Genomic DNA, 71,806 nt, shown 5'->3' with positions numbered 1-71,806 from the left:
TACAACGTGGGGAAGTGTGAGGTCATGCACTTTGGTAGGAAGAATAGAGGCATAGACTATTTTCTAAATGGGGAGAGAATTCAGAAATGTGGAGTGCAAAGGGACTTGGGAGTCCTAGTCCAGGATTCTCTTAAGGTTAACTTGCAGGTTGAGTCGGTAGCTAGGAAGGCAAATGCAATGTTGGCATTTATTTCGAGAGGACTAGAATATAAAAGCAGCTGCTGAGGCTTTATAAGGCTCTGGTCAGACCACATTTAGAATATTGTGAGCAATTTTGGGCCCCGTATCTCAGGAAGGATGTGCTGGCCCTGGAGAGGGTCCAGAGGAGGTTCACGAGAATGATCCCAGGAATGAAAGGCTTAATATATGAGGAACGTTTGAGGACTCTGGGTCTATACTCGATGGAGTTTAGAAGGATGAGGGGGGATCAGATTGAAACTAACGGAATACTGAAAGGCCTGGATAGAGTGGACGTAGGGAAGATGTTTCCAATAGTAGGAGAGACTAGGACCCGAGGGCACAGCCTCAGAGTAAAGGGAAGATCTTTTAGAACAGAGATGAGGAGAAACTTCTTTAGCCAGAGAGTGGTGAATCTATAGAATTCATTGCCATAGAAGGCTGTAGAGGCCAGGTCATTGAGTGTATTTAAGACCGAGATAGATAGGTTCTTGATTGGTAAGGGGATCAAAGGTTACGGGGAGAAGGCGGGAGAATGGGGTTGAGAAACTTATCAGCCATGATTGAATGGTGGAGCAGACTCGATGGGCCGATTGGCCTAATTTCTGCTCCTATGTCTTATGGTCTTATTAATAATGGATTCTAGCAATTTCCCTATGAAAGATGTTAGGCTAACTGGCCTGTAGTTTCCTGAATTTTGGATAGCCTGATTCTGAGCTGTAGTTTCCACGTAATTCAATGCAATGTATTCTGTGCATGTAAATGTAGTAAGTCACTTCTTTTACACCATAGTTTTCACAATGCTGCAAAGTAGGCTCTGATGCACAGTCAATTGCATTTTAACATCTGGAGTTAATGCCCAGCCCCACATTAAAGGGAAGGGTTGTGGAGATTCTCCTGGAGATAAGAGTTTTGCGTTACCTGGAATTGACATTGATTAAAGTGCAAGTGCAATGTGCTGTTAAACCTGAATTAAAACATGCATGAGAAGCCCAAATGGAACTATGTGTAAATGTGCAGAGAAAACAGCATCGGAAAGGAACAATTCATGTGAGAGTTGGACCTATCTCTGGATGATGCAGAAATCATCTGGTACAAAAGGTAAGTAACAGAATGATATTAATCAGGGACAGAGTTGTCCCTGGATTCATTTTGATCAGCTAATTTTCGAAATTCTCTTCTCTGTATATCCGCTGGATTTTTACCTGTTTTTTTCACCTCTCTCAGGTGACCAGGTGGCTTAAGTCTAGGCAGGGGTGTGTATATATTTCAGTTATGTGGGACAGGCTGGCTGAACTGGTGGATCTTTTACCATCTGTCATTGATCGTATGTCTTCATAGCTTTAAGATAGCACCTTGCAACAACAGTGATAGAGCCATCGTTCAGCCTGTGGCGGCTGTGATTTTCCTACAGACAGGGGAACTCTTAAGCTTCAAGTTCCTTTCTTCGTTCAAGGATTGTGAAACCTTGTGTTACGGGGAGAAGGCGGGAGAATGGGGCTGAGAAACTTATCAGCCATGATTGAATGGCGGAGCAGACTCAATGGGCCGAATGGCCTAATTTCTGCTCCTATGTCTTATGGTCTTTTGGTCTTATTTACTGACAGCATCCGGATCAAAAATATTATTAAAGTTCCAACTGAAGTGGCAGCCATAAAGCAAGGTTAAACAGAGGGATGTCCCTTTATGAGTTTTATATCAGAAATCAAACCTTGTACCTATAGGTTTGAGCTAATGTGTCTAACTGCAGTTGGAAACTCTTCACCAAAGAGTGATCTCGTACGATGTCCATCAGTCACAAGGTGGGTTGTTAATATTGATTTTTGTATAATATTACATTGTTCCAACATTATTTTAAGACAAATCTGGGCTATGATTTTGATTCAACTTTGTCCCCTTTGTTTTTAAAGAAATAAATTCATTAAATTTGGCATTTTAAACCTTCTAAAATGCAAAGAATTATTACATAATTAAACACTCTATAATTAGCATCGAGAATTGGCAATCTCCTCAGTTTTAGCAGAATATTGTATGGCACAGTTCTGTTTTGGCATTCTCTTTAAATCGGTCACTTGGCTGCCTGTATTGTTGCAGCCAATAAAAAAAAGACAACGGAGGTTTTACAACAAGTCTTAATAGATCCTTAAGTGTGACCTTTTATAATTTGCAAATCTATGGCAATGTGTTATCCTTTTGTAGGTGTATCTTGATCTCACTCTATGCAGTAGATATTCAGGTGGTGCGTTTTACGGTTTGCTCAAGAACTCAAGAAGTGGCACAATCCACTTTTACATGTACATTGTAATCTGGAGCGATGGATAGTGATAGTAGAGGATCCAACATTCTTTCTATCACATGGCTGACCATGAATCTCTCCCACACTTACCACATACCCATTGGTGTGTATTGGAAAGATTTACAGGTTGATACTTAACCTGTTTGGCCACATTATGAACATAGCTCATTTGACCATCAAGTCCTGGGATGGGACTCAAACCCAGAGCTTCTAGCTTATAGGCTGGGATGTCAGCCACTGTGTCACAAGACCTCCAGATGGTGAGAGACAGCATCAAAGCAGGACTGATTTGGATTTAAGAAACAGCTCACTGTGACTGAATTCTGCGAAAATGTGATCAAGTGGGGCTAAAGGTCTTCTTCATCTGAATTTGGCTAAAGTTAGGAAATGCAGTGTTAAATTGTTGCCTTTCCCATCACTTTGTCTCCCAGTTACAAATCCCACCATCAGTCCGGACTCAGATCTCAGCACTTATGCTGGGATTACAGTATGGGCTCTTATTTATACTGCAGAAACCAATCAAAAAACAATTGTAATATTGTGTGAGGACAAAAATCTTATACACTCCCAATACTTTCAAATAGTGGTTTGGTAGTGCAGTGCTCGAGTATTGCTGAAAAAAAGGGTCATGCTTTCGAAGCCTTTTGTCTTGCATTCATCAGCGTAGCTTCACAAGATAAATCAATAGTGAAGGGAACAATAATTTATACTGCATGAGAAGAGAGTGCTGATTGGTTGAGGTTGCAGAATGCAGCAGAGAACAGTTATTTGTTAACTGCCAAGCTTTTGTTTCAAATTCAAACCAGGATCAGAGTCCACTTGCCAACCAATCAGCACTCTCTTCTCATTCAGTGTAAATTGTTGTTCCCTTTACTTTTGGTTTATCTTAAGTAGATGTCCTGATGAGTGCAAGACAAAAAGTTTTGATAGTATGTCTCCTTTTTCAGCAATACCAAAGTTTTTCATTGGAGATATGGACGCGAGGGGCCGAATGGCCTTCTTCTATGCTGCAATCATTCAATGGTTCTATGAGATGTGTGACCCATCCTCCTCCTCCCCACTTGAACACTGCAGCACTTCCTACCCCCTCACCCCCTGCCACTATACAACAGCATCATCTCTAAATCACTGCCACAGTCCGGGGTTGTGCATTGTGAAAGACTTCCCAACAAGTACATTCAACTAACTAAGCCACAACTCTCCTTATGCCTCTCCTCTGGTTTCAAGCAAGAATCTGTTTTTCTGAATGAATTGAAACAAGGAGGAGCATGGAAGTTATAAAGCTTTTCCGGTAAACTGTGACAGAAAAACTATTGCCGAATATTCATATTGTCTTCAGATTGGCAGGCTGAAAAATGGTGGTTGAATGGTAGGGAATTATTGTTGTTGTTACATTTACATGTTTTCCACTTAGAAAGCAGAGTGAAATAGTCTTGGGTTTCACAGGCTGATTAACAGTCTGAAATAGATGCTGCGTCCACGGCATGAGGTGAGTGGGAAAAGAAATGTGAGCGACAGAGAAAGAAGACAAAATTATTTACGTATTTCTGCATTTAGCATATTCATGTATGCAGCAGCAATACCTAAATACTTCTCTAGCTGCATTCGGTAAGGACCATTTGTCCTGGAACCAATCAGAAAGCACTTGCTCCACTGTCTCTGGGCAGAATTCTTACAAACGTTTCTCCAAATTCTTTCATGTGTGATGTGCACTCTGACCCCACTTTCACATCCCAGCACAATTTCTTTGTAGCAGCATAATTCTGGCTTATTAAAAGCAGTACCATTGCAGATTTGATCTGATAATAAAAACAGCACCATTTCCTGTCCATCTCATTACTTCCTATGTCATGCTTGATTATATACAAAATTTCTCCTGGCAATTTTCTTTCAGTTGATTGTCTCCCATGCAAGTATTTTCTAGCATTTTTTCCTTTTGCAAAAGTCAGTCGTCGTGAATGTATAGAATGTCCATCGGGAAAAACAAAACCTAATCAACACAGGAGTTAGATTATTGTTTGCCCATTGACAAAAAACTAATCTGATTTAAAGAAGTTATTTTCTTCCCCCGTGTTCTGACTTGCTGTCTCTGATTAACCTCAGCTCCCACAATCCCTTTACCGAAGAATTGATGCTGTGTAGCCTAAAATGGCTATTGTTTCCCAGTAATTAACATTGGGTTATCGTTCAATAGAGCTGCAGTGATTATCCCAAGTCATTGATTCTTATTGACTCTGGCCATAAACAGATTGTCCAACATGAGCCGTGTCATTCAAAGCTCCAAAACGGATGTTTGCTATGTCCTTAAACTGTACATTGTAAAATAACAGATGCCCTGTTGTGGTTTAAGTCTGTAATTACAACTTTGCATTGAGAATGGTTTATGAACGACTCGAGCTTAGTGGTTGCACATCAGTGATACTGCTGAGGTCCTTCATCAGGTTATTGCCTGGTAATTAATCCCAGTTGAAAATTTACTTTTTTTTTAAACTGCTATTTTATCATGCCACTCTCCCTTCGTCTATTGGCAGTTCTGTTGTCGGAGAGCTATGATTTATCCTTCATGGGACTTGCTGAATTTTATAGGACGTACATTATGTGCAGGTTGGCAGTATACTCTTCAAACCCATGCCAACTAGCAAATTTATACTTTTGGGAGTTTGCACTGCTCAAAGATTCTCTAACAGGGAACGATTATATTCAGACATAACAATGCACTCATGCTGAATCTGCTAGTGCCTTTTAAAAGCCAAATTCATTTACAAACTCAGTAGGGTCTAGATTTTATTCTAAGAATCGTGATTTTTTTTTTTTTGTCACACTGTCGCTCTTTCCCGAAAAGCTACAGGATGTGACCCAGGTCATATCATCTGGATAATTCTAATCACAGCAGTGAAGATCGGTGTGCTCCACATGGCTTCAAACATACACTGCCCATTGCAGTTTGCATCAATTTAGGAAAAGGATGATGGATTTCCTGCTGGACTGACTAGCGGATACTTGTATATACTGAAAAAGTAAACTCCAACTGGAATATCATGTGCCAACAGTGCTCAAAAGAAATATGGGGGCAATTTAACTTTTGATTTTACCTTCACTTTCAAACATTAAGAATAACTTTCCTGGCATTTAGACCATGATTTGAACCTGCTGCACCCAGCAAGAGAAGGTGGATGGGGGGATTAAATTGGCAGTAAAATACTTAGCATCCTGTTTTCATTGCAACCAGGCCAAGGCATTTGCTGCAGACAGATGTGGACCTTATGACTGCCGTGGTCTCTTACAGTTTGCTCCTTATCATACATGTTGAGCATCTCAATGTAGACCTCAAAGGATCCATCTCTATGCTATTCTCCGCTAAGCAAGGTATTGAGACTGACAAGGCTTCTGGTTGGATACAATTACATGAAGTTTATTACTAGCAACAACTATATACATCTCTATATAGGCCTTGACCTAGCCTGGGTCCTGACAGTTACATCAGCTGATGACTTGACTATATGCCTGATGCATAAGGTATACATGGGCCAGAATTTTACATTAATTGGGAGGGCACATGCCTGACCTGAACGCATGTGAAATTGCGCAAAATGAAGTTGGGTGTGCGTCCTGACATCACCGCGCGTGTAAGCAATGTTGAGGTTGACAGGGCAGAGCCTGTCAATAATTAAAGGGCTAATTAAGGCCATTAAAAATCCTATTGTCCACGGTTTTACATTGCTCATGCAATTTCACACTCATTGCACAGGCAAAATGGACGGGCAGGTGAGCAGCCTGTTTTAACAAAACCAAGGGCGTGTCCAGGGTGAAATGTTATTTAAGAAGATATCTGCGGGCTGTTGCATTTTTTGGGTTCTGCTGTCGGGTGCTTGAATGTGCTGCACGGACACAGTTTGGTGCATTTTCTTCTTGTCATTGAACCTGTCCGTGTCTGCAGCTCCCTGAGGCAGATCTGCAGCAGCAGCCGTCTGCCTTCAGGGAGCTCGCTAGAAACATCCACCCGCACCCTCACTTTTGTCGGCGCCCGCCCCCCCCCACCCCGCCCCTCGGCAGCCCTGAGGTTTTCCCAGTGCGCGTTTCATGCTGGCCGTTAACTGGCCATCAGCCAGCGTGAAATTGCGCTCGGGGGCTGATCGCGGGAGGAAGCGGGCATTTCGCGTCCGCTTCCGGGACCACCGACTTGGCGCGCACGCACACCAAATGTGAAATTCAGGCCATGAAGTCTTACTGGCGCAGAGTCACAGGCAGGAGTGGACATCTAACATGGGGACTGTTACCTTTTATCCTCCAGCCTTACGCACGGTGATGTCACTATGCAGCTTCTTAAAGGGTCATGTCATTGCCTGCATTGGCATCCATACAATATCACAACTATGACTATACTAAAGTTGGGGTTCTATGATGCTTATAAGGATGCAATGCATTTTTCACCATGGATCGCACAAATGGTACATACTGTCATTCCTGTCAGTGAAAGGTGGCAAGAAGTGGTGCCAGAAAGGAGAGCAAGTGTATTTGATTATTTGCGCGGGTGGGGGGGAGGGGGGTCGTGGTTCTTGTGGGCCAAGAGGAGCTCACCTGACTCCATTGACCATCTGGCAATTGAACATCAGTGAGCCAAAAATGCGACAGAGGCTGAGTAAGAAATTACTGTCTGCTTTCTGTCTAAGTTACTGTGACCCATTACTCAATATAAAATGATTTGTGATTCATCTGTGACTGGGTGCTGAATATGATCAAATTCATTAACTGAAAGCAGGCTACAAATATGGAACAATTCATAATTGTGAGTTGACATGACAGGAAGAACACAAGAGAGAGAGAGAGAGATTTAAAAAGTGAGAGACAATGGAAATTCAAATCATAGGGTTTCTCAAATGGGCGGCTGATTAATATTTCTAGGCAGCAAGCTGAAAATCTACCCCAGTGTCTTTTTGTAAATAACAGAGAAGCAAGAAATGTTGGCAAACCTAATAGAAGTAAATCACTTTGAATGTTCTATGCTTACAAAATTGAGACATTTTTGGACTATAAGCTAACTTGTGAGACAAAACCGATCGCTGTTATGCTTGAATATAAATGCTGAGGAAGCCTCCCCTGCTTATTCACAGAACCACAGAGTCTTCACAGTGCAGAAGGAGGCCATTCGGCCCATCAAGTCTGCACTGGCTGGCTGAAAGAGCAATCTACCTAGTCCCACTCCCCTGCCTTATCCCCGTAACCTTGCACATTCTCTCTTTTCAGGCAGCAACCTGGTTCCTTTTTGAATACCTGGACCGAACCTGCCTCCACCACCCTTTCAGGAAGTTCGTTCCAGACTCCACCCACCCTCTGGGTGAAAAAAAGTTTCCTCACATCACTACCACTCCTTTTGCCCATTATTTTGAATCTGTGCCCTCCAGTTCTTGATGTACTCTTGAGGGGGAAAAGTTTCTCACTAGTTATCCTCAGGATCTTGAATACCTCTAAAAAATTAGAAAATTAAAAATTAAAATTAAGAATGCGTGTAATATCCAAAAGTTGACCATTTTACAGCTTTGAATTGCCCACAATTCTTGTCAATGCAGTGGTCAACTCACTGCTAACTAGATAAAAGTGACACAGGAGCTGGTAGTCCAATCCAAGAATGCAGCCCTCAGTCTCATTCTACAGGTTTGAGGCCAGTATCTCTGGTATACCAGTCACCGTGGTTCATGAAACATTCGTTTTGTGAGTTTGGCCAAGTAACATGTTGTAAAAGAAGAGTGCCAATCAATTGTGCCATTGGGTTCCAACTCCCCATCCAGCACACACTTCAAAATGCCAGCCTCAGAAAGGTATGTCGGCCTTGAGGGGATTTACCAGAATGATACTTGGACTCCTTGTGCTAAGCTACGAAGACAGATCACATAAACTAGCGTGGTATTTCCTGAAATTTAGAAGGTTAACTGGCGACTTGATCAAACTTTTCAAGGTATTAAGGGGAACAGATGGGTTACAGAGAGACAAATGATTTCTGCTGGTAGAGTAGGTGAGGTCCAGGGGACAGAGAATAAAAAATAGAGTCAGACCTTTCAGCAGTGAAATGAGGAAACACTTTTTCACACAAAGTGTGTTAAAAGTTTGGAACCCTCTTCCACAAATGGCAACTGGTGCTCGATCAATTGTTGGATTTAACTCTGCAATTGATAGATTTTTGTTAGCCAAAGTTATTAAGGGATCTGGGGCAAAGGTGGGTAAATGGAATTAGGTTACAAATCAGCTATGGTTTCATTGAATGGAGGATCAGGTTTGAGGGGCTAAGTGGCCTCCTCATGCTCCTATGTTCCTTCTGTCAGTTTCTCTGCCGTAATATTAGCTGAAGTTTTACAAAGTGCCTCACCCAATTATCCACGATTGTTGGACTTTGCTGTTTGCTTGACAAAAACGTCAGTTAAAAAACACAAGTTGTCATTTCGCAATGTCCTGTAAATAGTCTGACCGTGGCTTTTGCATCCGCTTTTGAATTTCTAAAGATGATAAGTTACAAGTTAATCCTATTAATACATTTGTAACAAAGTGAAACAATTTAATGGGCTTATTGGATTTAATGGACTTGTGAATTAACAGACAAAAAATTAAATCCCTACAAATAAAGCATGGAATTTTTACCTCACTTGAACGTTAGGATTAGTGGGATAATTTTACATTGCAACAATGCTGAAAATTGTTACCGGACCTTGGGGTAACTGGGTACCAGAGCCCCTCAGCCAACTTCTATGGAAACTGATTGGGTTTTTTTTTAATTCATTCACAGGATGTGAGCTTCGCTGGCTGGGCCAGCATTTATTGCCCATCCCTAGTTGAGAAGATGGTGGTGAGCTGCCTTCTTGAACCGCTGCAGACCATGTGGTCTAGGTACACCCACAGTGCTGTTAGGGAGGGAGTTCCAGGATTTTGACCCAGCGACAGTGAAGGAACAGCGATATATTTCCAAGTCAGGATAGTGAGTGACTTGGAAGAGAACTTTCAGGTGGTGGTGTTTCCATCGGCTCTTGTCCTTCTAGATGCTAGTGGTCGTGGGTTTGGAAGGTGCTGTCTAAGGAGCCTTGGTGAACCAGCAGCATCTCACTAGACTTGAGCAGTGACCGCAGGGTTAATTTATTTCCTCCTCTCTCGTTCTGAGCTCCCAATCTTGACTTTGGAAGGTATAGAGTGAAGCCCAACCTTCACTGACAGGCTGAAGAACACTACCTGATGGAAGATTCAAACAGAACATGTTGGGGTTACACAGCAGGTCAGTTAGCATCTGTACGAGGGAAAGACTGGCTGTTTTTGGGCGTGTACTCTTCATGAGACCCCTGATGGCGAGTCTCTTCTTCAGGCTGACTTTTTTGGTGGGAAATAAATGCATAGCAAAATCAACAGCCACTAAAGCCTGCCTGTGCCGTTCTGAGACTGGTCATTAAGAAGTCTAATTGGTCTAAGAAGTGCTCAAGAATGCTTTTCAACAGTTGCTAATTCTTTCCTCCTTCTCCATAGCTTCCAACAGTGTCTCTGCCATTGGAGCAGCCATGATCATTGAAACTGTAAGCCAAGACCTACAATCCACAAGTGTTGATGCACCAGTGAAACATGCCAATGATTAGCTATTTTCCTCATTCATTTTCTCCCCTACACTCCTTTCCTGACTGTGCTGACTCTGCGCTAAGTGTATGTTTCCAAGGGCACTTGTGCACCCCCCTGGCATCTTTTCCTCGACTGTGAATGTTGGTTGGCAAGTCCAGGGGGCATCACAGCTAAACCTGATTCTATACAAGAGCAAGGGCCCAGAGCAGAATGATCAGGAGAAGGAATCTAAGACAATTTTAATCCTTTCTAGCAGAGAGTTGCTGAGGAAAATCACATTTACGATGCTACAGTCCAGTAACTGAGCTGGGTTGAGTAATTGTTCTAACATGCCCTGTACATTTGGCTAGAATTCAATGGTTAAAATATAATACGCCTCAAGTTAAGAGTTGTGCTAACTCAGTGTTCATGTGTTTCAAGTTAGCTCTATATATGTTATAGTAATTCTATTAGCTGAGTTCAGAAAATCATATACCTTGAGCTAAAATAAATACAAACTCCACAGTGAGGAATAAAATATTAATAACCCATAAAAAGCATAATATATGTGTATATACATATTGTAGCATTTGTGAAATGCCCGTTAAGCAATTCAGATAATGAGGAGTTCTTGAGCTGTATGTATCATAAGTGGTTTCATGCTGTTTAGAACTGAAGTGATCAGCATGACACAGTGTGAAAAAATTCATACAGTCTTTAACAACCAATCCTTTTTCTATCATGATTGAATGACTGGCTCTTAACTTCCCAAAAGGTCAATTCAGATCTATGCCCTTAAGGAGTATCTATAGATACAAACCAGGACCTTGTTCAAGAAACTCTCTTAAAACATTCTTGTTCTCAGTAGGAGCTGAGGAATGTAAATTAAGTTGGATCTCTCACGAGTGATCATAAAGTAAAAAAAAAAAGGCACAACACTGCCGTTGGAATTATGGGGAAACCTTCATTTTTTGCAGCTTTTATCTGCTAGCAATTGGGGTAACATTTATGGGGAATATCATTAATATTTTTATAAAGAGGCAGCCATGACTTTTTCATCACAATGTGATTGCTTATATTTGTGAACTGTTAGTGTGCTTAGTTCACTGGATTTTTCCATATGTTATTACTTTTCACACACTGTATGTATGTGTGCATGTGAGGGAAAAAAGCAGTGTACTGATTGCACGGCCAATTATAGTTAGAATTTGAATTATAAATGTTGTATAAACTTCAGAAAATGTATTAAGCTGAGATCTGCCTAACATGAGTTTTGTAATAATAATAATGGACAAATAAATCTTCACACTCATAGCAGAGACCATTAGAAATAGGAGCAAGAGTGGACCATAAGGCCCCTCAAGCCTGCTTTACCATTCAACACCATCAAGGCTGACCTTCTACCTCAACTCCATCTTTCCTCCTGCCCCTATATCCCTTGATCCCCCGAGAGACCAAAATTATGTCTATCCCAGCAGTTGATAAAGGCTGAGTTGTTTCAATCCCAGAGGGAAACTTGAACAACTGTCATAACCTATATTTTCAAATGGTATGTTTGAGATGCAGCTCTGAATTCAAGAATAAGACCACCGAGCCTCAAGAGGTTTTTTTTATGTAAAACTAAACATTTATTAATTTAACAACAAATTAAACACATACACAGGTCTACAAATTACTACCATAATAACTTTTAAACAAATCCCCAAATTAATTACTCCCTGGTAAATCTTCACCAAGGCAACAATAACCCATAGACTTTAAACAGATACCAGGCAAAGCACATTTGACCTTACAAATTCAAAATGAGGTTCCTTGCAATTTGGTTCCTCTGCAGACACAATCCTAGGTTTACAGACTGGTCAGATCTTAAATGCCTCTGACTCACACACACAAACTCCTTTCTGTTTATACCGAGCTTCCCCTTCGAATGTAAATTTTCCATTGTATTACTACGTTTTTTAATTTTACCTCCCCTAACAATAATCCTTTCATTCCACCAATTTTATTAGTAATATAAACACATTACTTGGTATCTCCCAGATAGGTGCAAGATTTCACCCATTCTTCTGAATGGTTTATTCAACAAATGCAAACTTACTTCCTTTTATTCCTTACGTTTATCTAATTAACATCTGAAAACTACTATACATCAAAGCATCCAGACTAGCTGGCTTTAATCCAAACACACAGACGCACAGATAGACACAGACCCTACTACAAGTCCAATTTTAAAATAATTTCCAATATCATTATAGACATTAATATCTCTTCATGACACAGCCTTAAATATATTCAACAATGAAGCACCCACAATCCTCTGGGGTTGAGAATTCCAATAATTCACAACCTTTTGAGTGAAGAAATTTCTCCTCATCTCAATCCTAAATGATCGGCCCCTTAAGCTGAGACTGTGCCCCCTTGTTCTAGATTCCCCGACCAGGGGAAACAACCTCTGTGTCCACCCTATCAAGCCCCTTCAGAATCTTATATGTTTCAATGAAATCAATTCTCACTGTCCAGAGTGTATTAGCCTCTCATCATAGGACAATGCTCTTATCCCAGGAACCAATCTAGTGAACCTTTGCCATACTGTCTTCAACCAAGTATATCCTTCTTTAAGTACAGAGACCAAAACTGCACACAGTATTCCAGGTATGGTCTCGCCAAAGCCCTGTACAATTGTAGCAAGACCACTTGCGTGTGGTGTCTGTTAGGATATACTACTAGTTCTAATTTAGTTGGCAGTGACTTGATTTTTTTATTGTTCCTTCCCACCACTGAGTATCTCGGCTGATATCGATTTCGGGAAGATCAATGAGTATCTCCTAAGGGAATATTGTTTCCGTGACCTGGTCCTGTATGTCAATCAAAAAATACCTAAAGCCAACCAGACTCATTGCTGAGGGAAGGAACAGGTTATTTTCTGCATGAGTATCAGAGAATAAGGCTTTATAGCAGAGTGCCTAGAAACAAGCTATTTAATTTGGTATAGTGTCATGGTTCAATCCTTCATACACATTGATATCTGGAATGTTGGCAGGTTCTGCAGATTTCAACTGTGAGTTCTCACATATTAAGTGCTTTGTACCATTTCCCAGACAACATGTTCACTCAGTAGAAGACAGATTAATTATCCCATGTGTTACTCTAACTGAGGGAAGAGTACAAATCGCTCTCGGTCTCTGCTGATGTTGCTATGCATTGACTTCCTCACATAAGGTACACAAAAGAAAGACTTGTGTTTTTATAGCACCATTCATGCCCCCAAGACATCCCAAAACTCCTTACAGCCAATGAAGTCCTTTTGAAATGTAGCCATTGTTGTATTATAGGTCAGGTGGCAGCCAATTTGTACAGAGCAAGCTCCAACAAACAGCAATTAGATAATGATATGATAATCTGTTTTATTGGTGCTGTTGGTTGAGGGATAAATATTGTCCAGGACGCTGGGATATAGGCAGGTTAAGTGAGTGGGCAAAAACTTGGCAGATGGAATATAATGTGGGAAAATGTGAGGTTATGGACTTTGACAGGAAAGGTTATGAGGAAAAGGCAGGAAAGTGGAGTTGAGGATTATCAGATCAGCTATGATCTCACTGAGTGGCAGCGAAGACTCGATGGGCCAAATGGCCTACTTTTGATCCGATGTCTTATGGTCTTAAATTGCAAATTCTACAATATCCGAGCCAACCCCAATTTGCACTGGCAATTACCTTTCCACCTGTTTTGAATCGGGCCACTGCCCAAATTTCCAGGGTTTCCTGAAAATGGATCACAAGACCCTGCAGGCAAGGTCTTAGTTTAACACTCCTTTGGCAGGGCAGCACTTCCAACAGTGCAGCACTCCTTCATATCTGCACCCAGCGTGAATCTAATTTATAAACTTAGGTCCGGCAGTAGGGGGTAATTGGCACCTTCTGATGCAACAGTGTGAGTGTTAGCAGCTGAGCTGCCACTGAGCTGAAAGGAAAGGAAATGGTGATGACATGAAGGAACATTGAACGGCAAGGGATGACTTGTTACTGCTCCATCCTGGGGACCCTTTAAGCAGCTTTTAATATAACTAATCAATAAATAAACTTTAAATAGAGTGCAACTAGTCAATGCCAAGGCTATATATAACCAATTCTCTCTTTCTCCATTAAAAATTTGTATGGTCCTGCGTGGGGCCATGGTTAATTATTTACTTACTCCACACAAGCCTCCTCCCACCTTATTTAACATAACTCTATAAGCCTAGCCATGTAACTTCCCTTTGGCTCTTCCTCAGTAATATCTTGACAGTCTTTTTATTCGATTGCCTACTGTTGCTCCCTCCTTCCTCCCTTAGCTTTCACACAGCCTCCTTGCAAATTCCCCATTTGTAACCGATCAATCTTCTGCTGTTATGTGTACTCCTCTCAAAGTTCTGTGCAAAACGTAAAGCAGGTATGCCCTGACCTGGTTCCTGAGCTTAATTCCATGGGGTTGGTTGGAGGGAGCTGGGAGCGATCTCTTCACCCTTTCCTCCTAGCTCGTTGTTCTGTTGTTTTTGGCTCCCATTACCTACCTTTCTGTCTCTTTATTTATAACATTTGTGTTACAGTAAATTCCAGTTGACGATTAATTCAATGTGACTTTCTCCTGCTAGGGATATATTACTGTCTGTTATACTGCTGTCTGACTGTCTGGCTTATAGTCTAAAGATCAGAGTGTGTGTTCATATCCACACATTCAGTTCTTATGTCCATGTTGTGATGTTAACCAATATCGTTTATTTAACTAAACTTCAAGTTGGTACCAGTGCACTAACCCAAGCATTGGGGTATCAAATTGAATAGTAAGTGTGCAACTTGTGCCCCAAACAAATAAAGAAGCCCAAACATTTGCACTGAGTTTATCTTTAATATAGTCTAATACTATGCCAGTTCATTTAACCCAGCTAATTTCTCCATTTGATTTGTCAATTAAATCCAACTATTCAAATATTCAACCACGAGATAATCTGCAATTAAAGTATAGAAAAATAGAAAGATTAAAATAGTATCTAATGCCAACCTAAATACATAAATCAAATACTAATGGGCAAGCAGTGGGAACAGATGAATTCCTTCATGTCTGCAGTAAAGCTGGGTCCCTGAATGTACTGTCCTTAACAGCTTGGATAAAGGACTGATTTATTAGATCAGAATATACTTACAGAGAACATAGCCAAAATTCTGAATGACTGAGAATACATCCCACATTTTGTACCTGGGGTCAGATATAGCATGGATTACATATACAGGAGACCCACTCTTCCCCAGGATTGTGCCTTGACCTCAGCATTCAACTGCACCAATTTCTCATCTCAGCCATCATTGTGGCCTCTACTGAAGATAACAATTTTGGTGCCAAATTATAGGCTGACAACTTGCAATCAATAGGAACTGGGCGAATCCAAATTAATTTCACTTCAGGAACTTACAACCATCCAAGAGAGACGATGGCATCATCCTGGGTTGGTTTTAATACCAAATGCTAGAGGTATATCCTCCCATAGTTAATTTGATCATTCCGTGATTGTGCAATTTAAATTCACAATAGATGCAGGACAAAGTCTACTTGTGGAACTGATCCTCATGAAAGGTGGAAAGTAGTAATCTACAATAATGCTTGCAAAGTAGATGTTACAATAAACACTGTCATTTAGTAGAACGACTACTCTGATAGGTCAATGACAGTGAAAACAACTTCAGTGTCGATGTGTGATATTTTTATGACTTCGTTACAAATTTGAGCTCTCGTGAGACTGCAAAGCTCACAATCGAAGCAGAGACTTACATTCAAAACATGGAGTGATTGATAGTGAAAATTAACAGTATAGTATTTTATGTGAGCTCGTTTATAAACTCAGTGTAATTTCACTGAAGCTTTAAGGTTCCAAATAAAGGAATTTCCATTGCAAGCAATATCCATTGTCTAAAAATTAAAATTGGGTGATGATGACAGAGGATTTGGTGCACAAGTTGATGCATATCTCTTCTACCATTGTCCAGCAAGCTGAACACAGTCAAGTCGGAGTTGGAGCATCTACATGAAATGTTCTATACTCCCATCAATCTACCATTCTTCTGGCTAAAATGCATTATTTCACACTTTTCCACATTAACCTGTACAGTGTATTGAAAATTACATTGTGCATTTTATCCCCTTATGACTACCATATACACATATACCAGTAGAGGGAGTCTAGAGTGAAAAAACATGTTTTAATAGCACGTGCCATTCTGATTCTGAATACTTATGCATCCCACTGTTCTTTCCCCAAGAACTTAACAACCTGCACCTCTCATCATTTGCCACATTGGACCGTAGCTTCCTTGGGGTGGCAATCAATATCAGGTTGCCACTTTGTGCCCAATTACCTTCATGGATTCTCTTCCATCGGAGAATGGGTCGGGCAATGCGGGGGTGGGGTGGGGGTTCGGAGATGGGGGGTTTGGGAGGGGTTGCAGGGCAGGTTCGGAGGTTGGGGGGGTGGGGGTTGAGAATTCAGGCCCACAAGGCGGGGAAGGACTCCAGTGTAGGTGAGGGGGATTCCTATGGGATGTTGGGGAATACAGTGGTGGAGTGGGGAGGTGGTTAGTCATGGGGGGGTTGGAGGTTGGAGGGATGTGTTGGTGGGGGAGTCCCGTGGGGGGTTGGGGATGTGTGGAGAGTCCCATGGCGGGGCTTGGCCTGGGTCTTTACAATAGTCACCGAGAAGTTAGAAGAGGCATTAATTCTTCTAACTTTTTCTAAGTAACTTCTGGGCAATTGCCATGCAAACCCTTACCTGTGAAGTTCCAAGAGGGATTCCCCAGTGCAACTTTGGGGTACCCCCTCCCCCCCTTCCAAATCCAACGCTGGGGAGCTTGGGCGTTACGGCCCTATATGTTCATCTGTCTATTTATGTCCTTCTGCAATTCCTGCTCTCTTCTTGACAGTTTACGTACCTCCTTCCTTGCCTGGTCTCATCTGCAGAATGGGTGCACTCCCCTCATATCCAGTAAATGAAGTAAATTTACCCTCATGGCTCGTCAACAAAAAAATTACCCATAAGGCTGAGATCACAATGAAGCACAGGTTAGCAAACTCAGTTAGCTCTCAGACATATATAATCTTGGTTAACGCTGTTCAAATTCACAAAAAAGACATACCAAACTAAAATGGCTCTTATGTTGGTCCAGTTCCTCTCCCTCTGCACTCAACAAAGTAACCTTGCCAGTTTGGCACAGGACAGCAACCTGGAAACAGTTTGTAAAATCACAGAATCCTACAGCACAGAAGGAGGCCATTCAACCCATCATGCCTGTGTCCGTCTCTTTGAAGGAACTGTCCATCTTTCCCCATGTAATTTTCTACTCTTCCACATAGTGGAAAATCATAATTTTACACATGACACATTGGTATAGTTTCTGTGTATCCAACATTGAGTACACACTGTCTCCCTGTAGAGGCATGCTGTGCGTACCAAAGTTCAGAAAGCATTGGTGCGAGGTTGGCATGAGCAAAGGGTTAGGGACTTCCAACTGTACCCAGGGAGAAAGCTGGAGGCTGGCCTGCTAAAATCCCACCATGCACTGGACTCTGATTCATGTTGAATTCCAAATTCTATCATTCCTTATAATATGGCAGCAGTTACTGAGGAACACAGCTCCCAGCAAGTGCATATGTTCTACAAAGTTTACACGCAGATAGATGATGGAAATTGTACTGCACATACCCAATAAAAGCTTCCCTAAATCATAAACAGGAATGTCTTATGAAGTATCACATGATTGTAGCTGAAGGTTCTTTGGGTAGAATACTGGCGGTAAGTCCTGAATTGGGAGGGGGAGGGTAGCAATGCAATCTGACATGTCTTGGGCCCAATAAATCATTTCTGCAGTGATTACATAGGGCTGTTTTATGGTTAACTCTGTGCCATTTAAAGGAGATGCAACAGATGGTTTGTTTATATTTCTCTCCCACAACTTTAGGCAGCAAGTCTGTGTGAGAGGGAGGGCCTTCACTGTAATCCTCCTCAACACAAAGCAGAAATGAAAGCTAAACAAAACCCTTTCCATTTCTGGTGCCAGATGCACAGCTATCACAAAAGTCCACCAACCTTCATGTCTGTTTGATAGCTGTTAGTTACAGCAAAGAATACAACCAACTATCATGCACTTTCAGTAGCCCTACTTCAACGAAACATTGATTGGAGAATTAGTGCTACACTGTTGTAGCTCTATCACTCTCAATTGATTTCTTTACGCTTTGTTCCAGATGTGCAAGGTATATTAATATTCAATGCAATTGCAGCTTTTAAGTACTGATTTAGCAGGCAGCGTTTTTTTTTAAGCTTTTCTATGGGCCTCAAAACTTCTTTATCCTCTTTAAACAAGTTGAGTGCCAAAAAGTGGAATGAGTTAAGCAGCAATTATTAAAAGGCATTAAAGTCGCAATGTCTAGGTCCAGGGTTCTCTTAGCATTTTCACTCCCTCCTTTGTGTGTCAAGGTCATTAGTGAAATCTCATTCTTGTTTTCAAATCTCTTCATGTTCTCATGCCTCCCTGTCTCTATGATCCTCTCCAGCCCTCCGAGATCTCTGCGCTGGTCCAATTCTGGGCTCTTGCAATCGCCGATATTAATCACTCCAGCATGGGTGGCTGTGCCTTCCGCTGCCTTGGCCCTAAGCACTGGAATTCCCTCCCTAAATCGCTCCGAGCCTACTTTATTAAGATGCTCCCTGAGACCTACCTCATTGACCAAACTTTTGGTCATTGGTCATTATTAAATGTATCAAGTTAAAGAGAACTCAAAACTTGGAAGAGCCTGTGATAGCTACTCACTCATTGGGAAATCTCCAAATACTACCTGTATCGCCAGCATTTTTGTGCACCCCTGCCAAAGTTCCTATATTCCCGGCCCCATTGTATAAATAAGCATAATTAGCTTAAAGGCAGAGCAATTATCATTTGCTGGTTCAGTAATGTATTTCTGGGCAATGATTCTGGAAATTAATGCTGTGCATGATTTTTTGATCGTTTAAATTTATGGTTGGGCTTGCGAATCACATATAATATGGACCTAGCTTTCTGACACGTTTGTTTGGCAGGAGAAATTCCCAATACATGTGCAAAATTGGAAAAAATTACAAATCTCAGTTTTGCTGTAGATATTTTACTGGTTTTGGCATTATTGGGTTGTTACGAACTTGATTTTCCAGACAGGTTTCTCATTAGAAACATTGAACTTTATTTACAGGCTGCAGCAGCAGTTACATGCTTCTATCAAGCTCCACAGCTAGATCAAGAACTCCTACTCTAAGGTTCCCCTCACTTAGAGCCGATTGGTTCATATTGTCATTGTGATACTATACAACACAATAGGTCTTAAAGCTACAGTCACTACATTCCTTAAAGTTACAATTACTATATGGTTAAAAAAGAAAGACTTCCTTTCACATGTTCACAATCACCGGATGTCTCAAAGTGCTTCACAACCAATGAAATATTTTTGAAGTAGAGTCACTGTTGGCTTTTTTTTATTTGTTCACAGGACATGGGCATCACTGGCTGGGCCAGCGTTAATTGCCCATCCCTAATTGCCCTTGAGAAGGTGGTGGTGAGCTGCCTTCTTGAACTGCTGCAGTCCATGTGGTGTAGGTACATCCACAGTGCTGTTAGGGAGAGAGTTCCAGAATTTTGACCCAGCGACAGTGAAAGAACAGCAATATAGTTCCAAATCAGGATGGTGAGTGGCTTGGAGGGGAACTTGCAGGTGGTGGAGTTCCCATGGCATCTGCTGCCTTTGTCCTTCTAGGTGGCAGAGGACGTTGACTTGGGATGTGCTGTCGAAGGAACCTTGGTGAGTTGCTGCAGTGCGTCTTGTAAATGGTACACACACTGCTGCTACTGTGCATCAGTTGTGGAGTGAACGTTTACAGTGGTGGATGGAGTGCTGATCAAGTGGGCTGTATGTCCTGGACGGCGTCCAGCTTCTTGAATGTTGTTGGAGCTGTACTCATCTAGGCAAGTGGGGACTATTCCATCACACTCCTGACTTGTGCCTTGTAAATGGTGGATGGGCTTTGGGGAGTCAGGTGGTGAGCTACTTGCCACTCTGACCTGCTTTTTTGACCACAGTATTTGTATGGCTGGTGCAGTTTCTGGTCAATGGTAACCCCCAGGATGTTGATAATGGGGAACTCAGCAATGGTTATGCCATTGAATGCCATGGGGAGATGGTTCAGTTCTCTATTGTTGGAGTGTAATGTGGGAAATGCAGAAGATGATTTCTTTTGTGATATTGATTGAGGGATAACTATTGGCTAGGGCACTAGGGATAACTCCCCTGCTCTTCCTCAAAATAGTGCCATGGGATCTTTTACATGGCACCCAAAATTAATTAGATCTCATGATCCTTGTAATCAGGTTACCTTTACTCTCCGATATTCAGGCACACGATGGGGTGATTTGGAATGTCATAGTGTGAATTGTGGAATGTCATGCTGTGAATTACAACATGCTATTCACAGTCAGTCCCATGTCCGTATCTCTGTATTGTGGAAGGGCTCTGGTCCACACCCTAGTGAGTTAAAGTCAAGTATAAACCAATAAAATGATTCGCTTTTTACAGATATCTATTTTACAGTCAATTACGATCTATTTTATAATGTTCAAAATATAAATTAAAAAAGCATACCACACAATAGATGAGCAGCTGGTCTAATTTTACGAATAAATCTCCAAAATGATTCAGCAGTAAACATAGAAGCGTTCTCACACTTTGTGTCAGAGTTCTGCAGACTCCACTTCCAACTCGACACAAGAAGCCAAGGGCTTGGAATCCCATATGCCTTCCCTTGTTCCAATATGCTTTAAAAGGAAAGACCATGTGAATAATATATCCAATTCCCTGTGTTAACGAATTGCATTATGTCAAACTGATGGATATGTCAACTGCAGCTCAGTTGGTGGCACGCTTTTCTACTGAGTCAGGGGGTTGGGGGTTTGAGTCCCATTTCAGAACCTTGAGCACAAAAATCTGAGCGTGCACTCCAGTGCTGAAGGAATGCTGCACTGTTGGAGGTGCCATCTTCCTGATGAGATGTTATAAGAAGGCCCCATCTGTTCTCTCAGGTGGATGTAAACAATTCCATGGCCTTATTTGGAAGATGAGCGGGGGAGTTCTCCCCAGTGTCCTGGCCAATATTTATCTCTCAATCCACATCATTAAGATAGATTATCTGGACATTATCACATTGCTGTGTACAAATGGGCTGCTGTGTTTCCTGCATTACAACAGTGACAATAGTTCACTGGCTGTAAAGTTCTTTGGGTTGGCCTGGGGTCATGAAAGACGCTATATAAGGGCAAGTATTTAATTTTTTTTTAAAAGAGAGTTTTAAGCGGGCCAAAAAAAGTGAAGGGCAACAATGATTACCGAAATGCAGACCATGTATAATATAGTCTGGCATTAGGCCTCTGAATAGCCATCATTTCATTAATTGCCCACTGGCTCTCAATTGTAAATTCTGCAAACCAGATGATGTGCCACCAAAGGGCACCAAAATCAACTAGTGAACATCACTAGTTCACCTGATGTCCCTGCACTTAATGATATACAACAACCCGCTGCTAAAAGATCCTGAAGTGGACAGATGAGAACAAGGTCAGGTTTGTTTGCAATGGATCCTATACCATAGCCTCCCTTTCAAGAGTTAACACTCATTCCATTTTTTTTTAAGCTGATTGCAAACCATTGGTGTTTCATCTGATCCTCTTAACCCTGTGAGCTGCTTCAGCTCCATTTTATAGTACATGAAGAGTCCGTTTATTCTTAGCAAAGCCTTCACAGGACTGATCCCATTTCCTTAAAAGTGACGGTGGTCTGGATTCATTGCAAATCCTCTTTCTCTTCCCCCTTTCCGTAGTTTACCCCCCACTTTAATAGCAGTGGGTTAGTAACAGTTATTGGGATTGGTTCCTGGGGTGAGAGGGCTATCGCACGATGAGAGGCTGTGTCAATTAGACCTATACTCTTTGGAGTTTAAAAGAATGAGGGGTGATCTCATCAGAGCATACAAGATATCGAATGGGGGTTGACAGGGTAAGCACAGAGGTTGTTCCCATTGGCTGCAGAATCTCAAACAAGAGGGCACAGTCTCAGGGGCCAATCACCTAGGCTGTGAATCTGGAATTCTACATCCCAGAGGGTGCTGAATGCTTCATCATTGAGTATATTTAAGACTGAGATAGACATTTGGTGTCTCAGGGAATTGAGGGATATGGGGAACAGGCAGGGCAGTGGAGTTAAGGCAGATCAGCCATGTTTGTATTGAATGGCAAAACAGGCTAGATCCACTTCTCCTATTTCTTATATAATAAAGGTTAATGGGCCTGAACATTTTCGGAGTGGTAATCAGCCTTGTATTTGCCACTATGTGCCCAGTTTCTTACCTGATATTTCTTCCCCAGTCTAAGTCGCCTGACTTTCCAACTCAGGCTGGTTGATGTCCAGGGCCTAGTGTCGAAGTGCAGGAGAGTCAAAATAAAGCAGGCCAAGCCCCACTTTTTTCACAGCAGTAATTGTTAAAAAAGAGGCAAATGTCCAAGGTAAGTGGATAGGATTTATGGGGTGGGGTGGATCTGAGGTCGGGCCTTGGGGTGGGAGGGTTTAGGTGAGATTCAGGTCCTCCGGGGACAGGGTGGGGAGGCATAGGTATGGGCGTGGCGGGGGAAGAGGAGTCCTGTGCGGGTGGGGGTTATACTGTGAGGCGGGGGGTGGGGGGGAGCGGTTATAGTTGGGGGGAGGGTTGGGGAAGTCCTGTGGGAGTGCAGTCGGGAAGTGGGGGGAGTCACCTTGGGGGTCAGGGAGTCCCGTGGGGTTGGTGGAGACGTCTGGGAACATTTGAACTTCAGGGCAATTGCCATGCAATCCTTACCTGGATCTTCAGAAGGGGGACTCCATAGCACATCTTCTGAGGTATCCCACCCCCACCAACTCTGACACTCGGAGCTCAGAAGTTAAGGCCCAACAACCTCAAACAAAGAAGAGATTGTTTGCTCCCCCACCACCCACTGCCCCCTCCAACAACAAATTGCTTCTCCAAGTGAGACCAGCTAACTCTATGCTGAAACTTGTTTCCTGGTCTTTTCTGCTCAGTGTTGCCAAGATGGTTATTTACCCACAAGGTCATTTGGTGGAGCTTTTGCTTGTTTTTGAATTGTGTATATTGAGTCCAATCTAAACCATTTTTTTCCCCCCAGCAGTTAAAACAGTTTGCTCAGTATAATTGCATGCAGCAATACCCAGTCCATTTAGACTGTTAAAAGTTGGGTATCTGAGATATTTTTATTTAAGAAGCTCATCCACTGGCAGAAATGAAATGGAACTGTTTGAGAGGAGAAGCAGCAAAGACGGTAGTGTGGGAATTAAGAATGTAAAAATAATAGGTGGGGTAGACCATTTGACCATTCAAGCCTGATGATCAATGACTGATCTTTATCTCAATTTCACCTTCCCACATGATCCCCATGTCTTTTAGTATCTAAAAAAAAACTCTAATTTCTGCTTTGAATATATCCCAACATCTGAGTATTTCACAGCTCTCTGGGATACAGAGTTGCAAAGTTTCACAGCTGTTTGACTGATTTCTCATCCCAGTCCTAAGTGGCGGTTTCCCTTATTGAGACACAGTGACCCCCACCTTCTAGATTCCCCAGCCAGGGGAAACGACCTCCCTGCATCTACCCTACCCTATAATGCCCCTTAATAGGATTCTACATTGTGTTTCATATGGGAAACGGAAGAGAATCTTGGAGGAAAAGCTTATTGAAAATTTCGTTTTCAAGCAGTTGGGGACCAGGGTCTGAGGGCTGATTGTTATTTTACTTCATTTCTAAATAGGAATTCCAGAGTCATTTTCAAGACTGGGTTAAATTAGTGCATCTAGTGTACTGTACTTTGTTGCCACCTGGTGGTAACATTTTCATCAATGCTAATCCCACAAAGTGAGAAATGAATTATTTCACATGCATGGGTGCATAGAACTGTAAATTTATCAGCTGAGTTCAGTAATTTGTCGGGATTCTTTAAATGCCCCAATTGCATTACCATTCACAGCTGCTGACTTTCTCCGAAGGGAAAATATATTTCTGGGGCGCAATGCAGAATAAATCATATTTTAGCCATGGTCTGGGGACGCACAACTGACATCAGTATTGCTGGACAAGCAGAATGGAAATAAGCCATTGCTGAGGGTTTTGAGTCCTCACTGCAATCCAGCAACTAGAAAGTGCATACATACACAATGTGTGAGGAAAGGTCTAGGATCAGCTGTCATGCCCTTATTAAATAACTTCCACTGCTAAAATCTTACCTATGAAGGATAGTTAACAGACCCAAGGCACCAGAGCTCTAGCATTAGCTTCACGTCAGGACAGTTTCCTTCCCCCAAAGTAAGGTTCCACCATATCAGGAAAGAAAATGTATCAGGTGCCTTGACATTATTCAAAAGCAGGCATTGTTCACACAGTGGTGAGGCGCTGTTCACGTGGGGTCAATCACTGAAGACAAGATCTTTCTAAAATCATACACACGATCGATCTTCAATGGAGAAGATCACCTCCCCTAGGCTGCTACTAGCAATTTGCAAGTTAAATCTGTTCTAATTGCCAATACTAATACTGCAAGGAATGCACATACTTTTAAAGGATATATCCCCAACTGTTGGTGAGGCATCTGGAGGAGTCTTCACAAATGGTGCTCATCATTGAAGTATGAAGAAAAACTAACTAGGTAGGTAATAATTTCAAGCATGCTGAAGCCCTGACAGTGTTCCACTGGGGACAAGTAACAGGAGTATTTGTTCCCACAAGGCTTACAAGTGGTTAAGTTTCCAATAGTGTCCATGCTTCCAAGACTTGATCAAACCCATCCAATCTGGATAAACCAAGTCAGCTTCTATTTCTGAAAAACATAACCATTCATTGTTCCCCCATAATCTGGGTTATTTGAGAGTCGACATTAATCCAGGAGTTACTGCTTACCCTGCCCCATATCAAGACAAGAGCAGCAGCTAAGTGTGCCTCAGTGATTATCTGCTGATATCACAATATGCCAATTTGTCTACCCCAGAGACAATCCCAGAAGTTTCTTCATTAAGTATTGGCTCAAATCTCTGTCATATTTAAATTTAGGCTGCAACAGCCTAGAATCTATCAAATCTGGATTCCCCAGAACTAAGCAATGTCCAGTTCTCGATATGACAGCTGATGAGCAGAAAATCCATCTCTCCAAATACATGATTAAATCTCTTGCAGAAATCGACTGGCTGCCTGTTCCTGCAATCCCAGTGTTGCCTCTATGACTGCCTGGTTGTTTGCATCATTACTGCTATACCTGCTGCTACTCTATTTTACAGGGCAGATTTTGTTCTAGGTTCCACCACACATCCAGGGTCATGACATGACTACACCTGCTAATCGCGTCACTAGAGATCAAATTAAATAGACTCTGATCCAGTATCTGCAAAGTTACTTTCATTGTCAAACCAAAAAGATGGTACACAGAACAGATGCTGAGTGGCAGACTGGTGAATAGTGTAGAACACCAGGCATTTACCCTCTGGGACTTGGGCTCAAATCTAACCTGGACTTGAATAGTCAGAAACTATTTCCATTGGTTTTCTTCAAATCACCCTTTAGGCTTCTAAAGTCAAGGGGAACACAACCCTGGTGTGTGTGTGTAATCTTTGTAATATAACCCTTGGTGTCCAGGTTATCATTCTGGTAAATGAACACTGCACTCCCTCCAAGACTAATATATCCTTCCCAAGGCATGTTATCCAAAACGGAATACTACTCCAGATGTGACCTAACCAGGGCTTTTGTAGAGCTGTAGCGTAGCTCTTACACCCTTGTAATCTAGTCCTCTAGATATAAAGCTCACATTTCATTAACCCTCTATAGCTGTCACTGTGGACCCCTATATCCCTTTGGACCTCCACTATTTCTCCAGATTTTCACCATTTAGGAAGTTCTGAGCTTTCCTTTTGAGATCTGGAGTGGATGACCTCCCACTTGCCACATTTTTGCCTACTTTATTCCGTCAATATCTTTGTAATTTATGCCAACTACACTGCTTGCTAAAATTAAAGTAAAATACCGCAGAATAAGGAAATCTGAAATAAAAACAGAAAATGCTGGAAAAACTCAGCAGCTCTGACAGCATCTGTGGAGAGAGAAACAATTAACATTTTCAGTTTGTAAAACTTCATTCAGAGCTGGAGAGGGGAAGTATAATCAGTTTTCTACTATTGAAGAGGGAGTGGAAAAGGTCAAGCAAAATAGGTCAGGAATAGATGGGAACTCAGGACAGACTCAAAATGTTAACTCTTGTTTCTCTCTCCACAGATGCTGCCAGCCCTGCTGAGTTTTTCCAGCATTTTCTGTTTTTCCTTACACTGCTTAGCTTTCTGTCATTGGTAAACTTGGGTGTGTTTTCTATTTTACTTGTTAATATGGTGAAAAGTTTGAGGCTCTAACACAGATCCCGTGGGACCCAAATCACATCCTGCCAATTAAAGTATTTAGTCATTATTCCTACTGTCCAGCTGAGCAGCAGGAGACAAATTCCTAACCATGATTTCTCCTCTGGAGGAGTGCAACTCCAACACTCAAGAAGCTTGATATCAACCAGGATAAAGCTGTCCTCATGGTTGGTTACCTTCTTCACCACCTTAAGTATCCGTTCCCTCCATCACCAGTGCACTGTGGCTGTAGTGTGCAACAGGATGTGCAGCAATTACCAAGGCTCTCTCAGGACACCTATCTCTAAGGCCAGCAGGTTCACCGCTAAGTTTCCCTGCAAGCCACACACCATTGTGACTTGCAAATATGTTTCAGTTCCTTCATTGTTGCAGGGTGAAAATCCCAGAACTCCCTGCTGAAGCAACATGAAAGTGTCTTGACCACAACAACTGCACAAGTTTGAGGCCTTGCTAGTGACATCCATATCCTGAGAATGAATTTCAAGAACCTGGAGAAGAGAATGTTTCTAGGCTATTTGCCAGTTTGCAGCACTTTAGTTGAACTCAATTGGGAGGATAAGTGGTACAAAGTAATTAAAATATGCAAAATTACAGTACAAAGCAAATGTGTAATCGCAATTGATCAAGTTTTATTTAATCATAATTCCATTCACATTTGTCCACAGTTAATGATGCTGACAGTACTGCTGGTTTTGCCACCACCGCTGCCCAAGTTCTCCATCTTCTTTATGACGTCGGCACCCTCTATAACTTTACCAAATACAACATGCTTTCCGTTCAACCTGCAAGATTCAACAAAATATTAGTAACCACCAAATCTTGTAACGGATAATTGCAAAGGAGAAAGTAGTGAGTCACCATACACTCACCATGGAGTAACTGCAGTGCATATAAAGAACTGGGATCCATTTGTATTTGGTCCAGCATTGGCCATAGACAGGGTACCTACAATAGCAAGATGACAAAATTTATTTCCAAAGTGCGTTCAGCTTCCTCTTGTATAACTTGCATTATCTGTTCCCTTAAACAGAGTGAAATGTTAAAATGCTTATCTAGGACCGAGAAAGAACTCCTGCTTTGTGTCTGACCCTTGTTAAGAGGAAGGATTAGGAAAGATGGCTGAAGGTCAGCATGGTAGGTTTGCAGGCGGAGTTTGAAAATGGATAGAAATGTAATAAAGGGTTTTGAAATCAATAAACAAGCAAACTTCTTCACAGGCCTCCTATATTCTTCTTTATTGACAAATTATGTGCTCACTTTTGTTAGAAAGATTAATAGCAGTTGCTATGGTCTGCTCATCAAAATTCAAATTGAATATTTTTGTTTATTTACCATATCCACACTTTGATGCAAACAGCCAATAAATTCATGAGACTCTGTGACCCCCAATGAGGGATTAGGGATAGGTCAGTTTCTAATAGCTTGGACTTTGTTTTTACTGCAATGAGGCTATCAGCACCTACCATCATTAAAGAGTAAAGCAGGTAGCCAGAAACCACAATGCTCATTTAAACACAAACCAGCTAGCTGCTGTTAATGAGTTGCTCTGCTCCTACAGAAGATTCATTACAACAGTGCCTGGCCAAGAGACGTGACATAAAGTTTCAGCACATAGATGATAGACATACACTAAGCTAGTCAGAAAACGTTAGGGCTTGTCCATTACAATTGAAGTAATTAACAGACTAGATCTTATTTCTACCAAATAACCCCTCTTGCAATGAAAATTAACTTTTGCAAGTATGGAATTTTATTCCTTCAGTTTACTGTTCAAGGTTTAAAATACATAAATGTCTTTTCACTCAATCCCATATTTTTTCCCCTCTTTTGTGTTTTGATTGGACAATGAATTAACTGTTCTAACTTACACATCCTGATTCAGACTCTGCACACCTCAATCTGACTGGTCAAGGAGATCCACACTTGAGTGTCCTGTTCATGGGTCCTAGATTCCCTGTGCAAGGTGTTGCACTGAAATGGCTTTCTAATTACAGCAAACTCCAGTGCAATAATCCTACAATAAATCTGTGGGCAACTGGAGGTGTAATGAACAGTTGGCACCACTCAAAAGTAGGAAATATAGGCATGACTCAACATTGAATTTAATTAGTAGAACTATTCATAAAAGGACAGACTTGTATTTATATGGCACCTTGTCAGAAATGTATCAAAATCAAAAACTTTTACTTAAATATAATTTGTTTGGATTCTCTAAAGATTTGATAATATTCCACAAAAGAATTTATTTCATGATTTCAAACAGTGATGCTCCAGTAGGTACTATGAGGACCTGCAGCACAGGTTATTTGAGCTCCAAACTGCACCTCCCCAGATGCTCTTCAACAAGCTAAGCCCCACAGTCATGCAGAGCAATCCTCCCACACTGAACATTGCAGTCATTTGAAGCCAATCTTCCTGCCTGTATATTCTCCACCTCACCCATCTCCCTGACAAACAACTCCCTCTAAGCACTCCTTTCCCACCCTAACCATAAAAAAACACCCTATTTACCAAGCCCCATGTGCATCAGTTGGAAATTCTCATCGGCAAAGTTTTCACCGTAGGTGGACTTCCCACCAGTGCCGTTGTTCTTTGTGAAATCACCACCCTGAACAATTGGAAGCTGAAAAGATCATTAGTCATTTACACAAACAGGCAGAGAGATATTCCCAACCAGACGCAAAACAACATTGCTCTTTTACCTGGCACATGAAGCCGGGAATGATTCTGTGGAATATCGAGCCCTTGTAACCAAATCCCTTCTCGCCAGTGCACAATGCACGGAAATTTTCTGCAACAAACTCATTCAGAATAAGCACACGTCTAAACAACCAAGAATTTCCACCACTCAATAGTTAGTTTCTGGGGCTTACCTGCAGTTTTGGGGACCACATCAGCCCTGAGCTGAAAGGAAACAGTGCACAGCTTTAGTATTCATGCATAATAACATTTAGAAACAGCTGCAGTCACTATTCCCCCTTTGCATTGAGAAATCTATTAAAATCCAGTCACACATACACAAGTTTCGTACAGAGTAAAAATTGTAGTTCCTGGAAATGGGATACAATTATTGTACTGCACCTGATCAATAAATACTTATTATTTTTCAACTTTCTTGGTGGGGAAAACCCTACAAATTTCAACATAGTCTTGGGGATCTCTTGCAAATATTTACAGTCTAGGGAACACTAATTTTGCAAAGTGTCAGCTAGTCAATGGAAACCATTGGGAATAACTACTGCTGGGTTCACTGAACTAACCAAGTAATCCCAGCCAGACTCTCTTCCCCATTCCCCCACACAATGAGTCTTGACTTACTGACATCATTTCTCAGCACTGGGTCAACTTCACCTGTAAACTAATGATTCCCACCTCGCCATTGAACACATTTTTGGCTGGTACAGACACTATGAAGCGAATGACCTCCTCTTGTGTCCTAAAATTTCCAGCATACCAACTGAGCACCATTGCTGCAGTTTTCCCATAAATTCATATATTCACAGTCAACTGGATTCCGATATACTGCATTGAATTTTGCAATGCCCAGAAATTGCAGTGGGATGGAGACCATCAGAGTCGTGGTCATTGCCCATCTAACTTTCGTAACTGCAGCACCTCGGCATGCTCTGATGGGAGTCCTGAACTTGCGCGGTCACAAGATTCCGCCAAGGAATCCAGAGCGAGAATTTTTAACTTTTGCACTTCCCCCATTGCTGCTTGAAATACACCTTATTCAATGGGGGAAACAGAATTACCTGGAAAAACTCAGCAGGTCTGGCAGCATCGGCGGAGAAGAAAAGAGTTGATGTTTCAAGTCCTCATGACCCTTCGGCAGAACTGAGTAAAGTTAGGAGAGGGGTGAAATATAAGCTGGTTTAAGGTTGGGGGGGGTGGAGAGAGAGAAGTTGGGGGAGGGGGGGTGGTTGTAGGGACAAGCAAGCAGTGATAGGAGCAGATAATCAAAAGATGTCACAGACAAAAGGAACAAAGGGGTGTTAAAGGTGGTGATATTATCTAAGAAAATGTGCTAATTAAGAATGGATGGGAGGACACTCAAAGTACAGCTCTAGTGGGGTTGGGGTGGAAAGACTGACAGGGTATTACAGGTATAGATTTAAAAATAATGGAAATAGGTGGGACAAGAAAAATCTATATAAATTATTGGAAAAAACAAAAGGGAGGGGGAAGAAACGGGAAGGGGGTGGGGATGGGGGTGGTAGTTTAAGATCTAAAGTTTAAGATATAAACACTCCTTTCAAGTGAAGCAGCATTTCACTTGCATTTCCCCTAACTTAGTCTACTGCATTCGTTGCTCCCAATGCGGTCTCCTCTATATTGGAGAGACCAAATGCAAACTGGGCGACCGCTTTGCAGAACACCTGCGGTCTGTGCGCAAGAAAGACCCAAACCTCCCTGTTGCTTGCCATTTTAACACTCCACCCTGCTCTCTTGCCCACATGTCTGTCCTTGGCTTGCTGCATTGTTCCAGTGAAGCCCAACGCAAACTGGAGGAACAGCACCTCATCTTCCGACTAGGCACTTTACAGCCTTCCGGACTGAATATTGAATTCAACAACTTTAGATCTTAAACTCCCTTCCCCCATCCCCAACCCTTTTCTTCCCCCTCCCTTTTGTTTTTTCCAATAATTTATATAGATTTTTCTTTTCCCACCTATTTCCATTATTTTTAAATCTATAACTGTAATGCCCTGTTAGTCTTTCCACCCCACCCCCACTAGAGCTGTACCTGGAGTGTCCTGCCATCCATTCTTAATTAGCACATTTGTTTAGATAATATCACCACCTTCAACACCTCTTTGTTCCTTTGTCTGTGACATCTTTTGATTATCTGCTCCTATCACTGCTTGCTTGTCCCTACAACCACCCCACCCCCAACTTCTCTCCCCCCACCCCCCACCACCTCCCCAACCTTAAACCAGCTTATATTTCACCCCTCTCCTAACTACACTCAGTTCTGCTGAAGGGTCATGAGGACTCGAAACGTCAACTGATTTCTTCTCCACCGATGCTGCCAGACCTGCTGAGTTTTTCCAGGTAATTCTGTTTTTGATTTGGATTTCCAGCATCCGCAGTAGTTTTTTGTTTTTATTCAATGGGGGTGAGGGGGGGGGGTTTATTGAAACCAGTAATGTACGCGAGTAAGTTCCAATCTGCAAATTGCTTTATGTAAACAAAATGAAGGGTGAGGGTGCTCGGGGAGAACTCCATGCTATGAATGCAAAGTGAAGAATGCTGCAATCAATTGCAATCCCGCTGCAGGGCAAACAGAGCAGAAATTCGCTGTGGGGGAGATGGCTTTGCTTCACCGCTAACCAAACATTCCCAGCCAATATTTGCCTTCACACCAACTTCTCAACAAACTCCAGGTAACTGATCAGCTGTTTAAAAGTTGTTCACTCCATTTGGGAGCAGGTTTATCTTCAAATGCAAGACAGGAATCATCCCTCTCCCCCGGGTGCTCACCTCCATGACGATGCGGCCCAGGGTGTTGCCTCGGGAGGCGATGTCCATGTAGACGCGGGGATTTGGGTTGTTGGCCATGGCGCTGCTCGAATCCCGTTAACTCCGACTCCTGGCTTTCAGGAAGAGGGTGGAGACCCGGGAGTCCCTTTGACCTGTTCATCTGGTAAAGGGTGGGGGGGGCACCCAACCTCTCCCCTTTAGCCTCTCTGGGGAGTGGGGTGGGTTCTCCTGCTGTGAGTGTCCATCAGAAACCTGGGCACAGATACCCATCCTATTCCCAGCTTTATTCCCAATGGTTGGATTGACAACATTTCTGACAGACACTCCTGAAAGGCAACAGCCAGGAGCACAAATCCAGAAACTAGTCCCTGTAGCGCCATGGAATCTTTTAACACCCATCTAACCAGGTTTATCCACCACAGATCAGGCCAGAGTCCTTTCTGATTGATTCATTCATGGGATGTGGGCGTCGTTGGCTTTGGCCAGCAGTTATTGCCCATCCCTCATTGCCCTCCTTGAGAAGGCATTTAAGAGCCAACCACAATCAAGCGATCGAACACTCTGCAATTCTCCTTTGTAAAGTTTATTTAACACCTTATCCAAAAGCCAGTGCTCTCCTGATATTCCCATCAATACTGTAAGTTTATTTTGTGCCACCCACTCAGCAATGAAGCTAAAAGCCACAGCAGTCGAAATCAGGGATGAAAGTACAACCTGAATCAAACTGGGACAAGATATGCAGACTATGAATGTGTGGGGTTGTTATATTATGGCTGCGGTGTCTGAATCAGTCTTTACTCATCCATTCAATGCTCACTTGCAGCATGTAAAATTCATAGTATATAAAGACATGTTGTCCCGGCATATTATGCAATGGGAGACATATAACTAAATGAATTCCTGCTCGCGCTAACTAAATAAGGCCTACATTTTTTCCCCCCGCTCCTCTCCTGAAGGCACCAACTCATGTTGTGGGCGTTGGTCATCTCGGTCAAACCACCATTCGCCAGGAACGTCAAACCTTGGGAGGCTAATCAACATTGGGGGCATCGCAACTGCACCCAGCCCTGCTCTGTCTGACATGTGGGCACTTTCTGGCAGGCAATGGATGGTGGTCAGGAATGGGAACCCCAGCTGGTTTTTCAGTCTCCATCGCCTCTTGAATGCAGAGGCCAATTGCTTTGCCACTACCGCAGCACTGGCTGATGGTAACTTACTCAGTATGGAGTAGGAATTGAGTCTGAATTCTCTGGGGTCCTTCGAGACACCAACGAGACCTGAAATGAAGCCTGGAAATACTAACAATGAAGCCCCGAACAGAGATGAAGCTGCCAAGTAGCAATAAGTCACCAGCAGCAAACTATCACTCCTCACTACTCACACTGACAATGGGACTGACCCTTTTTATCCTGCCCATGGATGAGGTTTTGCAAATTGTCCGCTGGCCGCCTGCCCATTTTGCCCTTGCGACGAGCATAAAATTGCACGGGTAACATAAACTCGGCGTCAATTGCCTTTTTCATGACCTTAACTGGCCTGTTAATTAATGGCGGGCACAGCTCCAACTCCCGCTCGCCAACCATTCAGACATCCCATTGCCTATATTTGCTGCTAGATTTGTCTACATAAGTGATTGCAGTTTACAAGGAATTCCTTGGCTGTGAAGTACTTCAGGACATCCCAAGGACATAAAAGGTGCTGTATAAATGCAGGTCTTTTGTTAATTTTCGAAATGGCCCTGGTGTTTGATCATTTTACAGTGCTACCTCTGCAAGGTACCAAAAATGCTGCTCTTTACTTCAGAAGCTCGTTACTGTCTTGGCACTGGAAGCCATGTCAGTTCCATGCCTCAGCTTTGAGTCAATTCGACCTAGAAATTCCTTCAGCAATCTCCATTTTCCCTTGCAGCTCCTGCTACTAGAATTGTGGAATTCTACAATGGTTGGTGTTGGAAATTTACAGAGCTTTGGGCCTTGCCCAAAAGCAAAAAAAGATAACTTTGGGTGTAACTAGTTAAAGGAACATTGTGACATTGGAACATAAGAAATAGAAGCAGGAGTGGGCCATACGACACCCCGAGCCTGCTCTGCCATTCAGTAAGATCATGGCTGGCCATTTACTTCAACTCCATTTCCTTGTCCGATCCCCACATCTCGATTCTCTTATCCCCAAAAATCTGTCGATCTCAGTCTTTAATATCTTCAATCACTGAGCATCCACAGCACTCTGGGGTAGAGAATTCCCAAGATTCACCCTTTAAGTGAAGAAATCTCATCTTAGTCCTAAATGGCCGATCCTTATCCTTTGAGTTTGACCCCTCATTTCATCCAGCCAGGAGAAACAGTTTCTCAGCCCTTCCCTGTCAAGCCCTCTCAGAATCTTACATGTTTCAGTGAGATCACCTCTCCTTCTAAACTCTGGAGAACGTAGGCCCATTCTAGTCAATCTCTCCTCATGGGACAACCTTCTCATCCCAGGTAATCACAGTAAAGTACCTTGTAAGAGATGTTACCACATTTACATGTGGCTGATGATGATTGTTTGCCTGAGAATATCTACCAGCAAACTCTTAGTTTGTTCTGTTCTGGCTAACTCATGGGCTCAATCTACCAAAAAACTCCAAAATGATTGGTGGTGCTAACCCTTTAGATGTCAAAGGTCAAAGTGAGGGGAACACAGGACTCAAAGGCAAAGTTGAATCATTAAACACAGAATCTATTCTCCTTTTAGGTGGATTTTTGTGTCCGTGTAACAGAAAGCTGGGGCACAAGGTGGTTTTGCTGATGCCCCCATGGTGAAGCATCAATCTGGCCATGGCACTGCCAGGAGTCTATAGGCATCACAAAGTTCTAGAACACTTCCACCAAAGAAACCTTGATGTCCATGATGAGAATTCAATGGCAAAACAATTAACATTTTCAGTTCATAAAACTTCTTCAGAGCTGGAGAGGGGAAGTATAATCAGTTTTCTACGATTGAAGAGGGAGTGGAAAAGGTCAAGCAAAATAGGTCAGGAACAGGTGGGAACTCAGGACAGACTCAAAATGTTAACTCTTGTTTCTTTCTCCACACATGCTGCCAGACCTGCTGAGTTTTTCCAGCATTTTTTGTTTTTCCTTACGCTGCTTAGCTTTCTGTCATTGGTAAACTTGGGTGTGTTCTTCATTTTACTTGTTAATGTGGTGAAAAGTTTGAGGCTCTAACACAGATCCCGTGGGACCCAAATCACATCCTGCCAATTAAAGTAGCTAGTCATTATTCCTACTCTCCAGCTGAGCAGCAGGAGACAAATTCCTAACCATGATTTCTCCTCTGGAGGAGTGCAACTCCAACACTCAAGAAGCTTGATATCAACCAGGATAAAGCTGTCCTCATGGTTGGTTACCTTCTTCGCCACCTTAAGTATCCGTTCCCTCCATCACCAGTGCACTGTGGCTGTAGTGTGCAACAGGATGTGCAGCAATTACCAAGGCTCTCTCAGGACACCTATCTCTAAGGCCAGCAGGCTCACCTCTAAGTTTCCCTGCAAGCCACACACCATTGTGACTTGCAAATATGTTTCAGTTCCTTCATTGTTGCAGGGTGAAAATCCCAGAACTCACTGCTGAAGCAACATGAAAGTGTCTTATGACCATAACAACTGCACAAGTTTGAGGCCTTGCTAGTGACATCCATATCCTGAGAATGAATTTCAAGAACCTGGAGAAGAGAATGTTTCTAGGCTATTTGCCAGTTTGCAGCACTTTAGTTGAACTCAATTGGGAGGATAAGTGGTACAAAGTAATTAAAATATGCAAAATTACAGTACAAAGCAAATGTGTAATCGCAAGTGATCAAGTTTTATTTAATCATAATTCCATTCAAATTTGTCCACAGTTAATGATGCTGACAGTACTGCTGGTTTTGCCACTACCGCTGCCCAAGTTCTCCATCTTCTTTATGACGTCGGCACCCTCTATAACTTTACCAAATACAACATGCTTTCCGTTCAACCTGCAAGATTCAACAAAATATTAGTAACCACCAAATCTTGTAACGGATAATTGCAAAGGAGAAAGTAGTGAGTCACCATACACTCACCATGGAGTATCTGCAGTGCATATAAAGAACTGGGATCCATTTGTATTTGGTCCAGCATTGGCCATAGACAGGGTACCTACAATAGCAAGATGACAAAATTTATTTCCAAAGTGCGTTCAGCTTCCTCTTGTATAACTTGCATTATCTGTTCCCTTAAACAGAGTGAAATGTTAAAATGCTTATCTAGGACCGAGAAAGAACTCCTGCTTTGTGTCTGACCCTTGTGAAGAGGAAGGATTAGGAAAGATGGCTGAAGGTCAGCATGGTAGGTTTGCAGGCGGAGTTTGAAAATGGATAGAAATGTAATAAAGGGTTTTGACATCAATAAACAAGCAAACTTCTTCACAGGCCTCCTATATTCTTCTTTATTGACAAATTATATGCTCACTTTTGTTAGAAAGATTAATAGCAGTTGCTATGGTCTGCTCATCAAAATTCAAATTGAATATTTTTGTTTATTTACCATATCCACACTTTGATGCAAACAGCCAATAAATTCATGAGACTCTGTGACCCCCAATGAGGGATTAGGGATAGGTCAGTTTCTAATAGCTTGGACTTTGTTTTTACTGCAATGAGGCTATCAGCACCTACCATCATTAAAGAGTAAAGCAGGTAGCCAGAAACCACAATGCTCATTTAAACACAAACCAGCTAGCTGCTGTTAATGAGTTGCTCTGCTCCTACAGAAGATTCATTACAACAGTGCCTGGCCAAGAGACGTGACATAAAGTTTCAGCACGTAGATGATAGACGTACACTAAGCTAGTCAGAAAAGGGCTTGTCCATTACAATTGAAGTAATTAACAGACTAGATCTTATTTCTACCAAATAACCTCTCTTGCAATGAAAATTAACATTTGCAAGTATGGAATTTTATTCCTTCAGATTACTGTTGGAGGTTTAAAATACATAAATGTCTTTTCTCTCAATCCCATATTTTTTCCCCTCTTTTGTGTTTTGATTGGACAATGAACTGTTCTAACTTACACATCCTGGTTCAGACTCTGTACACCTCAATTTGACTGGTCAAGGAGATCCATATTTGAGTGTCCTGTTCATGGGTCCTAGATTCCCTATGTAAGGTGTTGCACTGAAATGGCTTTCTAATTACAGCAAACTCCAGTGCAATAATCCTACAATAAATCTGTGGGCAACTGGAGGTGTAATGAACAGTTGGCACCACTCAAAAGTAGGAAATATAGGCATGACTCAACATTGAATTTAATTAGTAGAACTATTCATAAAAGGACAGACTTGTATTTATATGGCACCTTGTCAGAAATGTATCAAAACTTATGACTTTTACTTAAATATTATTTGTTTGGATTCTCCAAAGATTTGATAATATTCCACAAAAGAATTTATTTCATGATTTCAAACAGTGATGCTCCAGTAGGTACTATGAGGACCTGCAGCACAGGTTATTTGAGCTCCAAACTGCACCTCCCCAGATACTCTTCAACAAGCTAAGCCCCACAGTCATGCAGAGCAATCCTCCCACACTGAACATTGCAGTTATTTGAAGTCAATCTTCCTGCCTATATATTCTCCACCTCACCCATCTCCCTGACAAACAACTCCCTCTAAGCACTCCTTTCCCACCCTAACCATAAAAAACACCCTACTTACCAATCCCCGTGTGCATCAGTTTGAAATTCTCATCGGCAAACTTTTCACCGTAGATGGACTTCCCACCAGTGCCGTTGTTCTTTGTGAAATCACCACCCTGAACAATTGAAAGTTGAAAAGATCATTAGTCGTTTACACAAACAGGCAGAGAGATATTCCCAACCAGACGCAAAACAACATTACTCCTTTACCTGGCACATGAAGCCTGGAATGATTCTGTGGAATATCGAGCCCTTGTAACCAAATCCCTTCTCGCCAGTGCACAACGCACGGAAATTTTCTGCAACAAAGTCATTCAGAATAAGCACACCTCTAAACAACAGAAAATTTCTACAACTCAATAGTTAGTTTCTGGGGCTTACCTGCAGTTTTGGGGACCACATCAGCCCTGAGCTGAAAGAAAACAGTGCACAGCTTTAGTATTCATGCATAATAACATTTAGAAACAGCTGCAGTCACTATTCCCCCATTGCATTGAGAAATCTATTAAAATCCAGTCACACATACACAAGTTTCGTACAGAGTAAAAATTGTAGTTACTGGAAATGGGATACAATTATTTTACTGCACCCGATCAATAAATACTTATGATTTTTCAACTTTCTTGGTGGGGAAAACCCTACAAATTTCAACATAGTCTTGGGGATCTCTTGCAAATATTTGCAGTCTAGGGAACACTAATTTTGCAAAGTGTCAGCTAGTCAATGGAAACCATTGGGAATAACTACTGCTGGGTTCACTGAACTAACCAAGTAATCCCAGCAAGAGTCTCTTCCCCATTCCCCCACACAATGAGTCTTGATTTACTGACATCATTTCTCAGCACTGGGTCAACTTCACTTGTAAACTAATGATTCCCACCTTGCCATTCAATCACTGAATGCCTCATTTATTTGGTGTCCAAAGAAGTCCCCGCTACATACCAACCTACCCAATTCTGTATGAAGACTATCAGTTCAATCAAGTGCCTCAGTCACTTGATCATCATGGATGAGGAAGGCCAGCCAATCCAAATTTACCCACCTGTAAAGACTGCTACAGTCCCTTACTTCAGTTTCTAATAATTTCATTGACTCCATACCTTTTCCTCTATGGTAGCATGGAGGCAAAAGAATAATTTCTTTGCAAATTACTGTACACAGTAAATTCATTGCTTTCACATCACCTATGGGAAAGGGAACTTTTCCTGCTATTTCCTATTGGTCCACATGTGCAGGAACTAGCACACTATAAGAACTGAAACTGCAAAATAAAAACACAACCTAGCACAGCACAAGTGTGCATGCAGCAGCATTCCACGACAAGTCTGAAAACACACTGATCTACAACCAAGACGCCTGAATAATTTGGGGGTTTTAAACAAAAACAACCCGTGACCTTAACATTCAAGGACTAAATGACCAAAATCAGAAAGCGTGTGGGGGGGGTTGAGGGGGAATTTGCTTTGCTCGATATCCAATGTCTAGAACTGCCTCACAAGCTACAGCTCAAAGAATTGTTGGCCTTCAAACAAGACAAAAGCAGTGGAAACACCAGATTCTGAACTGTACAAAACCAATTTCCCTAAAGCTCTCCATCATTGGAGGTTTCCCTCCAGCATGTTGCAGACTAATTGATAATAGATTGATCACTATTAGACAATAACTTAACTGCCATTGTATCATGCGACAGGATTGGGGGCGGTGGGAGACAAACCAGATGAATCATGGTAAGGGAAACTAATTTTTGACTGGTACAGACACTATGAAGCGAATGACCTCCTCTTGTGTCCTAAAATTTCCAGCATACCAACTGAGCACCATTGCTGCAGTTTTCCCCCAAATTCATATATTCACAGTCAACTGGATTCCGATATACTGCATTGAATTTTGCAATGCCCAGAAATTGCAATGGGATGGAGACCATCAGAGTCGTGGTCGTTGCCCCTCTAACTTTCGCAACTGCAGCACCTCGGCATGCTCTGATGGGAGTCCTGAACTTGCGCTGTCACAAGATTCCGCCATGGAAGCTTCCACCAGAGCGAGAATTTTTAACTTTTGCACTTGCCCATTGCTGCTTGAAATACACCTTATTCAATGGGGGGGTTTTATTGAAACCAGTAATGTACGCGAGTAAGTTCCAATCTGCAAATTGCTTTATGTAAACAAAATGAAGGGTGAGGGTGCTCGGGGAGAGCTCCACGCTATGAATGCAAAGTGAAGAATGCTGCAATTGCAATCCCGCTGCAGGGCAAACAGAGCAGAAATTCGCTGTGGGGGAGATTGCTCTGCTTCACCGCTAACCAAACATTCCCAGCCAATATTTGCCTTCACACCAACTTCTCAACAAACTCCAAGTAACTGATTAGCTGTTTAAAAGTTGTTCACTCCATTTGGGAGCAGTTTTATCTTCAAATGCAAGACAGGAATGACCATTTAAACTGCTCCGAGATCCCCGCCTCCACTCACCTCCAATACGAGCCGGCCCTGGGGTTTGCCGCCCGCAGAAATGTCCATGAAAACCCGTGGGTTCGGCTCAGCCACCGAGCTGCACCATCGCGGCCCCGTTACAGCTGCGAACTGTAGTCTGCACAAAGCACTGGAGCCTTTGCAGCGATGCAGGAAATAGCGAGCAGCGGGAAACATGGCACCCGCCGCGTGCGAGCAGAGCGCTGCAAACTACGCACACGCTCAACCCAGGGAGGGAGCTGTCAATCAGAGAGCGGGGCGGAAATCGGCCACCGGAAATACCCAAACCACAGCAGCAGCAGCCCGTCAGAGCGCGGGGCGGAAATTCCCTACCGGAAACACCCGAACCACAGGAGCTGTCGGTCGGAAATCGGCCACCGGAAACACCCGAACCACAGGAGCTATCGGTTAGAAATCGGGCCGGAAAAACCCTACCGGAAATAACCGAGCCACAGGAGCTGTCCGTCAGAGCGCGGGACGGAAACACCCGAACCGCAGTGTGGGGCCGAAAAGATACCCGGACGGGCCCGGACTCAGTGCCGGCAGCTCCTGGAGATGTGTCTCACCGAGTTGGTCAGGTTAAGACCCGGGGCCTATTCGATGAACAAATTGCCGGGCAGGGAACAGGCGGAAGCATTCCCGCCAGTCCCGCTGGGTGTGGTCCCGCTTGTCGGGGCTGAGTGATCACAACCTGATCGCCCCGCCCCGCCCCAACCCCCTCGGGGATGGAGGGGGGGGGGCCTAAGTGGGCGGGGCCAGGGGCACCATGAGTGGGCGTGGCCGGCTCCCATCGCCCTCCATGGGGGTCTCAGAAAGGGCGGGAAGGGAGGCGGCCGCCGCTTTCTCAGACCCCAATCTCCCGGCCTCCGGCCCTCGTGGTTCCGGCGGTTTAAAAACGACCCAAAACAAACCCAGTGAAATGGCCGAATTCCGGCTGCGCACAAAGAGCCAGAGAAACAACCCCCCCCCGGGGGATCCGCCATTTTACTGCCGGAGAGGAGGGAGCACCCGGCGCCTTCCGCAGGACAGACACCCCCCTCCCCTCACCTCACCTCCCCTCACCTCACAATCCAACCCGGGGGGGGGGGGGGGCTCAGACCGCAATCGGTTTAAATTCACCCCCCCCCGGGTTACAGGCCCCTCCCGGTCCCGGCCGCATTGAGGCGAGGCCGGAATTCTTGTCGTTGCCGATCCCCGAGCCGGGGCGGATTTGACGCCAGGATGCCCCGTCCATGTTCGCCTTTGTAGCCGGTTTCCGCTGCTGGATTAGCGGCCGGGCCGGGGGAGGGGAAGGCCCCGGGCGGCCCGGCGCATGTGGGATTTTTCTTGCCGCATGTCGGGGGAGGGGGGGGGGCCCGGTCACCGCCTCTCGCGCCGCGCGGGGTCAACATCCCCATCTCCCCCCCCCCATGGTGCTCACCTCCATGACGATGCGGCCCAGGGTGTTGCCTCGGGAGGCGATGTCCATGTAGACGCGGGGATTTGCGGTGTTGGCCATGGCGCTGCTCGAATCCCGTTAACTCCGACTCCTGGCTTTCAGCAAGAGGGTGGGGCTCCGGGCAACCGTTTTCTGTCGCTCATCCGGAGGGCGTGGCCGCCAGCACCGATTGGCTGTTCCCCCCCCCCCGCACGGGGGGCGGGGCCTCCAGTACCTATATGCCGTCACCCGCGCGAAGGGCGGGGCCGCCAGCACCCATTGGCTGTCACCGACACGAAGGGCGGGGCCTCCAGTACCTCTCCTGCCGTCACCCGCACGAAGGGCTGGGCCGCCAGCACCCGTTGGCTGTCACCGGCACGGAGGACGGCCCCCGTCTGCACCAAACCCGGAAGGCGTTGCCTGGGGAACGTTTATCTGTCACTCACAGGGGGGGTGGGGCTTCCTGCGCCTATTGGCCAGCCCGTCAATGAGGCGGCGCGGCTACTTGCACCCCATTGGCTGACACCTACCCGGAGCGCAGGACCAGATGCATAGTTATCTGTCAATCACCTGAGGGTGGGGCCGGCAGCTCCCATTGGCTGTACGTCTTTGAGAGCGCGCGGACCCCTGCACCCATTGGATATCACGCACCGGGAGGGCAGGGCCGGATGAACTGTCATCTGTCAGTCACAGGGAAGGTGGGGCCAAATCAGAATCTGCAGCACTTGGTCAATATGGATGTAACATAAAGGACCTGGCCATTTGGCCCAACTAGTCCATGCTGGCGTTCATACGTCACTGGAGTGTCAGACCAACCTTTCTCATCTAAATCTACAATCACAACCTCCTCCTGTTTCCTTCTCCCTCAAACACTTATCTAGTTTCCCCTTAAATATGTTTATTCTCTATTCTCTTCAATCTTTCCCTATCATAGCACATTTCACATTATATCCTGACTCCCTTCTCTCTCCCCTTGTCCAGTCCCTTCCCACCTACATCCGTGATTCCTCTGACACCTTACGTCACATCAACAATTTCCAGTTCCCTGGCCCCAACCGCTTCCTCTGCACCATGGATGTCCAATCCCTCTACACCTCCATCCCCCACCAGGATGGTCTGAGGGCCCTTAGCTTCTTCCTTGAACAGAGGCCCGAACAATCCCCATCCACCACTACTCTCTTCCGTCTGGCTGAACTTGTTCTCACACTGAACAATTTCTCCTTTAACTCCTCTCACTTCCTCCAAATAAAAGGTGTGGCTATGGGTACCCGCATGGGCCCCAGCTATGCCTGTCTCTTTATGGGGTATGTGGAACATTCCTTGTTCCAGTCCTACTCCGGCCCCCTCCCACAACTCTTTCTCCGGTACATCGATGATTACTTCGGTGCTGCTTCATGCTCTCGTCTGGACCTGGAAAAATTTATTAATTTTGCTTCCAATCTCCACCCCTCCATCATTTTCACATGGTCCATCTCTGACACTTCCCTTCCCTTCCTTGACCTCTCTGTCTCAATTTCTGATGATAGACTGTCCACCAATATCCATTACAAGCCTACCGACTCCCACAGCTACCTCGACTACAGCTCCTCACACCCCACTTCCTGTAAGGACTCCATCCCATTCTCTCAGTTCCTTCGCCTCCGTCGCATCTGTTCTGATGACGCTACCTTCAAAAACAGCTCCTCTGACATGTCCTCCTTCTTCCTTATCCGAGGTTTTCCACCCACGGTCGTTGACAGGGCCCTCAACCGTGTCTGGCCCATATCCCGCGCATCCTCCCTCACGCCTTCTCCTCCTTCCCAGAAACATGATAGGGTCCCCCTTGTCCTCACTTATCACCCCACCAGCCTCCGCATTCAAAGGATCATCCTCCGCCATTTCCGCCAACTCCAGCATGATGCCACCACCAAACACATCTTCCCTTCACCCCCCCCTGACGGCATTCAATAGGGATCGTTCCCTCTGGGACACCCTGGTCCACTCCTCCATCACCCCCTACTCCTCAACCCCCACCTATGGCACCTCCCCATGCCCACGCAGAAGATGCAACACCTGCCCCTTCACTTCCTCTCTCCTCACCGTCCAAGGGCCCAAACACTCCTTTCAAGTGAAGCAGCATTTCACTTGCATTTCCCCTAACTTAGTCTACTGCATTCGTTGCTCCCAATGCGGTCTCCTCTACATTGGAGAGACCAAACGCAAACTGGGCGACCGCTTTGCAGAACACCTGCGGTCTGTCCGCAAGAAAGACCCAAACCTCCCTGTCGCTTGCCATTTTAACACTCCACCCTGTTCTCTTGCCCACATGTCTGTCCTTGGCTTGCTGCATTGTTCCAGTGAAGCCCAACGCAAACTGGAGGAACAGCACCTCATCTTCCTACTAGGCACTTTACAGCCTTCCGGGCTGAATATTGAATTCAACAACTTTAGATCTTAAACTCCCCCTCCCCCCATCCCTACCCCATTTCTCCCCCTCCCTTTTTTTTCAATAATTTATATAGATTCTTCTTTTCCCACCTATTTCCATTATTTTTAAATCTAAAACTAAAACTTTGTTTGTCTTTCCACCCCACCCCCACTAGAGCTGTACCTTGAGTATCCTGCCTTCCATTCTTAATTAGCACTTTTCTTAGACAATATCACCACCTTCAACACCTCTTTGATCCTTTTGTCTGTGACATCTTTTGATTATCTGCTCCTATCACTGCTTGCTTATCTCCACAATCACCCCACCCTCAACTTCTCTCTCCCCCCGCCCCCCCACCTTAAACCAGCTTATATTTCACCCCTCTCCTAACTATACTCAGTTCTGACGAAGGGTCATGAAGACTCGAAACGTTAACTGATTTCTTCTCTACCGATGCTGCCAGACCTGCTGAGTTTTTCCAGGTAATTCTGTTTTTGTTTCACATTCTCACCGCTCTTTGGATAAAGATGTTTATCGTGAATTCCATATTGGATTTCATAGTGATGATCTTATATTGATGGTCTCTAGTTATGTTCTTCCCCAAAAGAGGAATCCTTCTCTCTCTGCACGCTCTATCAGAACATTTTATAATTTTAAAGATCTCTATTAGTTCACTCCTCAAGCCTTTTTTTATTTCAAGAGAGTAGTGAGGAGCCATTAAAAAGCGTGGAGAATGAGATAGACGAGAGGCCATTAAAGAGCGCGGAGAGAGAGAAGAGTGACCATTAAAGAGCACAGAAAGAGACGAGGCCATTAAAGAGCGCGGAGAGAGACGAGAGGCCATTAAAGAACGTGGAGAGACAGAGGCCATTAAAGAGTGCGGAGAGACAGAGGCCATTAAAGAGTGCGGAGAGACAGAGGCCATTAAAGAGTGCGGAGAGACAGAGGCCATTAAAGATTGCGGAGAGACAGAGGCCATTAAAGAGTGCGGAGAGACAGAGGCCATTAAAGAGCACGGAGAGACAGAGGCCATTAAAGAGCGCGGAGAGAGAGACGAGAGGCCATTAAAGAGTGCGGAGAGACAGAGGCCTTTAAAGAGCACGGAGAGACAGAGGCCATTAAAGAGCACGGAGTGAGAGACGAGAGACCATTAAAGAGCACGGAGAGAGAGACGAGAGGCCGTTAAAGAGTGCGGAGAGAGAGACAAGAGACCATTAAAGAGTGCGGAGAGAGAGAGACGAGAGGCCATTAAAGAGCGCGGAGAGAAAGTTTAGAGAGAGAGTCTGTGAAGTGGGGGAGAGAGAGAGTCTGTGAGGTGGGGGAGAGAGAGAGTCTGTGAGGTGGGGAGGGAGAGAGTCTGAGGAGGGGAGAGAGTATGTGAGGGGGGAGAGAGAGGGAGAGAGAAAAAGTGTGGGGGTGAGGGGGAAGAGAGAGAGGGGTGAGAGAGAAAGTGTGAGGGGCAGAGAGAGAGTGTGAGGAGGGGGTAGAGAATGTGAGTAAGGGGGGAGAGAGTATGAGGAGGGGAGAGAGTTTGAGGGGGAGGGGGAGGGAGAGAAAGAGACAGTGTGGGAGGGAGAGAGTGAGTGTGAGGGGGTGGGGGGAGAGAGTCGGGGAGGACGAGAGAGTGAGGGGGAGAGTGAGTGTGTGTGTGGGAGAGAGAGAGTGTGTGTGTGGGAGAGAGAGAGAGAGAGGGAGTGTAGGGATGGAGGGAGAGTCTGGGGGGAGTGAGAGCATGTGTGAGGGTGTGGGGGAAAGATAGAGTGTGAGGGGGTGGGGAGAGAGAGAGTGTGAGGGGGTGGGGAGAGAGGGAGTGTGAGGGCGTGACAGGAAGTGAGAGAGAGTGTGAAGGGGTGGGGGAGTAAGAGAGAGTGTGAGGGCTTGGGGCTGTGAGAGAGAGTGTGAGGGGATTGGGGAGAGAGAAAGTGTATTGGTATGGGAGAGAGAGCAAGTGTGAGGGGTTGTGGGAAGAGAGAATGAGATAGAGAGTGTGAAGGGGTGGAGGGAGAAAGAGAGTGTGAGGGGGTGGGGGAGAGAGAGAGTGTGAGGGGGTAGGGGGAGTGAGAGAGTGTGAGGGGGTAGGGGGAGTGAGAGAGAGAGTGTGAGGGGTTGGGGGGGGGCGAGAGAGAGAGAGAACATGAGGGGGTGGGGGGAGAGGGTGATTCACATTAATTCCTTAGCTGTGATGGCCTGAGTATGTGAAACGCAGCATAGTGTTTGTCTTCCCTGCTGGCAGCTTTACATGGAATTTACAGCATAGAAATGGGCCATATGGCCCATCCCCTCTTTGTTGGTGTTTATGTTCCATATAAGCCTGCTCCCACCTTCTTTGACCACACTATCAGGGTAACGTTCAGCTTCTTTCTTCCTTGCGTGTTTATCAAGTTCTTTGAATGTATCTATGCTAGAGCCATAGAATGGTTACAGCACAGAAGGAGGCCATTCAGCACATTATCTCTGTGTCAGTTCTCTGCAACAGCAACTGAGCTAGTCCCACTCCTCTGCCTTTTCCCCGTAACCCTGTAAAACCTTTGCAGCTAATTATCCAATTTTGAAAACCGCAATTGAATCCGTCTCTGCCTCACGCTCAGGTAGTACGTTCCAGATCTAAACCGATTGTTGCATAAAGAAGTTTTTCCTCATGTCACCTCTGGTTCTTTTGTTAATCACCTTAGGGTTCTTGACCTTATGTGGATGGGAACAGTTGCTGCCTGCTTATGCTATCCAGACCCTCATGATTTTTAACACGTTTAACAAATCTCCTCTTAAACCTTCTCCTCTCCAAGGAGAACAGCCCCAGCTTCGCCAATCTAGCCGCATAACTGAAGTCCCTCATCCTCGGAACCATTCTGGCAAATCTTTTCTGCACCCTTTCTAAAATTGAGGCTGAACCAATGTTTTATGAAGATTCATAACTTACTTGCTTTTGTACTCTGTGCCCCTATTTAATAAAACCCAGGATTCAGCATAATTTATTAGCTCTCTACCTGTCCTGCCACCTTCAATGACTTCTGCATATATACACCCAGGTCCCTGTGCTCCTGCATTTCCTTTAGAATTGTACCCTTTATTTTATGTCACCTCTCCTCGTTCTTCTGACCAGAATATATTACTTCACACTTCCCTATATTAAATTTCATCTGCCACATGTCTGCCCACTCTACCAGCCCTTCTATATCCTCTTGAAGTCTATTACTATTCTCCTCACAGTTCATAATACTTCCAAGTTTTGCATCATCTTCAAATTTTGAAATTGTGCCCTGTACACCCAGGTCTGGGTTATAAATACAGATCAAGAAAAGCAGTAGTCCCTCTCTGTACCATCCCCCTGTCAGGAGTAGGTAAAGTTTTCTGTAATTCATGTTTTTAATAGGTTTGAATTAAATAATTGAACTGTTGCATTATAAAATTCTAGCTACGCTAAAGATTAATGATTCAAAATACCACATGGTTTGAAATAAAATGCCTAATGGCACCAACATTTTTCACTTAAAAAGCATAGTCTTACTGACGTTTGGAGACTCAAATGATTAATACATAGGAAAACAATGTAACAGTAGATTTAGAAATGATATAGCCAACACATTTTCTTAGAGCTCCAGCAGTTCAAAATTTGACACACCTCTGATTATCAAGCAAAATTTGATACCGGGCCACATGAGGTGATATCAGGGCAGGTGTATGAAAATTTGGTCAACGATGCAGGTTTTAAGGAGCATCTTAAAGGAAGAGAAGGAGGCAGAAAGACAGACACTTAAGGAGGGAATTCCAGTGTTTTAGGGCCTAGGCAGCAGATGGCACGGCCACCAAAGTTGGAGCGATTAAAATTGGGCAAGTGTGAGCGGCCAGGAAGGATGTGAGGGCCCATGAGAGGGTGCAGAGGAGATTCACTAGAATGCTTCAAGGGATGAAGGATTTTGGCTGCAACGTTAGGTGGGAGAAGCTGGGGTTGTTCTCCTTAGAGAAAAGGAGGTGGAGGGGATATTTGATAGAGGTGTACATGATTATGACAGGTGTTGGTAAGGTTGACAAAGAAACACTGTCCCTATTAGCTGATTGTACAAGGGCTAGGGGACACAGATTTAAGGTTTTGGACAGAGAATGCAGGGAGATCTGAGGAAGAGCTTTTTTATGCAGTGAGTGGTAATGGTCTGGAACCCGCTGCTCACGAGGGACAAAAGGAAATTGGATGGACATTTAGAGAAATAAACTTGCAGGGCTGTGGGGATAGAGAGTGGGAATGGGGCATTGCTCAACAGAGAGCTGGATCGACTTGATGGGCGGAATGGCCTCCTGTTTTCTTTCTTGCAATGACTCTGACTCGATGAACACAAATATCTCAGCTACACAAAACCATGATTAGACCAAACCCTGAGTACTTTGAGCAGTTCTGGGCACCACACCTTTGGAATTATATATTGGAGAAAGAGGGAGTGCAGCAAAGATTTACTAGGATGATACTTGTATTTCAAGGACTAAATTACGTGTAACGATTGTACAAACTAGAGTTGCATTCCCTATATTCAGGGTTAAGGGGTTTTCCAGACATTATGGGAAACATAGGGTAGAGAGAGAAAAACCTTTTTCTGCTGCTTGGAAAGTCTAGGATGACAGGGGATAGTCTTAAAAATTAGACCCAGACATTTTAGGAATGAAATTGAAGCCAGAATCTCCCGGTCAGCGTGCAGCGGCAAGTCCCGCTCGCTGATGCGTAAAATGTCATGCGGTGATGTCAGGCGTGCGTCCCAACGTCACCGCGTGTCATTCCGATCTTCAGTTCGGCGGGTACCCACCAGAGCCGGCTGCGCGCCCGCCGAACTGTCAAAGGCCTGTTAAGGCCGTTAAGTACTTCATTAAATTGATTGTCTGGGCTGCCCGTCCAACCTTAAGGTTGGCGGGGGCAGGCGAAGAGCCCAGGCGGCCTTCGCATTTTTCATGGAACCTCATCCATGGGCGGGATGAGGTTTCATGAAGGTTTTATAACTTTAATAAAAATTTTTAATAAAATTCATAGACATGTCCCAGCTCATGTGACACTGTCACATGGGGGTACACATCCGAATAAATTAAAAAAAATCTTTTTTTTCAGTTTTTCACAATGAAATTAAAGTCCCTGAGGCAGCTCCATGCCTCAGGGAGATTTCTGCGCTCTTTCGTGCACATGTGTGAAAGAGTGCAGGCCCCGATTCTCCCTCCTCCCTGCTCCCGCATAGGGAGCGCTGAGTGCTTCCGGGTGTGCATCTCGCTGGGCGGGGCTTAATTGGCGGCGCGCAGCCAATCATGGGCAGCAATCGGCTGCGTGCCCGCCCGGACCCACGCCCGACCAGCCCGCATGATGGGGAGAAAATTCTCCCCTAAGAAACATTTGTTCATACAAAGGGCGGTGAAAGTTTGGAACTCTCTTCTGCAAATGGTAATTGATACTAGATCAACCGTTAAATTAAAACTGAGATCAACAGAGTTTTGGTTATCCAATGGTATTGCGGGATATGCGGCAACTTTGGAAATCTGGAACTAGATCGCAGACTCACCACAATCCCATTAGGAGCGATGGAACAGGCTCGAGGGATTAAATGGCTGATTCCTGTTCTGATGTTCCTAGTTGTAAGTCTGGAGGAGGTTACAGAGAGGGAGGAGCAAGACCCAAGGAGGCATTTTAAAACAAGGATGAAAATTTTAAAGCAGAGGCATTGCTGGATTGGGGGACAGTTTAGGTCAGTGAGCACAAAGGTGATGGGTGAATGGGACAAGTTGCAAGTAAGGACACGGGTGGCTGAGTTTTAGATGACCTCAAGTTTACAGAGCGTAAATTGTAGTAGGCCGGCCAGGAGCGTGTTGGAATAGTCAAGATGCAGGGAGGATGATTCCCCTGGTTGGGTAGTCTAGAACCAGGGGCCACAGTCTCAGGATATGGGGCAGGCCATTTAGGACTGAGATGAGGAAAAATTTCTTCACTCAGAGGGTGGTCAACCTGTGGAATTCTCTACCACAGGAGGCTGTGGAGGCCGGGTCACTGAGTATATTCAAGAAAGAAATTGATAATTTTTTGGATATTAGGGGCATCAAGGGGTATGGAGAGAAAGCAGGAATATGGCATTGAGATAGAGGATCAGCCATGATCATATTGAATGGCGGAGCAGGCTCAAGGGGCCGAATGGCCTACTCCTGCTCCTAGTTTCTATGGGCAGAATCTTCTGTTCGGCGAGCGGGGGTGGGTCCTGCTCGCCGACGCATAAAATGACATGGGGTGACATCAGGCGTGCGTCCTGATGTCACCCCGCGTCACTTACATTCTCAGGTTGGTGGACGTGCAGCCGAGTCGGCCTATCAACGGCCTATTAAGGCCACTAAAAAACTAATTGAACCCATTAATGGACCTGCCTGTCCAACCTTGAGGTTGGGGGACAGGCCAGGAGCCCTGGCGGGCTTCTGAAAAAGCATGAAAACCTCATCCACGGGCAGGATGAGGTTTCCTGAGGGATTTTAAAATTTCAAAATAAAAGTTATGGACATGTTCCAACGCATGTGACAGTGTCACATGAGGGGACATGGCAGTGAAATTTTTTCCTCATCCTTATTTAAAGTTTCAAGTCTGGGCCAATCTCCCTGAGGCAGCACTTTGCCTGATGGAGATCTGTGCGCTCTTTCGCGTGCACTCCCAGCTCAGGGAGTCCTCCCCCGCTCACACAGGAAACGTATAGCGCTTCCTGGCGCACTTCACGCTGGGCGGGCCTTAATTGGCCCGCCCAAGTAAAATGGCGGTGCGCCCCTAACCGGGGGCGCCAACTGGGAGCCCGCCCACCTACGCCCGCTCCCGCACATCCCTCCCGACTGGGGGAGAATGTTGCCCTATGTTTCAAGTCTAGAGGTAACAAAGGTACAGACGAGGGTTTCAGCAACAGATGAGCACATGCGGGTGGAGTCAGTGATGTTACTGAGGTAGAAATGGGCAGTCCTATGAAGGGGTGGATCTGTGGCGGGAAACTCATCGAGGGGTGAGACATAACACTGGTTCAGCCCCAGACGGTTACCATAGAAAAGGACAGAAATCGATGACTAGGGAACAGTTTTCGGCAGCGACCAAAGACAATCACTTTGCTCTTCCCGATATTTAGTTGGTAGAAATTTCTGCTCGTCCAGTACTGAATGTCGGAGAAGCAGTCTGACAATTTAAAGACAGTGGGGGTGTTGAGAGAGATGATGGTGAGGTAGAGCTGGGTGTTGACCGTAGAAATATGTTATTGTTTTTCATTTATTACAAAAATAGCCTCTGTTATTGTCACTCTGTTTCATAGTCCCATGTGGCAACTTGTGCCTGTAGCTCGCCAACCTTGTTTACCGCGCTACGTGTACTTATTTACATGCACTCCAGACCTTTGGCTACATTACGGAATAGCATACAAAAGCAGAAAAGTTACACTAAACCACTACAAAACACTGGTTAGCCTTCAGCTGGATGATTGTGTTTAATTTTAGGCATGATATTTTAGGACGGATATTAAGACCTCAGCAAAGATGCAGAAGAGATATACGACTTCAGTTATGTGGAGAGACTGGAGAAGCTGATGTTGTTCTCCTCACAGCCTAGAAGGTCAAGAGGAGATTTGATAGAGGTGTTCAAAATCATGAACGGCTTTGACAGAATAAACAAGGAGAAACCATTTCCGTTAGATGAACAAATTTTAAAAAAGCAGAAGAATGGTAAACAGAGGACACATATTTAAGGTAATTGGCAAAGAGAACATTTTTCCTTATACACAATGAGTTCTTGTGATCTGGAATGCACTGCTTGAGGGGACAGTGGAAACTGATTCAATGGTAACTTTCAATAGTGAATTTGATAAATACTTAGAAAAATGATATGGCTACAGAGAAAGAGCAGGGGATGTGGGTTTAATTGGATAGTTTTACCAACGAGTCAGCATAGATATGAAGAGCTGAATGACATCTGTGCTGTAGGCTCTATGATTTTAAGAAGTTAGAGATTTAACAATCCATTATAAAGCAGAGTCAGGGAAAGAGGTGCCTGGGTACGAACAAAAAAAAGGAAATGTCTGTGATAGAATGGAGGGCAGGAGTGATTATATGAGGGAAGGGAAGATTGTACAAGGCAAGTAGGGATGGTAATGGCACAACAAAGGATCATAAGATGGGTCCACAGGAGGTGAATGGTGACAGCAGAACCATGATGACATCTTTTGATTAGCAGACAGTGCCAACTCTTTACAACTACAGCAACAACAACAAAGGCTCTACAGTGCCTTTAATAGAATAAAATGTCCCAAGGTGCTTCACAAGAGCATTATAAAACAAAGTATGACACTGAGCCACATAAGGAGATATGAGGTCAGATGACCAAAAGCTTGGTCAAAGACGTAGGTTTTAGGGAGTGTTTTAAAGTAAGAAAACAAGGTAGAGAGGTGGAGAGTTGTATGGATTCTGGGGCCTGGGCAACTGAAGGTGTAGCCACCACCGGTGGAGCGATTAAAATCAGACATACACAAGGGGGTGGAATTGGAGGAGCACTGATATCACAGAGGGTTGTGGGGCTGGAGCCGATTACAGAGATAGGGAGGAGTGAGGCCGTGGGGGGGGAATTTGAAAACAAGGGTGAGAATTTTAAAATCGTGGCTTGACCTCTCCCAAACTTATCACTAGAAATGCAATTTCTAAGTAAAATTAAGCCTCACTTATGATCTTGTGAGAGAACTCTGAAACGATGGGCTCTTTCACAGGCATTCAAAAACATGATTCCTCTTGGGGTTAGACAGGTGAACGCGATGATCTCTCGATCACATTGCCCACTCTTGAGATCTGATTTCTGTCCTCTGCCGCATGTCGTTGCCAGAGCAGCAGCAGTAGCAGCCACACCATGGCGCTGGAAGGTCAGAGGTGAGGCTGGCAGTGGGGGCAGCAAGATGGTGATAGCTGCCTATGAGAGCCTGAAATCACAAGTAAGACACAGGCCCTGGGAAGGCAGAGAGAAGGTGGTCAGTCAGCTGCTCGCAGCAATGTGAGCAACCTCGACGGTGTCTGTACCCTGAAGTCAGCAAGAAGGGGGCTCCAGGCGAGTGTGTTTGGGTTTTGTCCTGAATTAGCAGCTGGTCCTGGGAATTGCAGCCCACATTCAGCTTCTGGTTTTGGGGACAGAGGGCTTCTCCTTATTGAGAGTTCTGGTTAAGAAGAATGATGCCCAGTTCCTCCTGTGAAGCTGTGCTTATTGTAAAGCTTCCGATGCATCAAAACAGAGGATTGAGTCAGGACCATTGAGCCAGGAGTATTCCACCTTTCCTATTTTAGAAGCAATTTTGCAGACTTAAATTTGCTCGGACAGCAGAGGTTTTGAAATGTAAGAGGTGAAGAGGCAGGTGGTGCAATGGCCCTGGGATTCAGCCTCGGTACAATGACTTTGAGGCTCTGGGAGGCTCAGTTCCGGTAAGGCTTGAATCACAATCGTAAAACTGGCATTAATTGGCATCTATCTCCATCAGCGTATCCTCCATCACGATCATGATTTGGAATACATTTCCCGAACGGGCGAGTGAAGCAGTTGCAATAACAACATTTGAAGGGGAATTGGCTAAATACTGAAGAAAAAAATTTACAGGGCTCTGGGGAAAAGCAGGGCAAGCGACTAATTGGATCGCTCTACCAGTGGGTTAAATGGCCAACGTCTTTGCTGCATCATGCTGCTGCAGAGGAAGAATGCATTCTACCAGGTAGGTTTTTGAAAAAAATTGTAAAGCTTTTTGGGATGTGGTATTATAGCTTTTATAAAGTGACTAAATAAGTCTGGGATAAGGTTTATAAATCAATAATCTATATTGTTTAACGTTTGGAAAAAAAAGCAACTCAATTTTTTATACCAAATCTCTTGATTTTTATGCATTTGCCTCTTGCTTTATGAGATGGTGGGGTCTAGAGTAGACAGACTACAGCCTTCTGACCACAACGTTGAGTTTAACAAATTCATGTCCTAACCATTAATAATAATCAATCATACCAAATGTAACTCCTTAATTCAAGAAAGGAGGAAGACAGAAAGCAGGAAACTAAAGGCCAGTTAGCCTAACATCGGTCATGGGAAAATTGCTAGAATCCATTATTGAGGGTTTGCGAGGGTCATTCCTGCAGGTTATTTCTTCGCTATCGTTGTCTCTGAAGTTCCTTCTTTTATACAGTTGCACCCAGCATTGAGAATGTTCTTAATCACATACTCATGTGAGTCATGGTCATCCGTTCACTTAGCGATCAGTGTAAAACAGGTTACATCTGTTACATTGTTCCTTGTGATTAAGTTAGTTTCTCATTTAATTCATCCAGTGTTGGGGGGTGATGGGAGGGTGGGGTACCTTCTGGTCCCATACAATCAACCGCCCCTTGCCCTTTTGCTGATAGTGCACATTCCATTCCTGCACACTACTTCTGTGTTGACATCCTTTACCATCATGCTCCATGAATGTTGCAGCTTGCTTAGCCTTTCCAGATACAGGTTCTATGCCCGATGGAGTTTAGAAGAATGAGAGGCGATCTTCTTGAAAGATATACTGAAGGGATTTCACAGGGTGGATACTGGGAGTATATTTTCATTTGTGAGAGAAGCCAGAACTAGTGGACATGGTTTAAGAATAAGAGGAGGTGCCCCTTATAAGACGGAGATGAGGAGAAATTTTTTTCTCCAAGGGTCGTTCGTCTGTGGAATTCTCTTCCCTGGAAAGCAGTGGAGGCTGGGTCGTTGAATTTATTCAAGGCTGAGTTGGATGGATTTTTGATAGACAAGGGAGTCAAGGGTTATGGGGGGCAACCAGGAAAGAGATGTTGAGGCCACAATGAGATCAGCCACAATCTTATCAAATGGCAGAGCAGGCTCAAAAGGCCAAGTGGCCTACTCCTGCTCTTAATTCCAATTATCTGTGACAACATAGGTTGGGACTTGATCCAAGGTAGGATATGGGTAAGATTTTTGGATGAGCTAAAGTTTATGTAGGGTGGAAGATGGGAGCTTGGCTAGGACAGAATTGGAATTGTCAAGTCTAGAGCTCACAAAGTCACGGATGAGGGTTTCAGCAGCAAATGGCCTGGTGCAGGGACAGATCCGTGCAATGTTAGGGGTGGGAGTAGGAGATCGTGGTGATGTGGTCAGCAGCTTATTTCATTGGAGGAAATTTCAGTGTCAGAGAGTCAGACAAGTAATGTCACAAATCAGGGACCTTGGAGGCATCGAGAGACAGTGCATTTTCACTTTGGGAGAGGATTGGGGGGATTGGGGTGGTGGTGGAATTTGAGCTTAGGGACTAGGCAGCTGAAAGCAGGTGTAACAGGCCAAAAGCAGAGTTCTTGGAGGGTTGTAGGGGTCGAGAAGGTTTGGTGTTAATACCAAGGCAAAAATCCTCCTGCCAGTTAAACTTGCCACCCACATTTCTTGTGCACTCTATGCCCAAGTAGAAACATTTTGATATGCTAGGGTGTCTGTTCTCCAACTTTTCCTCATCCAATGCAACTTTGTGGAGCTTTAACTGCTGCAGGCACCAATAGCACAGCTCCCAGTGCCTGACTACACTGGCTGTCAGTCACGGATCAGAGCAGGACTAGACAGTGTATGAATACTTCACAAGGTCATGAGCTGTCAGTTACAGGCGCAGGACTGGATTTCTGCAGCATGTGCCACCTTTATTTCACACAGTATCCACTAACTTTGACTCTGAATCTGTAGCATTTGTGGCACCCGAGGGCAAAACTTCTCTTGAGAAAAGATTCCAGATTAAACTGATTGTTTGTGGCATTTTAATTGATCTTAGCTGGGGAATGACAATTGGCCTAAATCAACTAGTTCTAAAAGTTACATAACGCAAGTAGAAGTCTAAATTATCACATTTTATTTAAATTGTAAATTCCCATTTGTAAATAAAATTAGGCCAGCTGTACACAATGGTAACTTTCTTGGAGGTTACGCCACTGTGGTTGCCGAATGCTTCTATCTCCCTCACAACATCCATCCCCTCTAACACAATACCAAACACAACATGCTTTCCACCCAACCTGCAAGATTTCACAACAGACATTAGTGACCATTGAAGCCTGCAGTGAAAACTTACAGTGAGATAATATTAAGATTGCATTTACCAACAAGTTTGCACAGTGCAGATGAATAACTGGGATCCATTTGTATTTGGCCCAGCATTGGCCATAGACAGGGTACCTGGAATAGTAAGATGACAAAAAATAAGCATTCCACAAATGTGTTTCCTCTCCTGTACAATTTTCACTTGTGTCTTGGAGCTACTGAAAATGTTAAAATGCATTTCTGGGCCTGGAAGAAAGAACTGGGTGAATCAAACCGGGTGGTGGGGATTGGCGGTGGTGAAGGGTGGAAAGAGAGAGAGAGAGAGAGAGAGAGCGGGTGAGTTATGGGAGATGACTGAAGATCAGGTAAGAGTAGTAGGTTTACATTAGTATTCTGAAAAGGGGTAGACAAGATGGATGCACTTCAATAGGAAATCTAGAGTGTTGGAGCCTAAGGGCTGAACATGCTGTTGCTAAGTGGAGAGGAGAGTGGTAGGACACAGTAGGCTGTTTGAAAGCTGGAACAGCTCAGCAAACATGAAAGATCCCAGGACATGAAGATATTGGTTTGCACTTCACAATAAAGTTTCCCAATTTGCTTTATTTTTTGTACCCACTCCCCAATTAATAACTACCCCCAATTTACTGCTACAATTGCTATAGCCTCAATTTTCAATTTCAGCTGCACTATCAGGGCAGATGCTGAGTGGAGCCAGAGTGAGAGTTAAGGAAAGATTCAAGGGCAAGGCACATGGCAAACTGTCCTTCCACCGTAATAGGATTGGGAGATTTAGCAGGAGAGTCCAGGCAAGTCAGCTGACTTGTGTCGCTTGAAGGTCTGTGCGAGAAATCCAAGGGCAGTTCAATTCAATCTCACCCTTTCACTGAAGTTATTCTTACTATTTTACACACAGATTTTAAGTGCAGCAGCTGTATTTTCTCCCCAGACTAAAATATCAACCAGGATTAAAATCATTCATGGTGAAGGTCAAATATTTAAACTATTGATTACTATTGTGTAACTCATGGAATATAATCAATCATTCAATATTAGCTTCTGTTGCTAATGAAAAGAATCCTTTAGACAACTCTGTTATTCTGGATTCCCCCAACAGAGGAAATAGCTTCTGTCAAATCTCTATATCAATTAGATCTTCTTTCAACCATCTAAATTTAAGGGAATACAAGTCAAGTTTACACAATCTGTCCACACCCTCCTCCTCAGGTACCATGCCTTAAGAAGGCATTGGTGACCATGGATTTCCATTGGATTGGTCCATGACTATGCTTGGCAAAGTACCGCAGTGGTTTGCCTTTGCCTTCTGCATTATGGCTGACAAGGAAATTCTCCTCCTCTTTACCGCCAGCCTTTAGGCATATTGGAAGGGTTTACAGGCCGACAATCAACCTGTTTGGCCACATTATGAACGCACTTTCCATGACCATTAAGTCCTGAAATGGGACTTGAATGCAGAGCTCTGGCCTAGAAGTAGGGAGACTACCACTGCGACACAAGACCTCCCTTCATTACACATCATTTAACCCATTAAGACGTGTCAGCCATGGCCATGTGGACAACTCTCCCCCCAGTCAGATGGTTGTAGATTCAAGACTCCTAACATGCTAGGATGTTACTGAGTATTGTTATTCCAAAATACAAATGCGCGCAGTGGTGCAGTAATCTGAAATGCGCCGTGCATTGAAATAAACAAACTGCTTACAACTTTGTCAGTTTGCTGGGAAAAATTCACATCATGATACAAATTATGACTTTTAAAATGCAAGCTGCCCACGGACAAACTAGAGTTCAGCGTATGAAGATTACCCTCCTCACCACTTCACTAAGCTAAAGTTCATGCATCCCAAAATAACTCTCTCTCTTTAGATTCCCACAGAGAAAAGATAATCTGGATTTCACCAAGGCCAGAAACCCAAATAAAGCACTCTGCACCAAGCAAAAACATAACACCAGGAAAGACCCCAACTCATAGGACACAGGATATAGGAGCAGTAGGCCATTCGGCCCTTCAAGCCTGCTCTGCTATATCATAAGATCATTGCTGATCTGGTTGTAATCTCAACTCCATTTTCCCATCTGCCCCCATAACCCTTGCCTCTCTTGTCTGTCAAAAATCTGTCTAACTCAGCCTTGAATAAATTCAATGACCCGAGCCTCCACTTCTTTCTGGGGTAGAGAATTTCACTGACTAACGACCCTCAGAGAAAAATGTTCTCCTCATTTCTATCTTAAAAGGGAGACCTCTTATTATTAAACTCTATCCCCTAGTTCTGGCCTCCCCCACAAGTGGAAACATCCTCCCGGTATGTACCCTGTGAACCCCCTCAGCACCAATGTTCCAATAAGATCACCTCTCATTCTTCTAAACTCCACTGGGTATAGGCCCAACCTGGTCAACCTTTCTTCATAAACCAAGCCCTTCATCCCAAGAGTGAGTCGAGTGAACCTTCTCTGAACTACTTCTAATGCAATTTCATCTTTTTCCAAATAAGGAGACCAAAATTGTACACAGCTGCTTTTCTACCCTTCCCACCAAAGTAAACAACTTCACATTTTCCCATTTTATAATTCCATCTGCCAAATTTTTTGCCCACTCACTTAACCTCTGCAGAGTCTCTACCTCGTCTTGACAACTACTTTCCTACCTATCTTGGTGTCATCGGCAACATTCGGTTCCTTCATCCAAGTAATTGATATAGATTGTAAATAGTTGAGGCCCCAGCACTGACTCCTGTGGCACTCCTTGCCAACCCGAAAAAGACCCATTTTTCCCTACTCTCTGTTTCCCGTTAGCTAACCAATCCCTTATCCATGCTAACATATTCCCCCCCTACACTATCTAATCCTGTCTTGTGTAGTAACCTTTAATGTGGCACTTTATCAAATGCCCCTTCTGAAAATCCAAGTATGCCACATCCACAGGTTTTCCTTGCTTGCTATTTTTTCAAAAACACTCTAACAAATTAGTTAAACATGATTTCCCTTTTACAAAGCCATGTTGACTTTGCCTGGTCAAATTATGATTTTCTAAGTACCTGAATAACATCCTTCATAACGGATTCCAGCAATTACTCTATGACAGGTGTTAATAACTGGCCTAGAGTTTCCTGCTTTCTGTTTCCCTCTTGGCTTGAATAAAAATGTTACATTAGCTATTTTCCAACCCACTGGGACTCTTGCAGAATCTAAGGAATTTTGGAAGATTATAACCAATGCATCTACTATCTCTGCTGCCACTTCTTTCAAGACCCTAGGATACAGGCCATCTGGCCCTGGGGTCTTGTCAGTTTTTAGGTCTGATAGTTTTTCCAACATCTTTTACCTGGTGATGGTGATTGTATTAAGTTCCCCCTCGCGTTCATCTCTTGATTTTCAAGTATCTTGGGGAGTTTTCTAAATCTTCTACAGTGAAAACAGACAGAAAATACCCATTTGACGTTTATGCCATTTCCTTGTTTTCCATTATCAACTCTCCAGACTCTCTAACTAGAGGACCAACAGTAGTTACTCTTTTTCTATTTAAAATCTTGTAGAAACTCTTACTATCTGCTAGCTTTCTCTTATACTCTACTTTCTCCCTCTTTTTTTTAGTCATTCTTTGTTGGTTCTTAAAATCTGACCAATCTTCTGACCCACCACTAATTTTTGCAGGTTTGTATAGTGTTCTTTTCAATTAGATACTATTCTTAACTTCCTCATTTAGCCATGGATAATGCATCCTTCTCAAAGAGTCTCTCTTTCTCACTGGGATAAATATTTGCTGAGAGTTATTAAATATCCCCTCAAACATTTGCCACTGCATCTCTACAGCCCTACCTTTTAACTCAGTTTCCCAGTTCACTGGGAAAGCTCTGCTTTCATACCCTTATAATTACCTTTATTCAGGCTTAAAGCACTAGTCTTGGACCCACACTTCTCCCCTTCAAACTGAATGTGAAATTCTATCATGTTATGATTGTTGTCACCTGGAGGCTCCTTTACCATGAGGTGATTGATTAATCCTGTTTCATTGTACATTTCTAGCTCCCCATTCAATTTCTCTACCCCATCTAGGTATATGATCCTTCCCTGCCTTACGCTCCACTACTGAGCAGACAAATACCTCAACACCACCTTGGTGGGCAATGCCTCACCTGAGTACATTTCCCCTGCCCCCCCACACCGATTCTAACTAAGCAATCAGAATTCAGGCCCCCCACAGCCAAACAACCCTCCCTTGCCGCTGAACGCAATGTTGTCAACATGAGCCAACCTCCTCGCCTGACCATAACGCTTTCACACAGCTGGGAGAAGATAATCTCCCTCATCCTCAGCTCCCCACTGTTCCTCCCTCTTCTCATTTTCCTCTCCCCAACTTCCACTCCTTCCTTGCTCACCTAAACCACATTCCATCATATCCTCCCTCTCCCCACTCACCTTCTTTCCCTAACCACCCTCTGAAAAGCACTGATACAAACACATCAAGCATTCCACTTACCAGCCCCCGTGCCGAAGCAGGAAATTCTCATCGGCAAACCTTTCACCGTAGATGGACTTCCCACCAGTGCCGTTGTTCTTTGTGAAATCACCACCCTGAACAACTGACAAGTTGAAAAGATCATTAGTCATTTACACAAACAGGCAGAGAGATATTCCCAACCAGCCGCAAAACAACATTGCTCCTTTACCTGGCACATGAAGCCGGGAATGATTCTGTGGAATGTGGAGCCCTTGTAACCAAATCCCTTCTCACCAGTGCACAACGCACGGAAATTTTCTGCAACAAAGTCATTCAGAGTAAGAGCACACCTCCAAACAATGGAGAATTTCCATCAAGAGCCAACACCTGTAGTACTGAAAAGGAAGTGAAAAACTGGAACCTTCACTCACCCCCAGAATCTGCTCTGTTTTCTGAGTCCACCAAAAAAAAAGCAAACACGGACTGATCGACTGCAGATGCCATCGTAGCTACTGATCAAACCTTAAGTTTCAACCTTTCACTTCAGAAAGAAAGCAATTCAAGCAACAGACTGGCAACAACATCTCAGAGACGTTAACTCTGTTTTTTCTCTCCACAGATGGTGTTAGACCTGCTGAGTTTTTCCAGCATTTTCTGTGTTTGTTGCCACATGAGCGCCAGCTGTTTTCCCTTTAGTCCTTTCCCTGCCTCCCGACCTGTTTAAAATCTGCTCATCACCCTCAAATTCAGGTCAGCGGCCCCAAAAAGGCCGACGCAGCTTCTCTCCCCACACATGGTTTTGCCCAACCTGCTGCCTATTTCCAGCATTCCTTGGGTATGTTTTTTTTTAAAAACTTTCTTTTTATTTTTCGAAAGGTGCTTACCATCGCTCAGTAGGATATCACCGAAAGTTCACACACCCACTAGCAACTGGATCCAGATAAATTCTTCACCAGAGAGTTTCAAGCTTAGTTGTTTTTCAAAAAAAAGTTTGCCCACTCCCAAGTGCGAGCACGCTTAAGCTTCAGGGCAGGAGTGACCCATTTAAACTGGCCCAAGAGCCCTGCCCTCGGAACCCAACTCACCTCCATTACGATCTGGCCCAGGGGTTTGGCGCCCGCGGAAATATCCATGAAAACCCGGGGGCTTCTGACCAGCCGTTCTGACTCCATGCCGACTACGCGAGGATTGTCTGTCTGCTTGGGACGTGGGCAGTTTTGTGGCAAACGCAGGTTTGCCTGCGGGGACAAGCGTCGTCTCAGCCAATGAGCTGCTCACCCCGCCTGTGGCAAAGTCACGCAAAGCCTAGCTTCACTCACTGAACTGGTATTCGTTTCGTTTGGGTAAGAGCATTGGGGTGTGGCGTTGTTGGCTGGGCCAGGATATATTGCCCATCCCTAATGGCTCTTGGGGGCCAGTGGTGAGCTGATTTCTTGAACCGCCGCAGCCCAGGCGTTGTAGGAACACCCAGAGTGCTGCTAGAAAGTTGCGGCAAAAAGATGACACACTTAAATAAAAGCAAAATACTGCAGGTGCTGGAAATCTGAAACAAAAACAAAAATTGCTGGAAAAACTCAGCAAGTCTGGCAGCATCTGTGGAGAGAGAGAAACAGAGTTCATGTTTTGAGTCCTTATGACTTCAGAGCTGAAGTGCTATTCTGTCCAGTGTTGGGTCATATATGATCTACTTGGAACTGTAAATCATTGCCTAAACACTGGAAGAGGCCCTGGCTTCCGCTAATTCCATCAGCATTTTTTTTTACATTCTTTCACAGGACTTTGGCCCATACCTAAATGCCCTCAAGAAGGTGGGGGTGAGCTGCCTTCTTGAACCGCTGCAGTCCATGTGGTGTAGGTACACCCACAGTGCTGTTAGGGAGGGAGTTCCAGAATATTGACCCAGCGACAGTGAAGGAACAGTGATATATTTCCAAGTCAGGATGGTGAGTGGCTTGGAGGGGAACTTCCAGACGGTGGGGTTCCCTTGTATCTGCTGCCCTTGTCCTTCTAGGTGGTCGAGGTAACAGGTTTGGAAGGTGCTGCCAAAGAAGCATTGGTGAGTTGCTGCCGTGCGTCTTGCAGATGGTTCACACTACTACCACTGTGTGTCAGTGGTGGAGGGAATGGATGTTGAATGTGCTGGATGGGATTCCAATCAAGTGGGCTTCTTTGTCCTCGATGGAGTCAAGCTTCTTGAGTATTGTGGGAGCTGCACTCATCCAGGCAAATGGAGAGTATTCCATCACACTCCTGACTTGTGCCTTGTAGATGATGGACAGGCTTTAGGGAGTCAGGAGGTGAGTTACTCATCGCAGGATTCCTAGCCTCTGACCTGCTCTTGTAGCCACAGTAATTATATGGCTGGTCCTGTTCAGTTTCTAGTCAATAGTGACCCCCAGGATGTTGATAGTGGGGGATTCAGCAAAGGTAATGCCATTGAACATCAAGGGTGATGGTTAGATTCTCTCTTGTTGGAGATTGTCATTGCCTGGCGTTTGTGTGGCACGAATATTACTTGCCACTGATCAGCCCAAGCCTGAATGTTGTCCAGGTCATTGCTTCATATGTGCATGGATTGCTTTAGTATCTGAGGAGTTGTGAAAGGTGCTGGACATTGTGTATCCTCAGTAAACATCCCCACTTCTGGCCTTATGATGGAGGGAAGGTCATACACTTATTGCTAAGCCATCAACATCTGCATTGGCTTGGCCATGTTCATTGGATGGATTCAGCTATATACTTAAAGGCCTTCTGTAAGGTGAACTGGCCAAGGGGTCACTACTTCCTGGGCATACTTACCTCTCCCTGCTACAAGGAAATCTGCAAGCAAGATATGAAGATGGCGAACACTGACAACTGGGAGATGGTGATGGCTGTGACCTCTGGAGGCTGACTGCTCAGAGGGGCATTGGAATCGGCGAGCAGAAACAGAAAGCTCACCTGGCCGAGAAGAGGACCCAGAGGAAACAGATGCCAGTGAATCTCAGCCCACTGTCTCCGTCTGCAGCAAATGTGGCAGACACTGCCATGCCAGAGGCCAGAGTGGGGCACCTGACCAACACCAGGCAATGCTTAACACAGAGTTGACCACCACAGCACAAACTATCATCTCATGAGATGGAAGGCTGTCAATGAATGATGATAAAACACTGTAATGTGTCAATCTCTGCCGAGTGACACTTGAAGAAAATTGCTTGTCAAGTCCACATGCTTTGCATGAAATTAATCTTACACTGCAGCGGAGCCAAGACCTTCACACCCATCTCCTTCCCAGTTTCACTAGCTCCCGAGACAGAGTGGAAATCAGCCTGCACCAAGCCTGGTGTAGCTCAGTCCTCCCTTTCTCTGTAATCTCCTCTGGGTCTACAAGGCTTTGAAAATTCTTCCAACCCTAGCCTCTCACACACCCCCCATTCACTCTATCCTTGGGGCAAGGCCTTGAGTCACTGTGCCCCTAAGCTTTGGAATGCTCTCTCTAAACCACCCTGGTTCTTGATCTATCGCTGTTCCTCAACTCTGCTTCTTAAACCCTAACTCTTTGACTTATCATGTTGTTACCTGTCTTAATATCTGCCTCGTTGGTTTGATATCCAGCGTTGCCTGAATCAGCTCTTCTGAAGCACCTTGGCATGTTTTCCTATGTTTGTCTGGCTGGTCTCCCACATTCTACCCTCAGTAAACGTGAGCTCATCTCAAAATCTGCTACTTGTGTCTTAACTGGCAGCAAACCTGGTTCCCCTCTAGGCCCTGTGTTTGCTGACTTACAATGCCTCCCAGTCAAGTGACATCCTGATTTCAAAATTCTCATTATTATTTTCAGATCCTTCCATGGTTTCATTCCAGACCGGAAGGGTTGCTCTCTGCTGTGGGTTGAGCTCATGCCTCTTCAGGTTATTGCATTTTAAATTAATGCCTCAATCTGAAATATTGTACCCTTAGCCTGGAACCCTTCACTCTGAATTAAAGAAGGAAAACTCCCAGGAAGCAACTAACCTATCGCTGAGAGTGCTGAAAAAAACTCAGCAGCATCTGTGGAGAGAGAGAGAGAGAGAGAGAGAGGGCGGAATTGGTTTGCACAAAATGTGGCTGTTGGTGGGAAAAAGGATGTCTTACCTGCCGGCTGTAGTGCCGGGTTTTTGTGCCGCGTCATCTCGTTCCTGGCGTGAGCTGCCTCACTTTTCCTGGGAAACGTGCCGGATTGTTGGGCCCTCACTCGCTGCCAGTTCAAGGGACATCACCATTCACTCGCTCACACACACACACACACACACACACACACACACACCTCTGACTCGCCCACCCTGCTGTCACCTCAGGCCTTCAGTAACCCGGGCGCCATATTTCAATCGTGCCCCTCCACAGAGCGAGCACTCTCTAAGGGATCAGAAACTGCTGCAAAGTCATGGCTGCCAAAGGGAGGAAACATGCTGCCCCCAAATTTAGTGATGCCTCCTTCAGGTGCCAACTGGACGCAGTGGACGCCCGTGGTGAAGCCCTCTACTCCTGCCCTGGGCAAAGACCAGCAAGCAGGCTCACCAATCCAGCCTGGGAGGTGGTGGTCAGCGCCAACAACCTGCAAAAAGAGGACAGCCATCCAGTGTTGAAAGAGGATGAATGATCTCTTCTGTTCTGCCAGGGTAAGTCACTCTTCTCATCACTTTCAACTCACACACTCATCACACATCCACAGGGCCCTCACTCACTGCCAGTTCAAGGGATATCGCCGTTCACTCTCTCACACACACCTTTATCTGCCCTGCGGATCGGGTCCTTATCCCATCCATGGCACCACTCACCACCCACACATGCCATGCGTCCTTCTCATCTAGCCTGGCAGGCATCCGGCTGACGCTCTCTCCATCTGTCTTCATGCAGGTAAAGCTGGCACATTACAAAAGGAAGAAGTCACAGACTGGCGGAGGAATGCCCGACGTCAGGGTCCTCACAGACTTTGAAAACAGAGCCATCCAGCTGGCCGGTTACAATCTGGACCATTCCTGTGCTGATGAGGTCAGCGCTGCTCAACCAAGTGAGGATCTAGCAGCGCAACATCCATCAGACAACCGTGCTGTGAGTGAGTTCCCCTGTTCCGCAGTCCTCTGCCGTGTACTAATCACCTCTCCTCGCTTTCGCAGGCTCATCTGGGAAGCAGCAGAGGGGGTCCACAAGCCAGGTCCTCGACTCAAGCCCTAAAAACACCTCAGAAGAAGAATCTGATGACACCCTAATTGAAGAATCGTCACAGCGCTCACCCACACCCTCCACCAGACCAGAGACACACACCTCGGTGGGACCTAGTTCTAGAGTAACCCTGAGGTCACAATCTGGTGAGCACATCGCACTGTCTGATCCACAGCAGGCAGCGGCAGGGATGTTCCAGGTTTCTGGCACTCAGGGGGCTGCTGGAGGACAGAAATCTGCTGATTCCGTGTCAGACGGTGAACCTCTGGACTCGGTCATACCTCAGTTGCTGAAGCTGCAAAGGCAAGCTGGGGAACATCAGGAGGATATGTCTGCTGCACTCCTCAAGTTGCAAGGCACGATCGAGGAGTCCTTCTGCCTGCAGTCTGATGTGGTAGCGCCGGCATGCCAACCCACCAAGATCAACACTGGTAAGATGGTGGCCGCCATGGAGATCAGTCCTGCTCTTCTGCGCGGGCTGAATTCCATTGCTGATGCCATAGTTGGCCTCCTACAGTGTCAATACAAGAAGGGTGCGGGGCAGCTCGATCTCACTCCAACTTCCCTTCTCGTCCAGGAGTCACCCAGGGGCCCTTGGGCACCCATAGTGAGGAGGATCAGCAGGTGCATATCCCGGGGCCATCCACCCAGGTGATTCAGGGAGCGTCCAGCCCATCCAAATCCCCAGCAGCTCCAGCTCCACAGGCCGAGGAGGGTGCGACTGCCACACAGCAGGAACCCGAAAGCAGGCCGGGGCCCTCCAGGTCTCAGCCCTCTAGAGGACGCCCGCCAATGTCATCATAGACAGGGCGTAGCAGTCAGCAGCCTGCCTCCACCTCCGCTGTGGATGTCGTGGGAGCACCAAGACGTAGCGGCAGGATTAGGAAGGTTAAGAAGATGTAGTTGCACAGCCTGGGCACGGGTGTTAATCACTTGTACTTAATGTTCACTATTGTAAATAAACTGCCAAGAATGTCTCCTTGCCTATGGCTCCTTGTTCTGATGAACAGTGTTTGTATCACTCAGATGCGAAACCTTGGTTCCTGCACAAGATAAAGGCAGGTGTCTCAATCCAGGGCCTCTTCCCCGCACAGTGTGTAACCTTCAGACCAAAGTGATGGTCCGGCTTCACACTCACTGGACACGTTACTGATGCCTGCATCTCGATGGTGTTTGTCATTACTGCCAGAATGTAGTGGGCAGGCGTCACAGAGTTCCCTCATTCTCTCTGTGTGCTCTCAGCACCTTTAAGGTGGGGCTGGTCCCCATCTCTTCAGTATCTGTGTCCGGTGACACTGTGCTCCTGGAGGGGACAGGTGCTGAATGCTAACAAAGGATCAGGCATATTTAAAGTTTCATGGCTGTGTCTCCATGATATGACCCTGATCACAGAGCACGAGTGAGCTGCCCTCAGCCAGACAGGAGTCAGATATTCACAGAGACAATGTGAATATCTATAGAGTGACCTCATTGCATGTTATCATCCTCCTGGAATCTAGTGATTGTTAGGGCCTCCACTGTGTTTCCATGACATGAGCCTGAGCACTGAGGGTGTGTGCACCACCATCAGCCACACGGGAGTCAGAACATTCACAGATGCAAGATGAGGATGTCAGGACTGTCCTCATTGCACCACATCATCATCCTTCATGAATCTTGCAGCTATGAGGGCCTCCAGAGCGCATCTGCCTCATCTGGCCTTTGTGATGGCCTCTTCGCCGGCATCCTCACCTTCGAGGGCCTCATCGTCATCCCCATCAACGTCCTCCTCATTGGAGGATATGTACAGCTCTTCCATCTCCTCCTCAGCCAGGTCCTCCCCCACCCCCCGCCCCGTTGCAGCACCAGGTTGTGGAGTACGGAGTAAGTGGTGATGATGTGCGACACCCTCCGGGGACTGTGCTGCAGTGCTTCCCCCAGACCTGTCGAGGCACCGGAACCTCATTTTCAAAATGCCTATCATTTGCTCCAAAGTCTGGGTTGTGGCATGAGCCTCGTTATAGCGTCGCTCTGCTGCAGTCCGAAGCGTCATCAGCCACACCCTCTGTGGGTAGCCCTTGTCCCTGAGGAGCCAACCCTGCAGCCTCTCTGGACCCTGGAAGATGTCAGGGATCTGAGACCTGCTGAGGATGTAGGAGTCATGGACGCTCCCTGGGAATCGTGCGTAGACCTGGAGGATGCGTTTGTGGTGGCCGCAGACCAGCTGAACATTCAGCGAGTGGAAGTCCTTGCAGCTGACGTAGTTGACTGCTTGTTGCCATGCACTTGCGCCTCACACCACTTGACCGATTGGCAGCAGCTTCGGCCACTGGACTGCATGCTGCAAAGTGCCACATGGGTGCAGCTGATGGCACCCGGAACTTGTGAAAAACCTGAGGGCTGCCCAAATCCCAGCACTCTTGTTTCCTGGCTTTCCTGATCTCGGACAAAAGGCACAAAGTTTTTGCCTTGGTGAAGATGGCTTTCATGACCTCCTGGATACCCTTGTGCTTGAAGGGCTTGTGAGATCCCGCACAGGTCACCTGTGGAGCCACTGGCGTAAAAACTGAGCGCCGCAGTCACTTTCATGGCCACTGGCAGCGGATGCCCTCCATGTCCCCGTGCTGCCAAATCCCGCAGCAGGTGGCATATGTGAGTGACCAGTTCCCTGGACATGCGCAGTCTTCGGCGACACTGGTTCTTGGTCGTCTTCAGGAATGGCGAGCGCTGTCTATAGACCCTGGGTCTATCGGGGCACCTAGAAGTGACGGCTCGCTGTGGATCTTCAGCTGCATGTGCAGCAAGCTGTGCAGCACCTGCATCTTGAGGGAGGTGCTCCTCCCTTTGCCAGGACCTCTTCTCTGCTCTCTGTAAGCCATGAGACATACCGCTAAATCACCAGGCTCCACGATCTTGATGTTCTCCTCCTGCAGGGTCAAGGAAAGAGACACGTGGGTTAACATAGGTGTACTAAGACCCTCTCTTGGTTACTGTCTGAAGGCCCTTTCATGAATGCAGGAGAATGCTGGCCACCACTTGCATGGCCAGTGTGTAGTGCACTCATTGGCTGTCCGAACCCCACCCACTTGCGCCTCACACCACTTGATCGATTGGCAGCAGCTTCAGCCACTGGACTGCATGCTGTGCTCTCAGCTCAGGCACAGGCATTCTCCTAACCCGCACTGCAAAGCTGCGCTGTTAGCTTGAAGCATAACGGATATTGGTCCAAACCTTAATAAAGACATTGCCAGGGGCTGTGAGCACCTCCACCAGCAACTGCACCGTGGCCACCTTTCACAAGGGGATTCCACAACTTGCCCAGTCGCCAATTGCTCTACTGTCCCCTAAAATACACATTAATTTGCAGTCTGCGCCTGAGGGGTGAAAAGTTCTGGAGCACTTGGTGGCACTTTCATGATTTTACATTGCTTGAGTGGGCAGAAAAGCTTCAGAGACCCAACTCCAAGCATATCAATGTTATGAAATAGAGATAGTTTAAGTTAGTTCTATTGGTAATTGTGGGTGTTAGGAATGAGTTTTAGCTTTAATGTTTAAGTTTGATTTGTATTTCTGTATCTGTGTTTTAAGAAAAGGTCAAATTGAGTTTTAGTTTCACTTTACTGCATTTCTAATGAGTGTTTACGACTGTTGGGGAAGTTAAGCAAACACAGTAGAAAAACCTGGGCTGTTGCCTAGCAACAGGGGTCCAGAGAGGCAGGCCCCTCCCACAGACACGCACAGAAGAAACTAGAAACAGCAGTTTAATTTGGAAGCAGTTTGGGCTCAGTTGGTTTTGAAGATAGCTGCCAAATAGAAGCAACCTAAAAGGGGCTGATAGCCGGTCCCACACTAAAGTTGGTTGAAAGTAGCTGTCAGAGAGAGACTGGAGCAAAAGGGACAGATAGCAAGTCCCAAGCTAAAGAAGAAAGTCCCCAAATCCAGGGGAGTGGAACAGGAGAAAGTCCCAAGCAGACCTAATCAAAGGAAGGACAGGAACCTGGAAAAGGTCCTGTTAAATGAAATTAAGAGTGAGGGGCGGAGAAAGGCTCCAAGCTTCAAGCTTAAAACTGCAAGCTGCAGGAAGCAGAGTCAAAGCGATATAAAGGCTCGTGAAAAGTCAGAAGGTCCAAAGAGGCAACTGAAGGTCTGTAACTCTTTGCTATGGGCATGTGAAGCAGCAGTATACAGTTGGCAGCTGAGTTAGTGAGAGAGTGTGTGGTGACCCAGGGAAGAGGGAGATCAGAAAGAGAGTTTGAAACCCTGGCGGTGAACCCTTGCGGAAGGCGTCTGAGAGAAGGCGTCGGTTTGGGAGAAGATTCCAAAGCGAGTTCTTGGAAAATGGAGATTGGAAACAGTCTCGTGAAAGTCGGAGTTCAGTGAGACTGGTTGGCTCACAGTATAACAAGCATCGGGGCGGTGGGGGTGGTGGTGTAGAGTTGCAGAGAGATCCATGTATGAGGTGGCGTCTGTCACTTGGTTTTATAGTGTGATGTGTCTGACCACAGGTTGCCAATTGTTTTACATGGACTATACTTACTGTGAACACGAGAGTGTAAGATAGCTTTTGTAACTTGTGTTATCATTACGAATCTGTATATATCTGTAAAGGTATAGTTGTGGGTGAAGGAATATTGTAATATAGTTCATCTATTCTTGTTTTGTTTTATGCTTTCGTTAAAAGTTCATTAGCTGACTCTGGTGACTCTGTTCAGTAGCCATTCTCCATGTATCTAAACAAACAAATAAAATTTAGGATCTATCAAGCTGGGTTCCACTTTGGGATCAGGCTTGTCCAGTGGTAACCTCAGCTGGGGATCGGAACAGCCAATGGAGCTGCAGCTGAACGATCTCAGCTGCGGGAGAATGCTCATTTTTGACAAACATTTCCAAGTGCGTGGCTGCTTCCCTCAAGCCCATGCCCCTCCTCCCCAGCACGTGCTTGAGTATTTCCCTCAGTCTGTGCTGCCTTGACCCACCCCAGCCTCCTGACCCGCATTGGAAGCCAGCCAGGAGAAAGCAACTTGCCTGTGACCCCCGTGAATGCGCGGCACCTCTTCCTTGATGTCCTATGGCAATTCTCGCAAGTGCTGCGCAAAGTTGTGCGCGCTCACCGCCGAGTTCCCCTCGAAGTTCAGGTCATTGTGAAGCGCGCCATTTTGAAGTCACGCCGACATGGGCGGTAAATTTGACGTGGTGGGGGGGTGATTCTGGCAAACAGGGCTTCTAATTAGATACAAAAGTATTAAAACAACATTCCCGACGTGTGGCAGCAGGAAATGCCTCCCGCCATTAATGGGTGGAGTGGACGATCGCAAACTGCTTTCACAATGGCGTAAAAACAATTTTTGGCCTTCTTGCCATGTTGCTCCCCTCCCACTACCCGCTACGGGACCCAACTCCAACGGAGTCAGAAAATTCCAGCCAGAATTAATGTTTCAAGTCCAATTTGATTCTTCTTCAGTGACAGTCCTCTTACCTAGTTGTTTTGGAAATCTGATTTATAATTGTTCTTGGCTGGTAAAATAAAATACTTTATAATAAAAGCAAAATACTGTGGATGCTGGAAATCTGAAATGAAAAGAGAAAATGCTGGAAATACTTTCTTCAAGATTCATTTGTGAATCAATTTAACTCTGTTTCTCTTTCCACAGATGCTACTAACCCTGCTGAGTATTTCCAACTATAAATCACATTTGCCAAACGCTAGGTAAGATGACTGTCATACTCCGCAGCAGGAGACTGTCAGTCTGCAGTAGAGGACTGCGCACCTGTCTGGCAAAGGTCATCGCACACACCTTTTTGACACTCAATTGAATGTAACAAGGTGCGTCTTAACTGGAACTCCTTGCTCAGCACCCCTCTCCTGGATTCCTGTCCTTGCAAACATTACTCTGCCCCGCATCCACCAGCTGATGAAAAGCCACAAGCTGGTTGAAACCATCCAGGCTGCACCTCACTTACCGCTCCAAGATGACCTGTTCAACCCACCTACTGCCCGTGTTCCATCTCAGCACCTCACATGTAGCACCCTTCCTGAGCAAGATCTACCAGCAGACATCCTCTGGACCAAGGAATGGGAAACA

General features: G+C 44.9%; 2 protein-coding genes across 4 annotated transcripts; both read right to left on the bottom strand.

The window, feature by feature from the left end:
- Positions 1 to 27,180: 27,180 nt before the first annotated feature.
- LOC144668635 (peptidyl-prolyl cis-trans isomerase-like) lies at positions 27,181 to 32,206 on the bottom strand. Its single transcript, XM_078530874.1, has 6 exons — positions 32,064 to 32,206; positions 29,453 to 29,483; positions 29,282 to 29,370; positions 29,091 to 29,187; positions 27,449 to 27,524; positions 27,181 to 27,361 (listed from the first exon to the last, which is right to left on the bottom strand). The coding sequence occupies exons 1-6, from the start codon at positions 32,139 to 32,141 to the stop codon at positions 27,229 to 27,231; spliced, it is 504 nt and encodes a 167-aa protein (XP_078387000.1). The 5' UTR covers positions 32,142 to 32,206; the 3' UTR covers positions 27,181 to 27,228.
- A 3,675-nt stretch (positions 32,207 to 35,881) lies between these two features.
- LOC144668634 (peptidyl-prolyl cis-trans isomerase-like) lies at positions 35,882 to 61,167 on the bottom strand. 3 transcript variants are annotated; one of them, XM_078530872.1, is made up of 6 exons: positions 41,643 to 42,036; positions 38,138 to 38,168; positions 37,967 to 38,055; positions 37,776 to 37,872; positions 36,144 to 36,219; positions 35,882 to 36,056 (listed from the first exon to the last, which is right to left on the bottom strand). In XM_078530872.1, exons 1-6 carry the CDS (start codon positions 41,718 to 41,720, stop codon positions 35,924 to 35,926), a joined length of 504 nt encoding a protein of 167 aa, XP_078386998.1. In that variant the 5' UTR covers positions 41,721 to 42,036; the 3' UTR covers positions 35,882 to 35,923. The 3 variants fall into 3 exon arrangements, with proteins under 3 accessions (XP_078386998.1, XP_078386997.1, XP_078386999.1); XM_078530871.1 differs by lacking the exon at positions 41,643 to 42,036 and adding an exon at positions 40,223 to 41,565; XM_078530873.1 differs by lacking the exons at positions 37,967 to 38,055; positions 38,138 to 38,168; positions 41,643 to 42,036 and adding an exon at positions 60,793 to 61,167.
- Between the last annotated feature and the right edge of the window lie 10,639 nt (positions 61,168 to 71,806).

The sequence above is a fragment of the Cetorhinus maximus genome, chromosome 27 (assembly GCF_964194155.1).
Source record: "Cetorhinus maximus chromosome 27, sCetMax3.hap1.1, whole genome shotgun sequence".
NCBI classification, from domain to species: Eukaryota; Metazoa; Chordata; class Chondrichthyes; order Lamniformes; family Cetorhinidae; genus Cetorhinus; species Cetorhinus maximus.
This window is presented reverse-complemented; position numbering and strand designations above follow the sequence as displayed.

Bases quoted from the DNA above. Each gene is read 5' to 3' on its own strand.
- LOC144668635 (XM_078530874.1), bottom strand. From the start codon at position 32,141: ATGGCCAACAACCCAAATCCCCGCGTCTACATGGACATCGCCTCCCGA. The intron at 29,484-32,063 runs GTGAGCACCCGG...GTTTCCTTTCAG, and splicing joins TGGGCCGCATCGTCATGGAG to CTCAGGGCTGATGTGGTCCC. The intron at 27,525-29,090 runs GTAAATAGGGTG...TTGCTATTGTAG, and splicing joins ACTGATGCACATGGGGCTTG to GTACCCTGTCTATGGCCAAT.
- LOC144668634 (XM_078530871.1), bottom strand. From the start codon at position 40,399: ATGTTTCCCGCTGCTCGCTATTTCCTGCATCGCTGCAAAGGCTCCAGT. The intron at 38,056-38,137 runs GTAAGCCCCAGA...ACTTTGTTGCAG, and splicing joins TGTGGTCCCCAAAACTGCAG to AAAATTTCCGTGCGTTGTGC. The intron at 37,873-37,966 runs GTAAAGGAGTAA...TCAATTGTTCAG, and splicing joins TTCCAGGCTTCATGTGCCAG to GGTGGTGATTTCACAAAGAA.